The 71,409-nt window shown below is 44.0% G+C and overlaps 3 protein-coding genes across 7 annotated transcripts in view; 1 reads left to right on the forward strand and 2 right to left on the reverse strand.

The window, feature by feature from the left end:
* Positions 1-4,772: 4,772 nt before the first annotated feature.
* On the reverse strand, positions 4,773-50,681 carry LOC112221617 (protein kinase C and casein kinase substrate in neurons protein 1-like). 4 transcript variants are annotated; one of them, XM_042330581.1, is made up of 12 exons: positions 50,560-50,681; positions 47,112-47,199; positions 21,787-21,916; positions 20,330-20,486; positions 18,206-18,441; positions 17,884-18,039; positions 10,547-10,722; positions 10,325-10,445; positions 9,997-10,163; positions 8,722-8,951; positions 8,296-8,355; positions 7,717-7,854 (listed from the first exon to the last, which is right to left on the reverse strand). In XM_042330581.1, exons 3-11 carry the CDS (start codon positions 21,844-21,846, stop codon positions 8,342-8,344), a joined length of 1,317 nt encoding a protein of 438 aa, XP_042186515.1. In that variant the 5' UTR covers positions 21,847-21,916; positions 47,112-47,199; positions 50,560-50,681; the 3' UTR covers positions 7,717-7,854; positions 8,296-8,341. The 4 variants fall into 4 exon arrangements, with proteins under 4 accessions (XP_024239561.2, XP_042186507.1, XP_042186513.1 ...); XM_024383793.2 differs by lacking the exon at positions 8,296-8,355 and having other exon boundaries at positions 4,773-7,854; XM_042330573.1 differs by lacking the exons at positions 8,296-8,355; positions 47,112-47,199; positions 50,560-50,681 and adding an exon at positions 28,814-29,288 and having other exon boundaries at positions 4,773-7,854.
* Positions 50,682-53,555: 2,874 nt separating this feature from the next.
* On the forward strand, positions 53,556-56,787 carry LOC112221608 (40S ribosomal protein S10). Its single transcript, XM_024383784.1, has 6 exons — positions 53,556-53,633; positions 54,354-54,503; positions 54,879-55,053; positions 55,513-55,599; positions 56,168-56,223; positions 56,701-56,787. The coding sequence occupies exons 2-6, from the start codon at positions 54,354-54,356 to the stop codon at positions 56,746-56,748; spliced, it is 516 nt and encodes a 171-aa protein (XP_024239552.1). The 5' UTR covers positions 53,556-53,633; the 3' UTR covers positions 56,749-56,787.
* Positions 56,788-57,028: 241 nt separating this feature from the next.
* Positions 57,029-71,409, reverse strand: part of LOC112221598 (diphosphoinositol polyphosphate phosphohydrolase 1) — a 17,501-nt gene continuing 3,120 nt past the window's right edge. For both annotated transcript variants that reach the window (XM_024383762.2, XM_024383771.2), the window contains exons 3-5: positions 61,543-61,587; positions 61,354-61,438; positions 57,029-61,233 (exon numbers count right to left, since the gene is read on the reverse strand). In XM_024383762.2, the coding sequence (XP_024239530.1) occupies positions 61,037-61,233; positions 61,354-61,438; positions 61,543-61,587 (327 nt within the window). In that variant the 3' untranslated portion in view covers positions 57,029-61,036. The remainder of the gene's footprint in view (positions 61,234-61,353; positions 61,439-61,542; positions 61,588-71,409) is intronic.

The raw sequence follows: 71,409 nt of genomic DNA on the forward strand, positions 1-71,409 counted from the left end.
CTTCATAGATCGATATCTAGGCTATATATGGACCGATTTAATCCAAAAAAAGACCCAGTATTGATTATGGGACATCAAGGAGTGCCAAGAAAGAAGATGGTCAAAGGTAATGAATGTTTTATATTTTATTGTGCGGTTTGTGTAGCGCCGACTACGCTAATTATTTTTGTTTACATCCTCTACGGGTCTTTTGGGGTGTTACATGCTATCAGATAATAGCTTCTCATGCTTTCGCCGAAAAGCATTTTACAAATCTGACTCGGTGGCTAGATTCACAACGAGTGTAGCTTTAATTCACTACCTTGCATGTGTGTTTTAATGAAAGTTTGAATTTTATCGAAAAACGATCAGTGACGCTCTAAAATATCCGCTGATTACCCGCTGATTTGATCCCCCCGAGGGAACATCCTCCCTAAGAAGTTATTAATTAAAAACACCTTGAGGATGGATCCTAAACAACGTTTGCCTTGTTTCTGTCGATATTATGGAGTTAATTTAGAAAACAGTTCGGCATTGTAGTGGTAGCATTTTCCGGTCGATTTCTCAGCCAAGCATGATGAACAAACGGCTACAAAAATAATATTTTTGGAAAAAAGGAACATTTGCTATCGAACTGGGAGTCTCCTGAGTGAAAGCATCCAAAGTTCTTCACAGGTAAATTATTTAATTTGGTTGCTTTTCTTATTTTCGTGAAAATGTTGCCTGCTGCCAGCAGAGCCTAGCTTGGCATTTTGCCATGATAAACTTACACAAATGCTTGTCTAGCGTTGGCTGTAACGCATTTTTTGAAAATCTACGATGACAGTGTTGTTAACAAAAGGCTAAGCTTGTGTTTGAATATATTTATTTCATTTCATTTGCGATTTTCATGAATAGGAAAAGTTTCTAGGGGTATTTATGTCCGCTGCGTTATGCTAATTCGTTTGAGGCTATGATTACGATCCCGGATCCGGGATTGCTCGTTGCAAGTTAAGGAAGTGCACTTCAAAATTTTACATAAGATATATCCATGTAATTCTAGGATTTCCAAATTTGTGGCTATTGATGATATCAGCGTTTTCTGTGAAAAAGGTGAGAATCTGTCTCACTTGTTCTTTGAATGTAAATTTGTGTCAGAATTTTTGGAAAACCTTGCAAAATACTTATTTACCATTATGAACACTCCCTATATTTTTGACATGACATATGTTACTATTGCAATGATAACAAAACCACTGAAATGGTTGTTAATTTTTTATATTCTTGTTGCCAGATACTTTATACACAAACAAAAATTCCAAAATTCTATACTAAAATTACACATTTTTCTGATTGAATTTAATTATCTTATTAAAACATTAACCCTAGTAAATAACTACAAGAATAACATCTTCATGAATCATTATAATAATATATTTTCAGAGTGAATATAATTGCAATTAAATTGTTTACTTTTTTGTATTATTTTATTGATATTTTTTGTATGTTTGAGTATTGTTAAAACCTCTTATGGCTGCATCCCTTATTTTCAATTTCCGCCTGAAGACATACCCTAATCTAACTGCCTGTAGCTCAGCCCCAGAGGCAAGGATATGCATATTCTTGGTATCATTTAAATGGAAACATTCTGAAGTTTGTGGAAATGTTAATTGAATGTAGGAGAATATAACACAGTAGATCTGGTGGAAGAAAAGAGAAAGAAAGAGCATACATTTTCTGTTTTTTATTGTTGTAGCATCATCTTTCACATGTACTAGAATAGCCAAACAGTCAGATAGGATGCTGGAGATCATTTTGATGGATAACACAAGAGGGCAACTGTAGGTGTGCAAAGTTTCAGACTGATAACTTCAGGAATGGGTGAGCGACATGACATTTAGCATGAAGTCACCCAGGTGTCCCACACAAGTTGCCCAAATGTACCCAAGTGGCCGAATTGGTGAAATGACCTATAACTATATAGAACAGTGCAAATAACTATATACAACATATCAAAAAGCAATTCTAACACACAAAAAAATATATAATTTAAAAAATATATATATTAGAATTTTTATTTTATTTTAAAACAGTAGACCCTTTGGAAGTCCTCTACACAATATTTTGCTGCCTGTGCCATGTCCCATAGCAGTCTCTTTCTGATGTAAGGCAGAGGCAAACTGAACAAGTGGTGCAGGTCATGCAACACAGAACACAATGACGCCTCCATGCTGTGCCCTTTTGGCCCTGAGGCACAGTCATGCCTGCAGTAATGAACTGTGGCATATGAACACCACTGGAGGCAGGAGTAGAGGGGGCAGCTTGGCACCGGGGGCTCCCAGTCGGAGTCGCTATCACTGTGAAAGAAAACAACAAAAAAGATTTGTATTGTATGAGCCTTTTATCATTACATAAAATAAACAGATATGAATTGTATAGAGCAGAGGGAACAGTCACTAAGGTGAAGTGCTGTACACATACATACACACACACACACACACATTTCATAAAACGGCATTAGCACTTACCCGTCCAGAAGTACGTCCTGTCCTTGCAGAAACAGCTCCTCAGCTCCTGTTTGAATCATAACACTCAAAGATTCCTCAAACAAAAAATCTGTCTCACTTTCCCGATCAATCTCTTCTATAATCTGGTGCAAATCTGTATACTTAGACTTGGACTTCGCTTTTCCTGATTTATTCGCCATGATGTCTTCAATGAAATTGTTGAAAAAATACTTTCCAAAATACTACTTTCCAAAATACTGCTGTGCGTAACAAGCGTCACTGCAACATCACTGATGGTCAAGGAGAGAATGGAGTTCATTACACGTGCGTTTACAAACAAGGAATGGTGGTCCAACCCATAACCATCACATACTGGCGTATTGGCTATCTACCCAGCTAGATTTCAAGAAGATCAGTGGTCATTGGGCAGAAATACAGTCAATTAACGAAGCTTCGCTAAAATTATTGGTGCGCAATGAAGTCATTGCTCGTTGTCTTCAAATCAGTTCACTTCGGTCAATACTCCCCGCAAAAAAAACAATCAAGTTTGGCTGTGTTGCAAAAATCCAGAGGATTGTACTGTAACCAACTATGACGAGATAAACGATTGTTTACTGTGTGTAATTACGTTGAATGCTCCGTAAAAAGTTGATAGAGATGGAATTCACGGCACAAACGGTTTACAAAATGTTTCGATTTAGGCTAGAAAGATGGATTTTATCAAAGAAAACGGCACTTCATTTGATCACTGGCACCCTCAGAAGATAAATAAGAGCAAGATATCAGAATGTAAGTCATAATTTTACCTTCAGATGTGAATGTGTAAAAACTGTCATGGCGGAAAATGTTTCTTGTTGTTGATCGCTCTTCTCAAACAAAAGCATGGTATTTGTTCTCTGTAATAGCTATTTTAAATTGGTAAACGTAGTTTGATTACCAAGATCCTAATCTTTTGAAGGATGTAAGACACTTGCATTTTCAAGAATGTTTAATGTTACGACGTTGTATTTTTAGTTGTCACTCTGAAATTTCCCCTGATGTTGATACCTGTATAGGGATCGCAGCCATAACAGGTTTTAATTCATTAATACCTGTGTTTGGTTTGTTAGACATGTTTGATGTAGCAATGTAAGTTGATTTTTGTATTATCAATTATTATAAAAAATATATTAAAAAACATAACAGTGGCCGCACTCCCTCTCATGCTCTTCTTGGTCCTCATCTTTGTAAGTCACCTTGATTTGGCACCTGTGCGTTTTATCCGTAAAAACATTTTTTTTTAAAACATTTAGCCAATTCCATGACAGTAGCTCAAGCAAGGGACTATTAGCAGCACACTAGTAGACTACAAATGCATGCTGGAGCGGCATGCCCTGAGCTCGTGGAGTGAGTGATACTGGAGCAAAATTGGAGCTGGCGAGAAGGCCGACGCTCCAGCCTTTGGGAATCTTGCTCCAAGTTCCAATCAAATTGGACAAGCTCCGGTTCCAGGTCCGCACGACTCACATACTCTGGTAGGAGCTGAAGTTTACTGATGACCTCTAGTGGCGAGTTGGGGAACACTTTACTTACAGCCTGCAGGTATAGCAATGATTAGACTTGTCATAAGACATTATAAATGCTCATATATGCTAATGATAAGCTGTAGAGTGCTATATCTCCAGGCTTTATGTAAAGTGATTTAACATCGGTTCCATATTAAATGGGGTCCTCCACATAGTCTAGAGCCCTCAAACTCAACTCTGGACCTTGAAGACAGTTCCATTGCATTTTTTTCATTGCCCCCCTAGGGACTGATTTAGACCTGGGATACCAGGTGTGTGCATTTAATTATCAGGTAGAACAGAAAACCAGCAGGCTCCGGACCTAGTAGGGTAGGCGTTGATTACCCAGGGTCTAGAAAATACATAAATGGACACTACACTCTTAGAAAAAAATTGCTATCTAGAACAAAAAAGGGTTCTTCGACTGTCCCAATAGGACAACCCTTTGAAGAAACTTTTGATTCCAGGTAGAATAATTTGGGTTTCCATGTAGAACCCTTTCCAAAACAGTTCTAACTGGAACCCAAAAGGGTTCTACATGGAAACAAAAAGGGTTCACCTATGGGGACAACCGCATAACCCTTTTTTCTGAGAGTGTACGTTTACATGTCCACAGAGTGCATATTTTTGGAGCATCATACCAGGGTGCAGATTTACTTTTTTGTTTTACGTTATCCTCTTGGATCCAGCACCGGGGAAATGTTTTTTATACCACCCCACTATCCACAGAATGCATGTACCTATCATCATCACAATAGTCATATCAATGTTTTGATGAAGAATTTTATTTTGTTGTATGCAGATGAACAGGCACTACAGTTTGTAGAGTAAATAGCTATTATTCTAAACAGACAGACTTCTAGACCACTAGGGATTTCCCACATGTCCGACCACTGGTTCCCCTACATACAGTACGCAAAACGAGGTAAAATGCAAGGTAAATGCATTGTTAAATATGCATGCTCTCTTTCTCTCCCTGTTAGAGTGTGTGTTGTGAGTAAGAGTGGTGGCTCAGGTAAAGCATTTACGGAGTTAGCTAGGCTTGTGTTTCAGAGCTTGCGCTGCCACAACACTCATTTTGAGAGCTGATGGTTAAAGTGTTTTATCCCACAATCGGATGTGTACAGTCCCAAAATGTCCCCCCACAGCCATATATCCCAGATCTCCAGAATAAACTTCTAGCAGCAGAAAATGCAGTTTCCTCATCAATATTTCAGTGGAGGCTCCGCTTTCTGCCTTTTTCTGCAGTGCACTTTGTACTGTAGCTTTTTGTCCCCATGTCAGTAAGAGTACACACCTCTTGTGTTGAGAGAGCAATCAGGGTATTATAGCCTTCACTACCTCCCAGGGTTGCTAAGGAAACGAACACAACAGCTGTGTCATATAACAGTTACACATATTACATGTATAATCTCTGCTGAAAATTCTGTTGGATTCACTAGCTCAAAATACAAGGATTGAGATTTTACAGGATTTTGTGCTGCATAGATTCAAATTCTCCCAATTATTTGGAGATGCTAAAAAACATTGAATATACTGATTTCTCAAAATTTTGCCAGTTAAGAGACCAAAATCATTGGCATCAGTTTTCATAGGATTATGTTTAGGATTCAAGAGACAGGATAAAAACATAAACAAAGTTGGGTCAATTTGTACAGTAAGCTCACAGTAGAATTCAATGCTTATTTATGGTGATCGAGCATGCAATGACTGTTAGATCAGAGATAGCAAGTTGGAGACTGAGCCGGGACACAGTAAAGGTGACTTATCATTTTCATTCAGAAAAAAGACAGGACATAGAAGTCGTATAATAAACTGAAGCCATGGCAACAAAAACAGTTATGGTTACAGTGTTGAGCCAGAGGAGACAGGATCTAGTATCTCCCATGGGGAAGTGGGGCTCTCGTTGGGTTGTTACTGTAAATGTGATCATCCATACGGCAAATTCCCAGAATTAGCTCATATTCCCACATTTCTTTGGCTCCTTTAATTTGGTCAGGGACAGTCCATTTCTGATGACAAGCCCAGTCCCGTTTCACCATTGATGGAGTAGGGTGGTGTTGGATCAATTTTGTATTTGTGCTGAACCTTTGTGGAGGCCCACGTAGGCGAATTAATGTTTGAACCCTGACCCTTCGAAAAAGCCACTGCTGTAAACATGTAACCAGAAAAAAGGAAGGGGGTGTTGTTCACATGCTCTCACACCTAAACCCAACACATGGTCAGAAGAAGAAGTGATGAGTCCAGAAAGCAGTGGGGTCAAGAAATTACACAGGAAATTACAGGCACATGAGGGACATGGTCAGAGGTACTACAAGTCACTCAATGCTGCCTTAGAAAAGGTATGTATTCTATACCAGTCATTCCCAGGATCCATGGTCCGACGGGAACCGGTCCCTGGGACATTGCTGAGTGGTCCATCAGGTGGTTATCTGACTGACACTGTCACGAGTCCTACCGAAGGTGGCTCCTGTTCCTGTTCGGGTGGCGCTCGGCGGTCGTCGTCACCGGTCTACTAGCTGCCGCCGATCCCTTTTCCCTTTTCTGTTGGTTTTGTCTTATTGGTTTCACCTGTTTCTTGTTTAGGGTTTTAGTTGGGCTATTTAAGGCGGTAAGGCCCGCCTGGTCTTTGTGCGGGCTTGTTTTTCCACTGTGTTTATGTGTGGTAGTGTGTTTCGTTTTTGGGCCAATCGTGGATGTGCGCCCGGTATTTGGCGTGTACGATTTTCACTGTGCCTAAATAAAAGCACTATTCTGTACCTTCTGCCTCCTGCGCCTGACTCCGCACCCACTACGCCTGAGTGCGTCACAGACACTGATTTCATCTGATCTTGAGAGCAGGTTTTCAACATAAACAGGCATCCAAGCTTACCAGTCCCTGGTACAACGGTGTGTAGAGAAACACTGTTGTATACCGTTACACTGAACAGGGCTCAACAGTGTAGTACTGCTCTGCTCCGCTCGACAGTGATTTGTCAAGGATCAGCTAAATGTCATTATTGCGATCCAGTAGGACATGCTGCTGCTGTTGCTCAGGGGGACTTCAGGGGGAAAACACCAAACACAGCATAACACTCAACACAGGAGCAACTCACATAGAAAAGATAGAAAAACAGTGAGAATCTGTTGTACTGTACAGCATATTTAAAACCTTACATGGAATGACAGATGCAAAAAAAAAAAAAAAAAAACAGGACTGTACAGTTTCGCATAGCATTGTTGCAAAAAAAATTGGCTAATATTTACAATGCACAGTGCATAGCTTATTCTGGCTATGCAGGCACCATTGACTTTACCATATCACTAGTGTTACGAGGGAACATACTTCCATACTGCCAGATAAATTTCATCACAACCACAGCACAACATTGGAATAGAACACGGCAGAATGTTTTTCCTGCGCTCCTAGGAGTTGTGGTGTTGTTGGTACACACATACTGCCATGGTTTGACTGTGGTAACAATCCCAGTGTTGTAGCTGATATGTGTTGGTTATGTTGGTGCTGTGTTTCTCTGATGTGGGTCCTAGGGGAGTGTTTAAATAAAGACTGCTCAGTCAGTGTGTTGGTTGGTCAGGCAGAGAGGGGGAAGAGGGAAGTGCTGCATTGAAGTCTCTGGCAATGTGCAGTATGATTGGACGGTTCAGTGACCCAAGCAACTAGATGGGCTCTACGTAATTAGCAGGATATAAGCCCAACAAAATGGGCTCTACGTAATTAGCAGGATATAAACCCAACTAGATGGGCTCTACGTAATTAGCAGGATATAAACCCAACTTGCCACTGTCCAACAGGCCTTTACACCAGCCCTGCTCATCCTCGTCTTCTAGTTTAGTTAGCTCGTCTCCTGTGAGAAAGGACGGAGCGAGAGATGGAGAGGGAGAGATGGAGCAAGAGAGAGAGGGAGAGCAAGATGGAGAGAGGGAGAGCAAGATGGAGAGAGGGAGAGCGAGGTGGAGAGAGAGAGAGAGGGAGAGTTGGAGAGTGAGGGAGAGAGCGAAAGAGCGAGGGAGAGAGAGAGGGAGAGAGAGCGAGAGGGAGAGCGAGAGATGGAGAGAGGGAAAGGGAGAGAGAGTGGGAGATGGAGAGAGAGCGAGCGAGAGGAAGGGAAGGAGAGAGGGAGACATCAGATTGACATACAATTTTGATTGATTTTTGATTATCAACAAACATGAATTCAATTTGAATTCAATTTGAAATCAACCAAACCTTGAAACTCTGTTGTAGATTTTTGGTTGAAATCTGGGTTATATTTGAGGTGTGTGTGTTAACTTTTTGCAAACTGTACCTCAAACTGATGCCAGTTCATATGCATGCCAGGGCCGTGGATGTTGCTATTGTTTGTTTTCTTTTTGGGATGAAAAAGGTAATGAGACAAAAAAACTGATTTTTATGTTTGGAAACCGTTTATCCTACTGCGGGTTAGTTAGATGATTGGTTTTAAATCATATATATCAAAACAAATATAATTGAAAAGTCCAGTGCACAATTTAGTGTCTTTCTTGTGGTACCCAATCAACAGATTTAGTTTCTAAAAGGTTCACAAGTAGTAGTAGTAGTTGTAGTCGTAGTAGTAGCAGCAGTAGTAGCAGCAGTATTAGTAACGTTATTGTCCCAAATGGGAAATAGATTTTTTGACATAACATTTTCAAAAGATACATGACAAACAGAATCACAACCAAATAGAGTTGTTAGTTCTTGTTGGGATGCTCACCTGCTTTAAAGGTGAGTTCATCCTGTTCCTGCCCGTCGTAGTCGTACAGCGCCCTCACCCGTACGCCCTTCGCTGACTCATCCTCAAAGGGGTTGGCTCCACCCCCATTGGTGTCTGAGCCTGAGTTTGGCGCGGCCTGCTCATCGTCTGACCACTCTGCCGACTGGTCCTGGGAGGAGTAGGCCTGGTCCTGGGAGGAGTAGGCCTGGTTCTTATCAGAGCTGCTCACACTGTGGAGGAGGAGAGGTTTCAACATCCTAGACCATCATCATCATTGTTCGTTTGCAGAAAGGTTTCACCACAAGCTTCCTCCAGTAACTAGGATCACTATTCATCAACATGGTCATCATGTGACCAGCACAGAGGAGAAAGGGCTGAGTGAATTGGAGACCCAAACTGGATGTTTCACTTTTATGAGCTGATCTCTTTATTCATGTCAACCCAGCACGAGAAAACATGCCCCGCCCCCACTTCTCTGTTCTGCTATAATCACATAAAAATACTAAAACAACTGGGTGACATCATCTTCTGGCCACTAAACAGCACTTGTGGAGATATTACCAAACACAACTGTGACATTTCACAATAGGTTATTGGAAAGGGAAAGGGGATATCTTTTTAGTTGAACAACTGACTTCACTCAACCAAAATATTCGGCATTTAACCCCATCAGAGAGGTGCGGGGGGCTGCCCTAATCGACATCGTATTGATACTGTAGTTTGCAATAACATCGCATGCTTTGTATTAATGAATGGTTAACTTTATATCAACATTAATCATTGCTGCCACCTCCTGGACATTAGATTAGATACATGTTCTAGCCCCCAATACAAGAGGAAATAGTCTTGAGCAAACAACTGATATCATCTGTATGAAAACAGATATAACATCTCATACACATAATTCATATATTGCCTATTGCACCTATGGGCTGTTCTGGCTCGGACAAGGCATATTTGCAATTTAAAAACCCCTTACACACTACACATTGGACAAGGCTTACTTACTTACTATTGCACAATGCCTATTACACCCCTGACATCGTAAAATTAGATACATTCTGCTGTTAGTATTGATAAAACATGAAAATGGTCTCTGTGATGACACTCACAGTGACTCTACATGTTAGAAAGGCATGTTTGTTCTACTACAGAAGGTAACCGTGGTGGTGGAGAGACCAACCTGCCCCTGTCTGTGAGACCAACCTGCTCCTGTCTGTGAGACCAACCTGCCCCTGTCTGTGAGACCAACCTGCCCCTGTCTGTGAGACCAACCTGCCCCTGTCTCCAGCCGGTGCTGCCACATGGTTCGGTGCTGCCACATGGTTCGGTGCTGCCACATGGTTGGGTGCTGCTGTCACGCTAGTCAGCATTATACCGTCTGTCCCTTTCTTCGACTTCTCTCGTTTGCTGATCATGTGAGTGAGCTCTGGATTGTACTCCTGGAAGGAAGGAAGGTGGGGAGCAAGCCAGTTACAAGTCAATTCCTAGTTTTTCCCCTTCAGTCAATGGAGGAAGTGAATTGAAATTAATTCCATGAGTTGAAAACGATCAATTAAAACACACGCATTGTTAGGCTAACTGGGAAGAAGTGGTTGTGTACCTCAAACTGGGGCCAGTTCATATGCATACCAGGGCCGTGGTTGTTGCTGAACCACTTCAGGTCATCTTGTGCACTGGCAGAGGTGATGGTGTGTTCCAGGTCTCTGTACACTGTGGCGTAACTGAAGACCGATAGAGAGAAGTTATATCTCTATTCTGACACATTCATCTTGACTCAGTGTATCATAATGGTGGTGCCCAGGTGGTGTGAGTATGGACCTACCTTTGGTTCTCGGTGAGGTTGAGGTGTCGTTTGATGTCCAACAGCACCTCCCTGAGGAAGCTCAGTCTCTTCTCCTCAAACTGCTGACATGTATCAAACACTGTCTCCATGTTCTCCATGTACTGGGGCGTACACTTCCTCAGCTCATCCAGAGTCTTCTCATACTTCTCCTTAGCCTGCATGGTGAAGATCAGACAGAGAGTATGTTAATAACATGTTAGGGATAAACAACCACACAGGCTGTACAGTTGAGAGCTGAGGGTCCGAGGAGCCCCGCAAAGCGTGTTATGTGTTTGAATGTTTCAGAGCCCTTTCAGAATGTGTTTTAATGTTTCAGAGCCCTTTCAGAATGTGTTTTGGTGTTTCAGAGCCCTTTCAGAATGTTTTAGTGTTTCAGAGCCTTTTCAAATCAAATCAAATCAAATCAAATCAAATCAAATTTTATTTGTCACATACACATGGTTAGCAGATGTTAATGCGAGTGTAGCGAAATGCTTGTGCTTCTAGTTCCGACAATGCAGTAATAACGAGCAAGTAATCTAACTAACAATTCCAAAAAAAAAAATAATAATTTTTTTTGGAAAAAATTAAAAAAAACTACTGTCATACACAGTGTAAGGGGATAAAGAATATGTACATAAGGATATATGAATGAGTGATGGTACAGAGCAGCATAGGCAAGATACAGTAGATGATATCGAGTACAGTATATACATATGAGATAAGTATGTAAACCAAGTGGCATAGTTAAAGTGGCTAGTGATACATGTATTACATAAGGATGCAGTCGATGATATAGAGTACAGTATCAACGTATGCATATGAGATGAACAATGTAGGGTAAGTAACATTATATAAGGTAGCATTGTTTAAAGTGGCTAGTGATATATTTACATCATTTCCCATCGATTCCCATGATTAAAGTGGCTGGAGTAGAGTCAGTGTCATTGACAGTGTGTTGGCAGTAGCCACTCAATGTTAGTGGTGGCTGTTTAACAGTCTGATGGCCTTGAGATAGAAGCTGTTTTTCAGTCTCTCGGTCCCAGCTTTGATGCACCTGTACTGACCTCGCCTTCTGGATGGCAGCGGGGTGAACAGGCAGTGGCTCGGGTGGTTGATGTCCTTGATGATCTTTATGGCCTTCCTGTAGCATCGGGTGGTGTAGGTGTCCTGGAGGGCAGGTAGTTTGCCCCGGTGATGCGTTGTGCAGACCTCACTACCCTCTGGAGAGCCTTACGGTTGAGGGCGGTGCAGTTGCCATACCAGGCGGTGATACAGCCCGCCAGGATGCTCTCGATTGTGCATCTGTAGAAGTTTGTGAGTGCTTTTGGTGACAAGCCGAATTTCTTCAGCCTCCTGAGGTTGAAGAGGCGCTGCTGCGCCTTCCTCACGATGCTGTCTGTGTGAGTGGACCAATTCAGTTTGTCTGTGATGTGTATGCCGAGGAACTTAAAACTTGCTACCCTCTCCACTACTGTTCCATCGATGTGGATGGGGGGTGTTCCCTCTGCTGTTTCCTGAAGTCCACAATCATCTCCTTAGTTTTGTTGACGTTGAGTGTGAGGTTATTTTCCTGACACCACACTCCGAGGGCCCTCACCTCCTCCCTGTAGGCCGTCTCGTCGTTGTTGGTAATCAAGCCTACCACTGTTGTGTCGTCCGCAAACTTGATGATTGAGTTGGAGGCGTGCATGGCCACCCAGTCGTGGGTGAACAGGGAGTACAGGAGAGGGCTCAGAACGCACCCTTGTGGGGCCCCAGTGTTGAGGATCAGCGGGGAGGAGATGTTGTTGCCTACCCTCACCACCTGGGGGCGGCCCGTCAGGAAGTCCAGTACCCAGTTGCACAGGGCGGGGTCGAGACCCAGGGTCTCGAGCTTGATGACGAGCTTGGAGGGTACTATGGTGTTGAATGCCGAGCTGTAGTCGATGAACAGCATTCTCACATAGGTATTCCTCTTGTCCAGATGGGTTAGGGCAGTGTGCAGTGTGGTTGAGATTGCATCGTCTGTGGACCTATTTGGGCGGTAAGCAAATTGGAGTGGGTCAAGGGTGTCAGGTAGGGTGGAGGTGATATGGTCCTTGACTAGTCTCTCAAAGCACTTCATGATGACGGATGTGAGTGCTACGGGGCGGTAGTCGTTTAGCTCAGTTACCTTAGCTTTCTTGGGAACAGGAACAATGGTGGCCCTCTTGAAGCATGTGGGAACAGCAGACTGGTATAGGGATTGATTGAATATGTCCGTAAACACACCGGCCAGCTGGTCTGCGCATGCTCTGAGGGCGCGGCTGGGGATGCCGTCTGGGCCTGCAGCCTTGCGAGGGTTAACACGTTTAAATGTCTTACTCACTTCGGCTGCAGTGAAGGAGAGACCGCATGTTTCCGTTGCAGGCCGTGTCAGTGGCACTGTATTGTCCTCAAAGCGGGCAAAAAGTTATTTAGTCTGCCTGGGAGCAAGACATCCTGGTCCGTGACTGGGCTGGGTTTCTTCCTGTAGTCCGTGATTGACTGTAGACCCTGCCACATACCTCTTGTGTCTGAGCCGTTGAATTGAGATTCTACTTTGTCTCTGTACTGGCGCTTAGCTTGTTTGATAGCCTTGCGGAGGGAATAGCTGCACTGTTTGTATTCAGCCATGTTACCAGACACCTTGCCCTGATTAAAAGCAGTGGTTCGTGCCTTCAGTTTCACACGAATGCTGCCATCAATCCACGGTTTCTGGTTAGGGAATGTTTTAATCGTTGCTATGGGAACGACATCTTCAACGCACGTTCTAATGAACTCGCACACCGTATCAGCGTATTCGTCAATGTTGTTGTCTGACGCAATACGAAACATCTCCCAGTCCACGTGATGGAAGCAGTCTTGGAGTGTGGAGTCAGCTTGGTCGGACCAGCGTTGGACAGACCTCAGCGTGGGAGCTTCTTGTTTTAGTTTCTGTCTGTAGGCAGGGATCAACAAAATGGAGTCGTGGTCAGCTTTTCCGAAAGGGGGCGGGGCAGGGCCTTATATGCGTCGCGGAAGTTAGAGTAACAATGATCCAGGGTCTTTCCACCCCTGGTTGCGCAATCGATATGCTGATAAAATTTAGGGAGTCTTGTTTTCAGATTAGCCTTGTTAAAATCCCCAGCTACAATGAATGCAGCCTCCGGATAAATCGTTTCCAGTTTGCAGAGAGTTAAATAAAGTTCGTTCAGAGCCATCGATGTGTCTGCTTGGGGGGATATATACGGCTGTGATTATAATCGAAGAGAATTCTCTTGGTAGATAATGCGGTCTACATTTGATTGTGAGGAATTCTAAATCAGGTGAACAGAAGGATTTGAGTTCCTGTATGTTTCTTTCATCACACCATGTCACGTTGGCCATAAGACATACGCCCCCGCCCCTCTTCTTACCAGAAAGATGTTTGTTTCTGTCCGCGCGATGCGTGGAGAAACCCGCTGGCTGCACCGCTTCGGATTGCGTCTCTCCAGTTAGCCATGTTTCCGTGAAGCAGAGAACGTTACAGTCTCTGATGTCCCTCTGGAATGCTACCCTTGCTCGGATTTCATCAACCTTGTTGTCAAGAGACTGGACATTGGCAAGAAGAATGCTAGGGAGTGGTGCACGATGTGCCCGTCTCCGGAGTCTGACCAGAAGACCGCTTCGTTTCCCTCTTTTTCTGAGTCGTTTTTTTTTTGGTCGCTGCATGTAATCCACTCGGTTACACTGGTTGTAAGGCAGAACACAGGATCCGCGTCGCGAAAAACATATTCTTGGTCGTACTGATGGTGAGTTGACGCTGATCTTATATTCAGTAGTTCTTGTCGGCTGTATGTAAAGAAACCTAAGATGACCTGGGGTACTAGTGTAAGAAATAACACGTAAAAAAACAAAAAACTGCATAGTTTCCTAGGAACGCGAAGCGAGGCGGCCATCTCTGTCGGCGCCGGAAGAATGTGTTTCAGAATGTGTTTTAATGTTTCAGAGCCCTTTCAGAATGTTTTTTAATGTTTCAGAGTCATTTCAGAATGTGTTTTAATGTTTCAGAGCCCTTTTAGAATGTGTTTTAATGTTTCAGAGCCCTTTCAGAATGTGTTTTAATGTTTCAGAGCCCTTTCAGAATGTGTTTTAGTGTTTCAGAGCCCTTTCAGAATGTTTTAGTGTTTCAGAGCCTTTTCAGAATGTGTTTTAATGTTTCAGAGCCCTTTCAGAATGTGTTTTAGTGTTTCAGAGCCCTTTCAGAATGTTTTTTAATGTTTCAGAGCCCTTTCAGAATGTGTTTTAATGTTTCAGAGCCCTTTCAGAATGTGTTTTAATGTTTCAGAGCCCTTTCAGAATGTGTTTTAATGTTTCAGAGCCCTTTCAGAATGTGTTTTAGTGTTTCAGAGCCCTTTCAGAATGTTTATTTTAATGTCAACATTTTACACCTTAAAACCTGTTGCGACTCTAGGGGCAGTATTTTCATTTTTGGAAAAAAAACGTTCCCGTTTTAAACGGGATATTTTGTCAGGACAAGATACTAGAGTATGCATATAATTGACAGCTTAGGATAGAAAACACTCTAACGTTTCCAAAACTGTAAAGATATTGTCTGTGAGTATAACAGAACTGATGTTGCAGGCGAAAGCCTGAGAAAGATCCAATCCGGAAGTGCCCCATATTTTGAAAGCGCTGCGTTCCAATGAGTCCCTATTGAGCTGTGAATGTGCTATCAACCAGCTTACACTTTCTACGTATTCCCCAAGGTGTCTACCGCATTGTGACGTAGTTGTACGCATTTATGTTGAAGAATAGCCGTAGGCGGCTACATTGCGTAAGTGGTCACCTGATGGCTCCCAGGGTGACTCTCGCGTAAAATACAGAGGTAGCCATTACTCCAATCGGTCCTACTGAAAAGCGAATTGTCCCAACGGATATATTATCGAATAGATGTTTGAAAAACACCTTGAGGATTGATTATAAACAACGTTTGCCATGTTTCTGTCGATATTATGGAGCTAATTTGGAATATTTTTCTCTTAGTTTTCGTGACTGCAATTTCCGGGCGATTTCTCAGCCAAACATGAAGAACAAACGGAGCTATTTCGACTACAAAAATTATATTTTTGGAAAAAAGGAACATTTGCTATCTAACTGGGAGTCTCATGAGTGAAAACATCCAAAGCTCATCAAAGGTAAATGATTTAATTTGATTGCTTTTCTGATTTCCGTGACCAAGTTACCTGCTGCTAGCTAGACATAATGCTATGCTAGGCTATCGATAAACTTACACAAATGCTTGTCTAGCTTTGGCTGTAAAGCATATTTTGAAAATCTGAGATGACAGGGTGATTAACAAAAGGCTAAGCTGTGTCTCAATATATTTCATTTGTGATTTTAATGAATAAGAATATTTTCTAGGGATATTTATGTCCGTTGCGTTATGCTAATTAGTGTCAGGCGATGATTACGCTCCCGCATGCGGGATGGGGAGTCACTAGAGGTTTTAACAGTGACTTTTATTTTTCTTCCTTCTTACATGTTTTAGCATCTGCATAGCAAGGTCTTTACAAGCTTGAGGTTACTGAGAAGTGGTGATGATTGATGTTGACCAAGGATGAATGATAATTAGTTGTCCTCTCAGTAGTTGTAAGACAGTATTATTGAACTTGTGTAATGGTTTGAATGGGTCAAGGGGAAGCAAGGCTGTGATATCATTCCAGTGGGCTCAGCAGAGTAAAGTCCACTTTACCAGTGGTTCCCAAACTGTGGGGCGTTCCCCCTGCGTCGTTCCCCCTGCATCCACCCCCCCACACACACACACTTATGTCAGTCATCAGTCATTGCATACCTTAGAAAGCTATTTACAACTTGTCAGAAATGTCCAGCTCAATTAGCCCATGTCAGCTAACGTTTTTTAGCTAGGTTTTTTTGCCCATCGATTTTGTTGTAACGTTTGAGTCACTCAAATATCACATGAGACTTGGCCAAATGTTTCGTTTTGCAGTTTGTGCCATGAATAGTGCTTGTGCCCATAGAAATAGGTGTGGCACGCTCGCACAGGTGGCGGAGAGGGATGTTCCCCAATGCTGGAAGGGGGGCCTGAGTGTAAGAGTTTGGGAATCCCTTCACTATACTAGTGAATAGATAATCACTGGGCCAAGATCTTTAACTGGTCAGGACACATGGTCAAGAAAAACTCCTGGAACTAGTAATGGCAATAGGATGAGACATCATGAAGAGACGGAGAAAGAGGAGGGTGAGCAGTGGAGGGTCTGGGCGGTAGGGGTCTGGACAGTAGGGGCCTGGGCGTATGGGCCTGGGGAGTAGGGGCCTGGGGAGTAGGGGCCTGGACAGTAGGGGTCTGGACAGTAGGGGTCTGGACAGTAGGGGTCTGGGCGTATGGGCCTGGGGAGTAGGGGCCTGGGGAGTAGGGGCCTGGACAGTAGGGGCCTGGACAGTAGGGGTCTGGGCAGTAGGGGCCTGGGCATATGGGCCTGGGGAGTAGGGGCCTGGGGAGTAGGGGCCTGGACAGTAGGGGCCTGGGCGTATGGGCCTGGGGAGTAGGGGCCTGGGGAGTAGGGGCCTGGGGAGTAGGGGCCTGGACAGTAGGGGCCTGGGCGTATGGGCCTGGGGAGTAGGGGCCTGGGGAGTAGGGGCCTGGGCAGTAGGGGTCTGGACAGTAGGGGTCTGGGCAGTAGGGGTCAGGGGAGTAGGGGTCTGGGGAGTAGTGGCCTGGGCAGTAGGGGTCTGGGGAGTAGGGGCCTGGGGAGTAGGGGCCTGGGCAGTAGGGGTCTGGACAGTAGGGGTCTGGACAGTAGGGGTCTGGGCAGTAGGGGTCAGGGGAGTAGGGGTCAGGGGAGTAGGGGTCAGGGGAGTAGGGGTCTGGGGAGTAGGGGCCTGGGCAGTAGGGGTCTGGACAGTAGGGGTCTGGACAGTAGGGTCTGGACAGTAGGGGTCTGGACAGTAGGGGTCTGGGGAGTAGGGGCCTGGGGAGTAGGGGCCTGGGCAGTAGGGGTCTGGACAGTAGGGGCCTGGGCGTATGGGCCTGGGGAGTAGGGGCCTGGGCAGTAGGGGTCTGGGCAGTAGGGGCCTGGGCATATGGGCCTGGGGAGTAGGGGCCTGGGGAGTAGGGGTCTGGACAGTAGGGGCCTGGACAGTAGGGGCCTGGGCATATGGGCCTGGGGAGTAGGGGCCTGGGGAGTAGGGGCCTGGGGAGTAGGGGCCTGGGGAGTAGGGGCCTGGACAGTAGGGGCCTGGGCGTATGGGCCTGGGGAGTAGGGGCCTGGGGAGTAGTGGCCTGGGCAGTAGGGGTCTGGACAGTAGGGGTCTGGGCAGTAGGGGTCAGGGGAGTAGGGGTCTGGGGAGCTCACCTTCTGAGAGTCCTGCTTGCACTTGTCCACCTTGTCCAGGAGCTTCTTCTGCTGGTCGGCTGTGACTGAGGTGTCTGCCTTGCTGTTGGCCTCTCTGCTGGACGCCACCTTCTCCTCCTTACACGCCAGGTGGTACGTCTTCTTGGCAGTCTCAAGCTGAGGAGAGAAGATATGGTATATTTTTGAAGGATATTTACACGGTTGGAGGTATCATTTCAATGCAAACTACTTCAAGGTTACAGTAGAGCGTGGTGCATGTTCTGATTTGGTCCAGATCGCGGCAATGCTCAAGTGTACAGTAGTTCAGGTGGTTGCCCCTCACCTCCTTGAGCTTCTTGGCCCATGGTTTCTGGGCTTTCTTGAAGCCCTCCTCTGCCTCTTTGGTTTCCTTGAAGCCTCCCATCATCTGTTTGTGGTAGGAGTCCTTCTGCCAGTTCTTCACCTTCTCAAAGTCATTGTTGAGCAGTCCGTTCTTCACATCCTGGTGCAGCTCACTCACCTTCTCAGCCTCAGTCATCATTGCCACCCAGGCCCTCTCCACACTGCCGTACTGGGGCCCTGAGGGAGAGGGATAAGAGGTAGGGTTAGAGGGAGAAGGAGAAGAGGGCCAGGGTCAGAGGGAGAAGGAGAAGAGGGTCAGAGTTAGAGGGAGAAGGAGAAGAGGGTCAGAGTTAGAGGGAGAAGGAGAAGAGGGTCAGGGTTAGAGGGAGACGGAGAAGAGGGTCAGAGTTAGAGGGAGAAGTAGAAGAGGGTCAGGGTTAGAGGAAGAAGGAGAAGAGGTAGTGTTAGAGGGAGAAGGAAAAGAGGGTCAGGGTTAGAGGAAGAAGGAGAAGAGGTAGTGTTAGAGGGAGAAGGAGAAGAGGGTCAGGGTTAGAGGGAGAAGGAGAAGAGGTAGGGTTAGAGGGAGAAGGAGAAGAGGGCCAGGGTTAGAGGGTAAGGTAGAAGAGGGTCAAGGTTAGAGGGAGAAGGAGAATAGGGCCAGGGTTAGAGGGAGAGGGAGAAGAGGTTGGGTTAGAGGGAGAAGGAGAAGAGGGTCAGGGTTAGAGGGAGAAGAGGTAGGGTTAGATGGAGAAGGAGAAGAGGGTCAGGGTAAGATGGGGAAGAGGGTCAGGGTTAGAGGGAGAAGGAGAAGAGGGTCAGGGTTAGAGGGAGAGGGAGAAGAGGGTCAGGGTTAGAGGGAGAAGAGGTAGGGTTAGAGGGAGAAGGAGAAGAGGGTCAGGTTTAGAGGGAGAAGAGGTAGGGTTAGAGGGAGAGGGAGAAGAGGGTCAGGGTTAGAGGGAGAAGAGGTAGGGTTAGAGGGAGAGGGAGAAGAGGGTCAGGGTTAGAGGGAGAAGAGGTAGGATTAGAGGGAGAAGGAGAAGAGGGTCAGGGTTAGAGGGAGAGGGAGAAGAGGGTCAGGGTTAGAGCAAGAAGAGGTAGGGTTAGAGGGAGAAGGAGAAGAGGGCCAGGGTTAGAGGGAGAGGGAGAAGAGGGTCAGAGTTAGAGGGAGAAGGAGAAGAGGGTCAGGGATAGAGGGAGAAGGAGAAGAGGGTCAGGGATAGAGGGAGAAGGAGAAGAGGGTCAGGGTTAGAGGAAGAAGGAGAAGAGGTAGGGTTAGAGGGAGAAGGAGAAGAGGGTCAGGGTTAGAGGGAGAAGGAGAAGAGGTAGGGTTAGAGGGAGAAGGAGAAGAGGGCCAGGTTTAGAGGGAGAGGGAGAAGAGGTTCAGGGTTAGAGGGAGAAGAGGTTGGGTTAGAGGGAGAAGGAGAAGAGGGTCAGGGTTAGAGGGAGAGGGAGAAGAGGGCCAGGGTTAGAGGGAGAAGGAGAAGAGGGTCAGGGTTAGAGGGAGAAGGAGAAGAGGGTCAGGGTTAGAGGGAGAGGGAGAAGAGGGTCAGGGGTAGAGGGAGAAGTGGTAGGGTTAGAGGGAGAAGGAGAAGAGGGTCAGGGTTAGAGGGAGAGGGAGAAGAGGGTCAGGGATAGAGGGAGAGGGAGAAGAGGGTCAGGGTTAGAGGGAGAGGGAGAAGAGGGTCAGGGTTAGAGGGAGAGGGAGCAGAGGGTCAGGGTTAGAGGGAGTGGGAGAAGAGGGTCAGGGTTAGAGGGAGAGGGAGAAGAGGGTCAGGGTTAGAGGGAGAAGGAGAAGAGGGTCAGGGTTAGAGGGAGAAGGAGAAGAGGGTCAGGGTTAGAGGGAGAGGGAGAAGAGGGTCAGGGGTAGAGGGAGAAGTGGTAGGGTTAGAGGGAGAAGGAGAAGAGGGTCAGGGTTAGAGGGAGAGGGAGAACAGGGAGGTCCATTAGTATTTTGAGAAACAGATGGTATTACTCTGACTCAATGAATATCCTGCACATTGCATTCACTGTACTCCCATGACAAAACTAGAAGGAGTTTATTATTTTTTTAAAGCATGCTCCTACAGATGACAATATAACTCTTCACTGTGGGCTGCTGGGTGTGTCTCCCCTTCTCCCCTTGTACCTTTATCCACCAGCTGTCTCCATCTCTTAGACCAGTCGGTCAGCTGCTGGCTGTAGGCCTTCTCGATTTTGGCACGCTCTTGTATACAGTTCATCAGGTCATTGCAGAGCCGGTGGCCATCATCAATCCGCTTCACAGCACGCTTATAGTTTCCCACCTTTCATAGGTACCAGAATGAGAGGCATTTCAATTACATTCAAAACATTCCACCTTAAGAATGTGGCGTTCCACGAACAGTGGTGTCAGTGTCTCCCTACTGAGTGATCATTGTCATGCCACCTTAAGAACGCTATTGTCAGTGCCTCCCTACTGAGTGATCATTGTCGTGCCACCTTAAGAACGCTATTGTCAGTGCCTCCCTACTGAGTGATCATTGTCATGCCACCTTAAGAACGCTATTGTCAGTGCCTCCCTACTGAGTGATCATTGTCGTGCCACCTTAAGAACGCTATTGTCAGTGCCTCCCTACTGAGTGATCATTGTCATGCCACCTTAAGAACGCTATTGTCAGTGCCTCCCTACTGAGTGATCATTGTCGTGCCACCTTAAGAACGCTATTGTCAGTGTCTCCCTACTGAGTGATCATTGTCATGCCACCTTAAGAACGCTATTGTCAGTGTCTCCCTACTGAGTGATCATTGTCGTGCCACCTTAAGAACGCTATTGTCAGTGTCTCCCTACTGAGTGATCATTGTCGTGCCACCTTAAGAACGCTATTGTCAGTGTCTCCCTACTGAGTGATCATTGTCGTGCCACCTTAAGAACGCTATTGTCAGTGTCTCCCTACTGAGTGATCATTGTCGTGCCACCTTAAGAACGCTATTGTCAGTGTCTCCCTACTGAGTGATCATTGTCGTGCCACCTTAAGAACGCTATTGTCAGTGTCTCCCTACTGAGTGATCATTGTATTGCCACCTAAAGAACGCTATTGTCAGTGTCTCCCTACTGAGTGATCATTGTCGTGCCACCTTAAGAACGCTATTGTCAGTGTCTCCCTGAGTGATCATTGTCGTGCCACCTTAAGAACGCTATTGTCAGTGTCTCCCTACTGAGTGATCATTGTCGTGCCACCTTAAGAACGCTATTGTCAGTGTCTCCCTGAGTGATACAGTGAGGAGCAATAAAATAAATGAAAACAAGAGACATAGACAGAAAAGGACACAGCTAGACAAGGGGAAAGGACAGCGAGGAACACAGCTACTCTATATCTAAAAGAAAGCCTTCCTAAATGGTTTAGGCCATTTTTAAAGGAGCCCAGAGTCTGAGGTTCCTTCATCAGTAGCCCTAGTCAGCGGCCTGTCACGCTGCCAGCTCTGCTGCAAAGCCAAAAGAGGGTGACGCAGTGCCAGCAAAGTGTGGACACCTGGAGTTGCTGGTTCAAATCCCAGTTCCACTGAAAGGGATGCATGTTTGACTACATATTAATATATCTCCAAACAGGAGTGGTCTGTTCTCACCTCCCAGAAGCTGTCTGTGCCATCCTCCTGGCTGGCCGACTCGTCATAGGCGCCCGACATGATCCTAGATTTGGCAGAGAGGACGTGAGGAGGTTTTGGGAGTCTGCAGCAGAGTCTTGGTCTTCAGGCACTGAGGGAAGGAGAAAGAGGATAATTAATAATAGCAATACAATGTGATCAGCTGCATTCATCCAAACTACAAAAAATACAGCGAAAGGCCATTTCAGAGATTTGCTGTGGGAATTGAAAACAAACTATTAAAGTTCTCCTTCTTTATACGTGTAAACATTAGATCCCTTTAATTCATAATGCCATCAAATAACATTCAGCCCAAACAGATGTGAGACTACTGATGATTGAAGAGCAACAGAAGCTACAGCCCTCCCTCTGTTCTGTTCCTGGTACAACAGTCCTCCCTCTGTTCTGTTCCTGGTACAACAGTCCTCCCTCCATTCTGTTCCTGGTACAACAGCCCTCCCTCTGTTCTGTTCCTGGTACAACAGTCCTCCCTCTGTTCTGTTCCTGGTACAACAGTCCTCCCTCCGTTCTGTTCCTGGTACAACAGCCCTCCCTCTGTTCTGGTACAACAGCCCTCCCTCTGTTCTGGTACAACAGCCCTCCCTCTGTTCTGGTACAACAGCCCTCCCTCTGTTCTGGTACAACAGCCCTCCCTCTGTTCTGGTACAACAGCCCTCCCTCTGTTCTGGTACAGCAACCCTCCCTCTGTTCTGGTACTGGTACCCCTTTTCTTGTTTTATTATCTTTCTATATTTGTTCAGTTTTTCTCTCTGTATGTCATTAAAAAACACCTCAGACTCCACGAGGAATGATTTGTCTCAGAACAAAATAACAGTCTATCCATGCTCAAACGTTAGTGTTTCTAATATTAACCCAGCGCTGAGTAGAAAGGGTAACATGCTAGTATGGAGAATGGTTTCCACTAACGGTGTTGTGGCTAGAGAGACCACCGGCTTGTTGGTTGAGTCCTTAATCAAGGCAAATATCATATTCTGTAATGCCTATGGCAGTAGAGCCTACAACTTCCAGATTGTACTCCAAGAGAGCGACCGGATGTCTCTTTCACATCCGATACAGCAACCCCTCATCAGCCTTGCAATCACCTTGATGGCAGTCTGCTACCAACAATAACAATGTATTTTAATTTGTTAAAATGTAACCTTTTATTTAACTAGGCAAGTCAGTTAAGAACAAATACTTATTTACAATGACGGCCTACCCCGGCCATATCTGAACGATGCTGGGCCAATTGTGCTCTGCCCTATGGGACTCCCAATCACAGCCGGATGTGATACAGCCTGGATTTGAACCGGGGACTGTAGTGACACCTCTTGCACTGAGATGCAGTGCCTTAGACCGCTGCGCCCCTTGCGAGCACAATAACAATAGCACATCTTCACCAAACCAAGACCTGTATGTCGCATTTACAGCAACAACCTGTAACTATTCCCCAGGTCGTTGCTGTAAATGAGAACGTGTTCTCAGTCAACTTACATGGTAAAATAAGGGCAAAATTAAAATCCAAATATTTTAAGCCACTCCCGAGGACGAAGGCCCAGTGACGCTGCCGCGGAGAGACAATAGAGGGCTCTGCTTTAGAGTGGGGTTGGGGGGTGGGGGCACTGCATGGGTATTTGGGTCACCTCAGCCGTCATAACCTAATGGCTGGGAAAATACTTTTGACAATTGGGAGGGAGAAGGAGAGAGGGAAAACGAGAGAGAGAAAGAGAGCGATACAGACTTCAAAATGCAGTTTCTCCCCAGACAAAACGTGAGCAGAACGGCTTTGGTTGAAACACAAAAAAGGCTTCGGCTGCATGGCGAATGTGTGAGAGCTGGGTGTGCACCACAGTTGGTTAATCCATCAAGAGGAGGCTTTTGTTCTAGTGTAGGACAGTCCTGTCTGGGAACAAGGCTAGATGGTAGTGTATACACACAAACACCACCTCACGCCTCCTTACCCGTTACTATCTTTCTGGCAGACAGCATATTTCTACATTCTTCCTGTCCTAAACCATTGTAATATGTACAGAAATCAATACTTGAAATTGATCACAATTCTAATGTATTAAGGCCTACTAGTCTTTTACACAAAAGAACACATCGAGTCAGTCCAGTTAAACTCTAACACACCTAAGGTGACGAAAGCAGTAACAAACCATTCTTGCTGTCTCATCAAAATCACCATGGAAAGGAACATGAAGTACCTTTTTCTCTTCTACATACCCCAGCAACACTATGAAGAAGATCACAACACACATATTTCATTAGGGCTCTCCATCTCCACACACATAACCAAATATACACACACACACACACACGCACTTCAACCTCAAACACACCAGCACATCAACCAACTGCAATAACCAGGCAGTGATAAACCACTCTAGGCTATAGCCAAGACAAAGGACCGCAAATGAATGCACCCAAAAAGAGGAGGGACGCAGGCAGACTACCTCCGTCCGTTCCGTCCTAACAACAAAAGCCTTACCCCCAGTCCTCCATTAGCAGAGTGAGACACGACGGCGAGCTACAGATACAGCTAGAGCTCTGAGGCACGTGGGCTCCACTCCTCTCTCTCCTCCCGCCCCTTTGTTTTTGTTCAGCTCAGAGCCCCGTTTTCTCAGACAGCTGAGCTCTCGCATCATCACATCATACACCGTCAACAAACATAGACACTGTCTTATCCAAGAGCACAGACACTTCTGGCCAGGCAACGTGTTGAGTGAAAGCGCGCGTGTGTGTGTGTGTGTGTGTTTCTCAATGGCTGAGTGATAATCCTCTAGTGTTTTGCTTGAATGGTTCAGTCAAGGAGGAAGAGAAAAGAGACTCTCAGAGGGAGACGAGGGAGGAGGAACGAGGGATGAGGAGAAGGGTGGGGGGAGGAGGAACGAGGGATGAGGAGAAGGGTGGGGGGGGAGGAGGAACGAGGGATGAGGAGAAGGGTGGGGGAGGAGAAACGAGGGATGAGTGGAAGGGTGGGGGGGACGAGGGATGAGGAGAAGGGTGTGGGGGTGATGATGGGGTGTACTAACCATGGCATCATGAGGGCACAGGATTGCATTGATTGATAGGACTAGAGACGGTGAGGGTTAAAGGAGAGACAGGGAACATGGAGGTGGGGAAATATAGTGTGAAGAGCCTCTGATGTGTAGCTAGGGAAGAGAGTGAGACACAGTGAGGAGGAAACAGAGAAGCAGACAGAAATGGAGAATACAGGAGTAGAAGGTAGAGGTGATTGAAGATGGAGGGAGAGAGTAAATTGTACAGGTGTGACCTTTACGACAGATGCCTGCCTAAATTGAGACTCAGTCACTGGCCACTTTAATAAATGGATCACTAGTCACTTTAAACAATGCCTCTTATTACATATCTTACATTACTCACATCATATGTATATACTGCATTTTATACCATCTGTTGCACCTTGCCTATGCCGCTCGGCCATCCCTCATCCATATACTTATATGTACATATTCTCATTCACCCTTTTAGATTTGTGTGTATTAGGTAGTTGTTGGGGAATTGTTAAATTACTTGTTAAACATTACTGCACTGTCGGAACTAGAAGCACAAGCATTTAGCTACACTCACATTAACATCTGCTAACTATGTGTATGTGACTAATAACATTTATTTGATTTGAGGTAATAGAGGGAAATGGCATGTATTATTATAATAATTATTATTATTATTACACAAGAGGTTGACTCCACTTCAAGAGAAAAATAGAGTGTATTATCAATCTCATCTAATATTCAAAGGTGGATTTGCGAGTTGCCATGCAGACAGAAAGCCAATAATAAAACCCTGATTTGAATATTCATGAAGCCAAGAGAGCAACTCGGTGTTATGATGAGACAGTCATACGTGAGGGTGATCAGCAGCCAGGAAAATCTGGCAGCACATTCCAGAACAAAGGGTAACATGACGATGCTTTTACAACAGCTGATAGACCTGTGTAATATCATGCCATTCCTGTGAATGTAACCAGTAGTGCTTTCCTGTGTAGACCGAGTTGCTAGAGAGGAGGGGATGAGATGAGAGGTGATTAAACGTCACTGGGTAGGGCGCTAGACAGAGTGATGCTGAGCAGGGCAGGACAGGAGAGGGATTGGGGGGGGCAGTGGTAAAATAAGGGGGCCACAGCTACAGCTCCCAGCTAGCCACAGTAAAATTCCACTGCAGTAAAGGACAGGTCCTCTATATCTCAGAACCCATGGCAGCACCACAGCTATTCATCATAAACACTCAATGTGCTGCCTACACATCTCTCTGACTGCAGGCACTCGAGTACAGGTCGAGGTAATATTCAGGAAACAACCGAACTGCAAACTAATAACTTTATCTTAGGGCTTTTAAAGTCCAAATGTAGTCCTATTCTCTTAAAAAAAGCTATTTTCAAAACAACTGAATGCTGTTATGTCCAGTTCAAAGGAGTATTTCACTGTACTGCTGACATTTACATAAAACACTCCCTCAATCTATGTGCTTTGGTAATTTCCCTTGAAGGTAACTGTGTAAGTCCCAATTCCACTGGGCCATACCAACTAAGTCCTAATACCACTGGGCCATACCAACTATGTCCTAATTCCACTGGGCCATACCAACTAAGTCCCAATTCCACTGGGCCATACCAACTAAGTCCCAATTCCACTGGGCCATACCAACTAAGTCCCAATTCCACTGGGCCATACCAACTAAGTCCCAATTCCACTGGGCCATACCACCTAAGTCCCAATTCCACTGGGCCATACCAACTAAGTCCCAATTCCACTGGGCCATACCAACTAAGTCCCAATTCCACTGGGCCATACCAACTAAGTCCCAATTTTACTGGGCCATACCACCTAAGTCCCAATTCCACTGGGCCATACCAACTAAGTCCCAATTCCACTGGGCCATACCAACTAAGTCCCAATTCCACTGGGCCATACCAACTAAGTCCCAATTCCACTGGGCCATACCAACTACACAGCATTTATTGGAAATGGAAACCTACGAAAATATAGTACTATTTGAAAAATGAAATCCTCCAGGTAACTTAAGCCAACTGTTAACCTACAGAGTACGAAACATGAATGCAAACATGCTTTCTGCGGTCAGGCTACTAAGGTACCTTGACAAATGATGACATGATGTCTGTGGTTGTACAGTAAATCTAACATGTCCTGGTTTGATTAGATATGAATCATTTGTCATTGTTACCCTGAGACTGCCTTGTGTCTGAATGGTGGCGTAAGCTACAAGAGTATGTCAGAGCAGGCAGGCTCAACACTGATTCATATTCATTAGGCCAGTGGTTTGTGCATTGTATTCCACTTTAAAACAGGTGTAGACTGACCAACCGTCCTTCTGAAGCACTACTGTGAATGGCCGTAAGATGTCATCTGTTGAAATGGCTGTCGTCCATTCTTGACAGATTGGACTAGTTCATATACTGTAGCTTTATAACAACGTATAACGTAACATTAATAGTGATACACTCCAAGGTCATGAAGAAACGGAAAGGCATCATACTATCGAATGTTTCTACCCTGGCTAAGAAATGAGAGAGAGAAGTACCCTCATTCATTCACTTATTCATTCATGTCACTCTGTAAACCAAACAGAAAGACAACAGACAGAAAACACCACTGTGCTAGCTGTGTCAATACCTGATGGCTTCATCTACATCCGGAGCAGTATACAGTACTCCAATAACAAAGCATCTGTGTGAAAGGCTTCTAAAACAGTGTTCAGCGAAGCGGCACTGCCAGGGAAGTCTGACACATATAATATCGTTACACCGACAGCAACAAGAGGTTTTCAGTCTGACAGAGGAGGTAAGGAAGCTATTTCGAATAGGCCTACCTATAACGCACCCAATGGGAGTGGAGACCTAGTAGATCTCTGAAAATGCCCTCACCCAAAGATAACAGACACACACATACACGCATGAACACGCACGCACACACACTTTCCTCACTGTCTCTGTGTTCCTCCAGTACCCAACTGTTGCTGCCCCTGATACGCCAAAAATCCCACTACACTAGGATCTAGGATCTAGGATCTGACGTTGGTCATATGCAGCACTCGTTTTATTCAGGAGAGACGCTGCATCCTGATGATCTCATCATATTCCTGCTCTACATACAGAGACAGTAGACATCATCAATTATTCAGTCGTACTGTGTAAACAGATAGGAGCAATGACCAACTCTACACACCTAGAGGCCTCCGCCAGGGTCCCACAGCTCCAACTCATCCCATATCATTTACCATACAGTACAGACACACTGCCAGTCTCAATCAGGAGTGCTGTCATCTTATCAACTATCTCTACCTTAGCATTGTATGCAAATCTAATTTATAAAACTTAAGATACACAATGAATTGCAGTATTTGGTTTGATGAGAATAGATTTTACAGGCCTTTTCAAATAATTTCTGGGGTTCTGATATTCTAAGCCAGCAAATATGCTCGCAGATCGCCTGATACATGATAATAGGTTAAACGCACAGACCAATAGAATGGTATAGTCCGTCACTGTGAGTCAACCAATAGAATGGTATAGTCTGTCACTGTGAGTCAACCAATAGAATGGTATAGTCTGTCACTGTGAGTCAACCAATAGAATGGTATAGTCTGTCACTGTGAGTCAACCAATAGAATGGTATAGTCTGTCACTGTGAGTCAACCAATAGAATGGTATAGTCTGTCACTGTGAGTCAACCAATAGAATGGTATAGTCTGTCACTGTGAGTCAACCAATAGAATGGCATAGTCTGTCACTGTGAGTCAACCAATAGAATGGTATAGTCTGTCACTGTGAGTCAACCAATAGAATGGTATAGTCTGTCACTGTGAGCCAGCTGAGTACATGAGTTAGTCAAAAAACATGTAAAAGGATTCCAAAACACTTTTTGGTTTCAATCCAGGTATAACCTTTCACACAAATAACCCTTTTAGGTTCTAGATACCAAGTTGTTTTTCTGAGTGTAGTCTTTAGTTCCATTGTTCCACTCACCTTTCTATGCAACGTCTTCCAGTCAGAAGGCTGTAGAGACAGTAGGGACTGTAGAGACATCCAAGAAGACAACAACTCCTGTTGCATTTTCCACCCACTCTATAAACCCTGATCAATGTCCAACCACTACATCTATAGCCTCATCTTACATCGGACTCCTCCTTGTGACACACACAGCCTCTCCCTCTCTCTGTACTTTAATACCAAGCCCAGGCAGAAACAGATCAGACACTAACTAACCAGACAACACCTTCCTACAACAAAACACAGCCATTAAAATGCCCTGGCTCACTCGGGTCTCTCCCAACAATGACAGGATACCCTAACCCGTCCCTCCCTGGGAAACTCCCTGGGAAACTATGCTGATGCTCTGCCCAGCCCACTTCACTCCCCAGCTGAACACAGCTGAAGGGAGCTGCAGTGGCCTCACCAGCAATGTCCAATTGATAAAAAAAGTTAAATTGATAAGAGCAAAGCATGAGTCACTCAAAAGGTGACCTCACAGTTGACTAACAGCGAAGGAGACAGCAAACAGATCTGTTCCCTACAGATTCCTCCTTGGGACGGGAGTGCTTGGCCAACTCCCCAAAACAAAAGATTGGCACTGGAAGCAACACAGGGAAAAAATTATAATGAGACAGAGAGAGGGGGAGATAGACAGAGAGTGAGAGAGAGTGAGTGAGAAAGAAGGAGAGGGAGACAGAGACAGACAGACAGAGCGAGAGAGAGTGAGAGTGAGAGTGAGAGAGAGAGTGAGAAAGAGGGAGAGGGGGGAGAGAGAGTGACAGAGTGAGAGAGAGTGAGAGAGAGAGAGAGAGAGAGAGAGAGACAGAGACAGGCAGACAGACAGAGACAGAGAGAGAGAGAGAAAGAGAGAGAGACAGGCAGACAGACAGAGACAGAGAGGGAGAGAGAGAGAGAGAGAGAGAGAGAGAGAGAGAGAGAGAGACCAGCCCCCGGTGTCATGAAAGATCAGAGGGGCTCAATGAGACAATAATAATATGAGAGAAAAGCCTAGAGCATAACAAAGTGCAGTAAACCCAAACACACTTCCCTATTGTGGTGACATCATATTTACATAAATTATGACATCTATTTGCTTACCAAAACGTGTGTATCCAGGGTATCTGAGAACAACACCCTGTACCACCCACACATTCAGGAGGTTTTGTACTGCTGAAGTTAAATTTAACAGCTGAAGTTAAATAAATGTAACCTTTTCTGGTGAAAAAAAACAATATTTTTAGTCAGGTGGATTGGTCACTCAACTTGTTATCCAAGGGCCTTAATGACCTGTTTGCAATGATCTTGTTTTAACCTTTTATTTAACTAGGCAGCTCAGTTAAGAACAAATTATTTTTTACAATGATGGCCTAGGAACAGCAAGTTAACTGCCTTGTTCAGGGGCAGATCGACATATTTTTACCTCGTCAGCTCAGGGATTCGATCTAGAAATCTTTTGGTTACTGGCCCAATGCTCTTTTTTTATTACATTTTTTATTTCATCTTTATTTAACCAGGTCGGCTTGTTGAGAACAAGTTCTCATTTACAACTGCGACCTGGCCAAGATAAAGCAAAGCAGTATCACACAGACAACAACAGAGAGGTACACATGTGGTAAACAATAAACAAGCCAATAACACAATAAACAAGTCAATGACACAGTAGAAAAAATAAAGTCTATATACAGTGTGTGCAAAAGGTATGAGGAGGTAGGCAATAAATAGGCCATAGGAGCGAATAATTACAATTTAGCAGATTAACACTGGAGTGATAAATGAGCAGATGATGATGTGCAAGTAGAGATACTGGTGTGCAAAAGAGCAGAAAAGTAAATAAAATAAAAACAGTATGGGGATGAGATAGATAGATTGGGTGGGCTATTTACAGATGGACAGCTGCTGCGATCGGTTAGTTGCTCAGAAAGCTGATGTTTAAAGTTGGTTAGGGAAATAAAAGTCTCCAACTTCAGCGATATTTGCAATTCGTTCCAGTCACTTGCAGCAGAGAACTGGAAGGAAAGGCGGCCAAATGAGGTGTTGGCTTTGGGGATGATCAGTGAGATATACGTGCTGGAACGTGTGCTACGGGTGGGTGTTGTTATCGTGACCAGTGAACTGAGATAAGGCGGAGCTTTACTTAGCATAGACTTATAGATGTTCTGGAGCCAGTGGGTCTGGCGACGAATGTGTAGCCAGGGCCAGCCGTCTAGAGCATACAGGTCGCAGTGGTGGGTGGTATAAGGTGATTTGGTAACAAAACGGATGGCAATGTGATAGACTGAATTCAGTTTGCTGAGTAGAGTATTGGAAGCTATTTTGTAGATGACATCGCCAAAGTCGAGGATCGGTAGGATAGTCAGTGTTACTAGGGTAAGTTTGGCGGCGTGAGTGAAGGAGGCTTTGTTGCGAAATAGAAAGCCGATTCTAGATTTCATTTTGGATTAGAGATGTTTAATATGAGTCTGGAAGGAGAGTTTGCAGTCTACCCAGACACCTAGCTATTTATAGTTGTCCACATATTCTAGGTCTGAACCGTCCAAGGTGGTGATGCTAGTCGGGCGGGCGGGTGCGGGCAGCGAACGGTTGAAAAGCATGCATTGGGTTTTTACTAGCGTTTAAGAGCAGTTGGAGGCCACGGAAGGAGTGTTGTATGGCATTGAAGCTTGTTTGGAGGTTAGTTAGCACATTGTCCAAGAAAGGGCCAGAAGTATACAGAATGGTGTCATCTGCGTAGAGGTGGATCGGGGAATCGCCCGCAGCAAGAGCAACATTATTGATATATACAGAGAAAAGAGTCGGCTCGAGAATTGAACCCTGTGCTAAATCAAATCAAATCAAATTTATTTATATAGCCCTTCGTACATCAGCTGATATCTCAAAGTGCTGTACAGATGCTGTGCTACCCCCATAGAGACTGCCAGAGGTCCGGACAACATACCCTCCGATTTGACACGCTGAACTATGTCTGCAAAGTAGTTGGTGAACCAGGCAAGGCAGTCATTAGAAAAACCAAGGCTATTGAGTCTGCCGATAAGAATATGGTCAGTGACAGAGTCGAAAGCCTTGGCTAGGTCAATGAAGACGGATGCACAGTACTATCTTGTATCGATGGCGGATATGATATCGTTTAGTACCTTGAGCGTGGCTGAGGTGCACCCGTAACCGGCTCGGAAACCAGATTGCACAGAGGAGAAGGTACAGTGAGATTCAAAATGGTCAGTGATCTGTTTATTAACTTGGCTTTCGAAGACTCTAGATAGGCAGGGCAGGATGTATATATAGGTCTGTAACAGTTTGGGTCCAGGGTGTCTCCCCCTTTGAAGAGGGGGATGACCGCGGCAGCTTTCCAATCTTTAGGGATCTTGGACGGTACGAAAGAGAGGTTGAACACGATGGTAATATGGGTTGCAACTATCGCAGCGGATAGTTTTAGAAAGAGAGGTTCCAGATTGCCTAGCCCAGCTGATTTGTACGGGTCCAGGTTTTGCAGCTCTTTCAGAACATCTGCTATCTGGATTTGGGTAAAGGAGAAGCTGGGGAGGCTTGGGCGAGTAGCTGTGGGGGGGAGGGTGTAGCTGTTGGCCCGGGGTTGGAGTAGCCAGGAGGAAGGATTGGCCAGCCGTTGAGAAATGCTTATTGAAATTTTTGATTATCATGGATTTATCAGTGGTGCCTGTTTTACCTAGCCTCAGTGCAGTGGGCAGCTGGGAGGAGGTGCTCTTGTCCTCCATGGAATTTACAGTGTCCCAAAACCTTTTGGAGTTAGAGCTACAGGATGCAAATTTCTGCTTGAAAAAGCTAGCCTTTGCTTTCCTGACTGACTGCGTGTATTGGTTCCTGACTTCCCTGAACGGTTGCATATCGCGGGGACTGTTTGATGCTATTGCAGTCCACCACATTATGTTTTTGTGCTGGTCAGGGGCAGTCAGGTCTGGAGTGAACCAAGGGCTATATCTGTTCTTAATTCTGCATTTTTTTGAACGGGGCATGCTTATCAAAGATGGTGAGGAAATTACTTTTAAAGAATGACCAGTCATCCTCGACTGACGGGATGAGGTCAATATCCTTCCAGGATACTGTTAAAAGATTTTATAAAGGTTTAAGATATATGATTAAATAATTCTACCCAAGAATTTTAACCATTAGGGATTAGAGGTTATGTAGCATGGACAAGGAGTAATTAAAAATAATAAACACAGGTCCAACTAGGTTGGACCTGGGAAGAGAGGAATGTATGTGTGTCGAAAGAAAACAAAGAGGAGCCTTAACCTATGTTTGAACCGACCCGGCTATAACTCTGGGGAGATAAGATAGGACAGGGAGAGCCCCTCCAGGTTTCCCTTATCTGGGGGGGACTGGAACTGTCAGCTGGGTAGTGATCATCTGTGGTGAGAATTGTAGAGAAGTAGATAGCTCTCCTAATGTTAGTGTGTATGTATGTGTGTATGTTAAGAGAATGTTATAAAAGGAACGTCTTTGTATATGCACAGGAAAGCTCTCGCAAATAAACTTGGATTTGACCAATTGTGAGCTGGGAACTCTGTCTGTTTCATTTAAAACCAGAACATTACAAACTCTGGTTTGCAGACCTATAAGGATAAGTGAAATTTATGAACATTGATTACAAAATTCTACATCAGATACCAGGGCCAGGGCGATTAGAAAGGCCTGCTCGCAGAAGTGTTTTAGGGAGCGTTTCACAGTGATGAGGGGTGGTCGTTTGATCGCGGACCCATAGCGGATACAGGCAATGAGGCAGTGATCGTTGAGATCCTGATTGAAAACAGCGGAGGTGTATTTGGAAGGCAAATTGGTCAGGATAATGTCTATGAGGGTGCCCATGTTTACGGATTTAGGGTTTGGTGGGTTCCTTGATGATTTGTGTAAGATTGTGGGCATCTAGCTTAGATTGTAGGACTGCCGGGGTGTTAAGCAAATCCCAGTTTAGGTCACCTAACAGAATGAACTCTGATGCTAGATGGGGGGCGATCAATTCACAAATGGTGTCCAGGACACAGCTTTGAGCGGAGGGGGGTCGATAGCAGGCGGCAACAGTGAGAGACTTATTTCTGGAGAGATTAATTTTTTGTTTGGGTATACAGAACTTTGCAGGCTATCTTTGCAGTAGATTGCAACTACCCCTTTGGCAGTTCTATCTTGACGGAAAATGTTGTAGTTGGGTATGGAAATCTCAGAATTTTTGGTGGCCTTCCTAATCCAGGATTTAGACACAGGAAGGTCATCAGGGTTGGCGGAGTGAGTGAGTAAAACAATCTTAGGGAGGAGGCTTCTGATGTTGACATGCATGAAACCAGGGCTTTTTTGATCACAGAAGTCAACAAATGAGGGTGCCTGGGGACATGCAGGGCCTGGGTTTACCTCCACATCACCCGAGGAACAGAGGAGGAGTAGGATGAGGGTACGACTAAAGGCTATCAAAACTGGTCGCCTAGAGTGTTGGGGACAAAAAATAAAAGGAGAAGATTTCTGGGCATGGTAGAATAGATTCAGGGTATAATGTGCAGACAGGGGTATGGTGGGGTGCGGGTACAGCGGGGGTAAGCCCAGGCACTGAGTGATGATAAGAGAGGTTGTATCTCTGGACATGCTGGTTATAATGGGTGAGGTCACCGCATGTGTGGGAGGTGGGACAAAGGAGGTATAAGAGGAATGATGAGTGGAACTAGAGGCTCCATTGTAAACTAAAACAATGATAACTAACCTAAACAGCAGTATACAAGGCATATTGGCATTTGAGAAAGACATACAGCGAGGCATAAAGTAATCACAGGTGTTGAGAAGACTATAGAGTTCAGGTGCATCCTTGTCATTTCCGGTCACAACTTGCAGACTTGTTCACGTGCTGCTGTGCATTTTGTTGCCAACCTTACTTTGCTACCTGACAACTTTACTGTTTTTACTTTTGAATTACGTTTATATTGTTAGTTTTTCCCTCACTCAACTTTTTCACTCCGGACGTTTTATTTACATGGTTCGCCAGGACTTCCAACAGCCGAAGCGAAGTAGTAACATTAACGTGATGCCTTCTAATTGCAGTCGCTGTAGTCATAATATACAGGAGAACGTTTGCCTTTTGGCGAGGATAGCTGTGCTGCAAGCCCAGCTTCAGACGCAATCGTTAGGCAAGGGTAATTTCAGTGTAGGAAAGGATGAAACAGCGTCTGTGCCACCAGTAAGTACTGATAGTAACGTTAGTATGAATCCCCTCGACACGGTCCCAGCAGCCGGACAACTTTCTCATGGCTTCTGGAGGGAAATGTTGTAGGAATGCTCAACCGGTGACGCTCATTCAGCTGACAGAAACTTTCAACCGGTTCTCCCCATTAAGCAGCGAGTTGGAGTCAGAGGCCGAGCCTTCTCTGGTCTCTACTCCTCCCGTTACGGGGTCTGAGACGCCGAAGGCTCCCACCATTAGCTCTGACAAATTGAAAACCCTAGTCATTGGCGACTCCATTACTCGCAGTATTGGACTTAAAACAAATCATCCAGCGATCATACACTGTTTACCAGAGGGCAGGGCTACCGACGTTAAGGCTAATCTGAAGATGGTGCTGGCTAAAGCAAAAACTGGCGAGTGTAGAGAGTATAGAGATATTGTTATCCACGTCGGCACCAACGATGTTAGGATGAAACAGTCAGAGGTCACCAAGCGCAACATAGCTTCAGGGTGTAAATCAGCTAGAAAGATGTGTCGGCATCGAGTAATTGACTCTGGCTTCTGGGACTCACCCACAAACAGGACCAAGCCTGGCCTGTTGAGGAGTGATGGACTCCATCCTAGCTGGAGGGGTGCTCTCATCTTATCTATGAACATAGACAGGGCTCTATCACCCCTAGCTCCACAATGAAATAGGGTGCAGGCCAGGCAGAAGGCTGTTAGCCAGCCTGCCAGCTTAGTGGAGTCTGCCACTAACATAGTCAGTGTAGTCAGCTCAGCTATCACCATTGAGACCGTGTCTGTGCCTCGACCTAGGTTGGGCAAAACTAAACATGGCGGTGTTCACCTTAGCAATCTCACTGGAATAAAGACCTCCTCCATTCCTGCCATTATTGAAAGAGATTGTGATACCTCACATCTCAAACTAGGGCTACTTAATGTTAGATCCCTCACTTCAGAGGCAGTTATAGTCAATGAACTAATCACTGATCATAATCTTGATGTGATTGGCCTGACTGAAACATGGCTTAAGCCTGATGAATTTACTGTGTTAAATGAGGCCTCACCTCCTGGTTATACTAGTGACCATATCCCCTGTGCATCCCGCAAAGGCGGAAGTGTTGCTAACATTTACGATAGCAAATGTCAATTTACAACTAACAAAAAACGACGTTGTCGTCTTTTGAGCTTCTAGTCATGATATCTATGCAGCCTACCCAATCACTTTTTATAGCTACTGTTTACAGGCCTCCTGGGCCATATACAGCGTTCCTCACGGAGTTCCCTGAATTCTTATCGGACCTTGTAGTCATAGCAGATAATATTCAAATTTTTGGTGACTTTAATATTCACATGGAAAAGTCCACAGACCCACTCCAAAAGGCTTTCGGAGCCATCATCGACTCAGTGGGTTTTGTCCAACATGTCTCTGGACTTACTCACTGCCACAGTCATACTCTGGATCTAGTTTTGACCTGTGGAATAAATGTTGTGGATATTAATGTTTTTCCTAACCCTGGACTTTCGGACCACCATTTTATTACGTTTGCAAACGCAACAAATAATCTGCTCAGACCCCAACCAAGGAGCATCAAAAGCCGTGCTATAAATTCTCAGACAACCCAAAGATTCCTTGATGCCCTTCCAGACTCCCTCTGCCTACCCAAGGACATCAGAGGACAAAAATCAGTTAACCACCTAACTGAGGAACTCAATTTCACCTTGCGCAATACCCTAGATGCAGTTGCACCCCTAAAAACTAAAAACATTTGTCATAAGAAACTAGCTCCCTGGTATACAGAAAATACCCGACCTCTGAAGCAAGTTTCCAGAAAATTGGAACGGAAATGGCGCCACACCAAACTGGAAGTCTTCCGACTTGCTTGGAAAGGCAGTACCGTGCAGTATCGAAGAGCCCTCACTGCTGCTCGATCATCCAATTTTTCAAACTTAATTGAGGAAAAAAAGAACAATCCGAAATGTATTTTTGATAATGTCGCAAAGCTAACTAAAAAGCAGCATTCCCCAAAAGAGCTTTCACTTCAGCAGTAATAAATTAATGAACGTCTTTGAAAGATCATGATCATTAGAAAGCAAATTACGGACTCCTCTTTAAATCTGCGTATTCCTCCAAAGCTCAGTTGTCCTGAGTCTGCACAACTCTGCCAGGACCTAGGATCAAGGGAGACACTCAAGTGTTTTAGTACTATATCTCTTGACACAATGATGAAAATAATCATGGCCTCTAAAACTTCAAGCTGCATACTGGACCCTATTCCAACTAAACTACTGAAAGAGCTGCTTCCTGTGCTTGGCCCTCCTATGTTGAACATATTAAACGGCTCTCTATCCACCGGATGTGTACCAAACTCATTAAAAGTGGCAGTAATAAAGCCTTTATTGAAAAAGCCAAACCTTGACCCAGAAAATATAAAAAACTATCGGCCTATATCGAATCTTCCATTCCTCTCAAAAATGTTTAGAAAAAGCTGTTGCTCAGCAACTCACTGCCTTTCTGAAGACAAACACTGTATACGAAATGCATCAGTCTGGTTTTAGACCCCATCATAGCAGTGAGACTGCACTTGTGAAGGTGGTAAATGACCTTTTAATGGCGTCAGACCGAGGCTCTGCATCTGTCCTCGTGCTCCTAGACTTAGTGCTGCTTAGTGCTGCATTTGATACCATCGATCACCACATTCTTTTGGAGAGATTGTAATCTCAAATTGGTCTACACGGACAAGTTCTGGCCTGGTTTAGATCTTATCTGCAGGAAAGATATCCGTTTGTCTCTGTGAATGGTTTGTCCTCCAAAATTGCCCCCGCTAGAAGCCTGTGTTTCAGACACAAGGAAGTGGATGGCTACAGGGTAGCCTAGTGGTTAGAGCGTTGGACTAGTAGCTGGAAGGTTGCAAGTTCAAACCCCCGAGCTGACAAGGTACAAATCTGTCGTTCTGCTCCTGAACAGGCAGTTGGTTCACGCACTGTTCCTAGGCTGTCATTGAAAATAAGAATGTGTTTTTAACTGACTTGCCTGGTTAAATAAAGGTTAAAAAAAACGTTCTCCTTTTAAACTCGGACAAAACAGAGATGCTTGTTCTAGGTCCCAAGAAACAAAGAGATCTTCTGTTAAATCTGACAATTAATCTTGATGGTTGTACAGTCGTCTCAAATAAAACTGTGAAGAACCTCGGCGTTACTCTGGACCCTGATCTCTCTTTTGACAAACTTATCAAGACTGTTTCAAGGACAGCTTTTCTCCATCTACGTAACATTAAAAAAATCAAAACGTCCTGTCCAAAACTGATACAATTTTTAAAAATCCATGCTTTTGTTACTTCTAGGTTAGACTACTGCAATGCTCTACTTTCCGGCTACCCGGATAAAGCACTAAATAAACTTCCGTTTGTGCTATATACGGCTGCTAGAACCCCAAAATTTGATCATATTACTCCAGTGCTAGCCTCCCTACACTGGCTTTCTGTTAAGGCAAGGGCTGATTTCAAGGTTTTACTGCTAACCTACAAAGCATTACATGGGGTTGCTCCTACCTATGGTCACAAGAAGCAGGCCTCCTAATTGTCCCTACAATTTCTAAGCAAACAGCTGGAGGCAGGGCTTTCTCCTATAGAGCTCCATTTTTATGGAATGGTCTGCCTACCCACGCAGAATCGGTCACAACATTTAAGTCTTTACTGAAGACTCATGTCTTGAAGACTCATGTCTTCAGTGGGTCATATGATTGAGTGTAGTCTGGCCCAGGAGTGTGAAGGTGAACGGAAAGGCTCTGGAGCAACGAACCACCCTTGCTGTCTCTGCCTGGCCGGTTCCCCTCTCTCCACTGGGATTCTCTGCCTCTAACCCTACTACAGGGGCTGAGTCACTGGCTTACTGGTGTTCTTCCATGCTGTCGCTAAGGGCGTCACTTGAGTGGGTTGAGTCACTGACGTGGGCCACAGTGTCTCCTGACCCCTCCTGTCTCAGCCTCCAGTATTTATGCTGCAGTAGTTTATGTGTCGGGGGCTAGGGTCAGTCTGTTATATCTGGAGTATTTCTCCTGTCTTATCCCGTGTCCTGTGTGAATTTAAGTATGCTCTCTCTAATTCTCCCTTTCTCTCTTTTTTTCTTTGTTTCTCTCTCTCGGAGGACCTGACCCTAGGACCATGCCTCAGCACTACCTGGCATGATGACTCCTTGCTGTCCCCAGTCCACCTGGCCGTGCAGCTGCTCCAGTTTCAACTGTTCTGCCTGCGGCTATGGAACCCTGTCCTGTTCACCGGATGTGCTACCTGTCCCAGACCTGCTGTTTTCAACTCTCTAGAGACAGCAGGAGCAGTAGAGATACTCTCCGTGATCGGCTATGAAAAGCCAACTGACATTTATTCCTGAGGTGCTGACTTGTTGCACCCTCAACAACCACTGTGATTATTATTATTTGACCCTGCTGGTCATTTATGAACATTTGAACATCTTGGCCATATTCTGTTATAATCCCCACCCGGCACAGCCAGAAGAGGACTGGACACCCCTCATAGCCTGGTTCCTCTCTAGGTTTCTTCCTAGGTTTTGGCCTTTCTAGGGAGTTTTTCCTAGCCTGCTTCTACACCTGCATTGCTTGCTGTTTGGGGTTTTAGGCTGGGTTTCTGTACAGCACTTTGATATATCAGCTGATGTAAGAAGGGCTATATAAATGAATTTGATTTTGATTTTGATTTGATTGGGAGAGCTAGCTAAGACAACAACGGGTGAGACAACAACAGCTAATCAGCTAAAACAACAACAACCTTTTAAAATGGCTATGACTGGGCAGAGAGCGTTGGTTAAATACACACAGAGCCTGAGTTCACGGCTGGGCCGACAGATAGGCAAAAAATAAACAGAAAGGAGTACAGTGATTAATGGACAGTCCAGCAGGCATCAGCTATGTAGCCAAGTGATCATAGAGTCCAGGGGGCAGCAATCGGTGGAACAGGGAAGCCGCGGAGTAGTCGCTACTACGCTACTACGACACAGCGTTTAAAGTTAGTAGCCCAGGGCTAGTAGAAGCGTCTGCTCCGACGTCAGACGGCACAGCAGATGGACTATTCGTCGGCAGACCAGTCATGACCAATGACCAGTGCGGCGGGGCGCCATGTTGACAAAGGACCCAAGCCAGATGGCGAAAGAGGTATTGTAGTTGTAGTAATTTAGTTTGCTAGCCGAGAGATGCGCCTGGCTCACAGCTAACTGGTGCTAGCTTCGGGGCAGCCACTATAGCCACTCGGTAGCAGCGGCGATCCGGTGCCAAGGTCCAGAGCTTACGGCAAGGATCTGGTGGAGTAGTGGGTTCTAGCCGTGTCTGGGTGGAGTCCGGGTGAACAACTGAGTAGGCCGGGAGGTGGGCCTCAGGGATAGCTTCGGTACTGGGTGCTAGCTAGCTGTGAAAATCAAGAGTAATGGTCCAGGGATTATGGCAGGAATCCGGCGTTGTAGTGGAGAGACAGTCCGATACTGGTAGGCTGGAGAGTATTATCCAGGCTAAAAAAAGGGCTGGTATCTGTGCAGAAGGTAAAGGCTGCTAGCAGTGGCTAACAATGACTAAATAGCTTTAGCTTTTTAATTAGCTGGTTCGCTTCTGATGGCTAGGTGGTTCTTGCTATAAGGTCTAAAATTTTTAAATAATAGCAGTTCCGTATCACATTGGTTATGGCAGGTTACCGGAAGATATAATTGAATTAAAATGGAAAAGAGATTGAAAATAAAATTGATATATATATATATATATATATATATATATATATATATATATATATATATATATATATATATATATATATAAAAAAAAAACGAAAAAATACAAAAGTACACGAGAGGACGAACAAAACACGTCTGCACTGCATCTTGGATGGCGTAGCACTAGGCTACCTGCCGCTCCACTGCAGTGGAGGAACAGCTAGCGAATCAGGTTAGAGAAAAACTAAACAACATTGTTCACATTATCAGCAAATCATAAAGTGGGTGGTTCCATCCCAAAATGCTGATTGGCTGACAGCCGTGGTATATCAGCCCATATACCATGGGTATGACAAAACATGTATTTTTACTGCTGTAATTACGTTGGTAACCAGTTTATAATAGCAATAAGCACCTTGGGGGTTTGCTGCATATGGCCAATATACCACGGTTAAGAACTGTATCCTAAGGGCTTTGCGTCGTGCCTAAGTACAGCCCTTAGCCATGGTATATTGGCCATTTACCACACCCCCTCTGGCCTTATTGCTTAAGTATAGAAGTCCTCTAAAGAACCTTGATTTTGCTAACAGTCTAAATGGTGTCATTTCGCCTATGTTGTACAAGTCTGTGAATATTTCTGACAGTATGTATTGATCTCTATTGTTAATTTTAGAATAACATAACAACAGTAATGCGCCTGGTCACTCGGAGCAATCTGTGTCCACCCTTGAGACAGACTCGAGACGGACAGTGCTCGAGGCTACAGGCAACTAGAATAGCTATGCACCTGAAGGAGATAGCACACCCTGTTTACTAACCACCACCACCACCACCGCCACACACACACACACACACACACACACACACACACAGACACACACACACACACGCAGACTGAACTTTGCCACATCCTCCTAAAGACAGGTAAGGCCATCAATAATTAGCCAGCTGCCTGTGAGGGCACTCCCTTCCTGTCCGGCTGACACATTTGTAGGAAGTCTCAAGGAGAACAGTTGTCATGGAGAGGAAAAGGACAGGAGAGAAAATGGTTAGGAGAAAAAGACAGAGGCAAGAGGGAGAGAGGGGAAGGAGAGAAAGAGTGAGGCAGGAAAGTAAGGAAGGTCAGAGAGAGAGGAGGGAAGGAGATATGGGGCCACGAGATAAAAAGAGGTAGGGCAGAGGGAGGCAAGAGAGAAGGGGCCAGAGGAGAGAGGGAGGCAGGGGAGAGGGGGGCCAGGAGAGAAAGGGGGCCAGGAGAGAGATGAAGACAAGAGAGAGGGAGCCAGGAGAGAGAGGGAGACAGGGGAGAGAGGGGGCCAGGAGAGAGAGGGGGCCAGGACAGAGAGGGAGGCAGGGGAGAGAGGGGGCCAGGAGAGAGAGGGGGGGCAGGAAAGAAAGGGGGCCAGGAAGGAGATGAAGACAAGAGAGAGGGGGCCAGGAGAGAAAGGGAGGCAGGGGAGAGAGGGGGCCAGGAGAGAGAGGGAGACAGGGGAGAGAGGGGGCCAGGAGAGAAAGGGGGCCAGGACAGAGAGGGAGGCAGGGGAGAGAGGGGGCCAGGTGAGAGAGGGGGCCAGGAAAGAAAGGGGGCCAGGAGAGAGATGAAGACAAGACAGAGGGGGCCAGGAGGGAGAGGGAGGCAGGGGAGAGAGGGAGCCAGGAGAGAGAGGGAGGCAGGGGAGAGAGGGGGCCAGGAGAGAGGGGGCAGGAGAGAGAGGGAGGCATGGGAGAGAGGGGGCCAGGAGAGAGGGGGGCTAAGAGAGAGAGGGAGACAGGGGAGAGAGGGGCCAGGAGAGACAGGGTGGTGGGGGAGTGGGAGGCAAGAGAGAGATAAAGACAAGAGATAGGGGGCCAGGAGAGAGAGGGAGGCAGGGGAGAGAGGGGGCAGGGGAGAGAGGGGGCCAGTAGAGAGAGGGGGCCAGTAGAGAGAGGGGGCCAGGGGAGAGGGGGACAGGGGAGAGAGGAGGCCAGGAGAGAGAGGGAGGCAGGGGAGAGAGGGGGCCAGGAGAGAGAGGGAGGCAGGGGAGAGAGGGGGCAGGGGAGAGATGGGGCCAGTAGAGAGAGAGGGGGCCAGTAGAGAGAGGGGGCCAGGGGAGAGGGTGGGACAGGGGAGAGAGGGGAGAGAGGGGGCCAGGAGAGAGAGGGAGGCAGGGGAGAGAGGGGGCCAGGAGAGACAGGGAGGCAGGAGAGAGAGGGGGCCAGGAGAGAGAGGTGGCCAGGAGATAGAGGGGGCAGGAGAGAGGGGGCCAGGAGAGAGAGGGGGCAGGAGAGAGAGGGGAGGGAGATAAGGGGCAGGAAGGAAGGAAATAGGTAAAAAACATTATTTAGGTCAGAATCCTGGTGTGTGTGTGTAGAGACTGAGGAGCCTGAGGCTTTTAGTGTCTTTCTTTTGTCTTTATTCTCTATACATGCCTCCCCATCAGCTCACATGTATCCGTGGCCAAATTCCTGACCATGGTGAGGTGCCTGGAGTAAAATATTTCTCTGTTTATGGCTTCTGTTTGACCCCCTGTTGACCCCCTGCAGGAACTGTACCCATAGTGGATATAATAACGCCATGGTGGACATAATAACGCCTTGGTGGACATAATAACGCCATGGTGGACATAATAATGCCATGGTAGATATAATAACGCCATAGTGGATATAATAATGCCATGGTGGACATAATAATGCCATGGTGGATATAATAATGCCATGGTGGACATAATAATGCCTTGGTGGATATAATAACGCCATGGTAAATATAATAACGCCATAGTGGATATAATAACACCATGGTGGATATAATAATGCCACAATGGATATTTTTTGTTCTAAACAGTCCTAACAGTTGTAATTGACTACAAGAACACTTAATTTATTGATATAAAATGAAGCATAGGCTACTGACAACATTTGACTGCACTAATAACATTGTTCTCCAAAATAGCTAACATCTAAATGCCAAGCGTTTAGCTATATACACCTTGGTGAAACCAATTATACAGCCTCTGCAAGGTTAGGCTACACATCCAATCAATAGCCTAGAGCGACCACAGAGGATTCCCGTCCTCCTAAAAGTCTTCATTCCAGTTAGCTTTTGATCAATAATGCTTCCCTGGCCCAGTAGTTTATAACCGGGGCAGGACATTCACTCAAGCCCAGGTGCTCAGCCAACGGAGAGCCACAATAACACTCAGGAACGCTAAAGAGAGCACTGCAGAGAGGCACCAATCATTTCTGAACATACAATGCCAAGTAGGTGAAATGAGACACTCAAATACACACTGCAGCTGCTCACTGCTGTGATTAGCTACACAACAGAGAGGTTCTCTGATGGTGTTTTCATGAATGAGCTCTCGTGTCCTCGTAGTGAGAGGAAAAACTATTCAAGGATGCAGGTAAGCAAAGACCATCTACAATATCCGAGATGCTAGAGTCAAAGCATAATTAAGACACAGATTAGAATACATTAACACTGAGAATGGACCTTGTGAAATTGTCAAACCCTCACAGTGAAACTAGAGCAGGATCATCAACTAGATTCAGTCACGGCTGATTTTTGTCTGAGCGGATGATCGGCAGCCGAAACATATTAATAATAATTTGTACATTACAAATTGACCACAACTGAGCCGAAAAAGCATAAAAAATTGTGTCATACCTTGATTACATTGAGACGATTACACATGTCCGTGTTTGTATTCGTGGGAATAATTGAGAACAGATTTCATAAATTAAACTCATTTTTAGCTGATTTCCTGGTGATTTTAGTTTTTTTTATTTATAAAAAATAATAAAAATGTTATACTAAAAACTTTGGGGGCCAAAACATATCACTGGTGGGCCAGGTTTTGGACCGCGGACCACCTGTTGCCAACCCCTGGACTATAGGGTATGTCTGCCAGCTAGACGTGCTAACATGGGGTCAGAGGATTAAATGGTGCCTTGGAACAATCAAACAAATTCTGCACCCAACGCTTTGACAACATAAAGCCATTTCCTCCCTCCACCGGCCCTTGCTGCCCTCTCCCATAGCTCTACAGCTCTCCATTGAGTGGACACTGTAAATCTGGACTATAGATGAACAGTTAAAACCTGCAGTCAACACCCACATGGGTTTCCATTACGTCTGAATCCCAAAAGGCACCCTATATCCATAGGGCTCATGTCAAAAGTAGTGCACTATATAGGGAATAGCATTCCATTTGGGACACATCCTAGGTCACAGACAGTACTGGTGGATGGATAGACAGAGCCAAGTCCTTCTCCTAACAAGCTATTCTGTATGGGAGCAGTGGTTACATGTATGAGATGCATGTGTGTTCACTGTCGGAAAGGTGATGACTCATGACTGAGACTCATAATGGAAGAATTGATTGCCTTAATCCATCAAGCAAAATTAAGAACAAAACAGAGGATTTCCAAATTTGTTTCCAACCAACCAAGCCATTTAAAGCTGAAGTTGGGACACATACAGTATCCATTTCTGCCAAGTCATACGCTGTAGAGGAATTCACCATCTGCTCGTCTCTCATAGGCTCTCCAGGCAAACTGCTCAATTACCGCCCAGCATGGTGGTTGGGCTGGGTGCCTGGGCCTGCCTGGTCTGGGCCTCTGGAGAGCCCCTTCCCTGCCACCCTCGCCACCTCTCAACCAGATACTAATGATATGATACGCTCCTCCCCTTCCTCTGCCCCTATCCAATTGTGTTAGATCAGTGAATGATATTTTAAAGGTACAAAGTCTGCATCTACAGTGGGGCAAAAAAGTATTTAGTCAGCCACCAATTGTGTAAGTTCTCCCACTTAAAAAGATGAGAGAGGCCTGTAATTTTCATCATAGGTACACTTCAACTATGACAGACAAAATGAGAAAAAAAATCAAGAAAATCACATTGTAGGATTTTTAATTAATATATTTGCAAATTATGGTGGAAAATAAGTATTTGGTCACCTACAAACAAGCAAGATTTCTGGCTCTCACAGACCTGTAACTTCTTCTTTAAGAAGCTCCTCTGTCCTCCACTCGTTACCTGTATTAATGGCACCTGTTTGAACTTGTTATCAGTATAAAACTTCAACTTTCAACTTCCACCTGACTGTGCTGCTGCTCCAGTTTCAACTGTTCTGCCTTATTATTATTCGACCATGCTGGTCATTTATGAACATTTGAACATCTTGGCCATGTTCTGTTATAATCTCCACCCGGCACAGCCAGAAGAGGACTGGCCACCCCACATAGCCTGGTTCCTGTCTAGGTTTCTTCCTAGGTTTTGGCCTTTCTAGGGAGTTTTTCCTAGCCACCGTGCTTCTACACCTGCATTGCTTGCTGTTTGGGGTTTTAGGCTGGGTTCTGTACAGCACTTTGAGATATCAGCTGATGTACGAAGGGCTATATAAATAAATTTGATTTGATTTGATTTGATAAAAGACACCTGTCCACAACCTCAAACAGTCACACTCCAAACTCCACTATGGACAAGACCAAAGAGCTGTCAAAGGACACCAGAAACAAAATTGTAGACCTGCACCAGGCTGGGAAGACTGAATCTGCAATAAGTAAGCATCTTGGTTTAAAGAAATCAACTATGGGAGCAATTATTAGGAAATGTAAGACATACAAGACCACTGATAATCTCCCTCGATCTGGGGCTCCACGCAAGATCTCACCCCGTGGGGTCAAAATTATCACAAGAACAGTGAGCAAAAATCCCAGAACCACACGGGGGGACCTAGTGAATGACCTGCAGAGACCAAAGTAACAAAGCCTACCATCAGCAAGGGCATTGAAGATGAAACGTGGCTGGGTCTTTCAGCATGACAATGATCCCAAACACACCGCCCGGGCAACGAAGGAGTGGCTTTGTAAGAAGCATTTCAAGGTCCTGGAGTGGCCTAACCAGTCTCCAGATCTCAACCCCATAGAAAATATTTGGAGGGAGTTGAAAGTCCGTGTTGCCCAGCAACAGCCCCAAAACATCACTGCTCTAGAGGAGATCTGCATGGAGGAATGGGCCAAAATACCAGCAACAGTGTGTGAAAACCTTGTGAAGACTTACAGAAAACGTTTGACCTCTGTCATTGCCAACAAAGGGTAAATAACAAAGTAATGAGATAAACTTTTGTTATTGACCAAATACTTATTTTCCACCATAATTTGCAAATAAATTCATTAAAAATCCTACAATGTGATTTTCTGGATTTTTTTTCTCATTTTGTCTGTCATAGTTGAAGTGTACCTATGATGAAAATTACAGGCCTCTCTCATCTTTTTAAGTGGGAGAACTTGCACAATTGGTGGCTGACTAAATACTTTTTTTGCCCGACTGTATATATAGGGAGCACACTCAACCAGTAGAAAACAGGGACTTTCTGCTTGTATGTTGAAATGTGAGCCTAATCAGAAATCAGTGAAAACCCTTACCTTCTCAACTGGGCCAATCAGGTTTCCATATATCCCCATGCAGGTTTGGATTGTGTTCCTTAAAATCCCCACCCCTAAAGAAGCACACCTAAGGAGACAAGAGAGAGACAGTTATTACATCAGGAGTAGGATTATGGATTTCATAATAAAACAAAATGACAGACTGCTACTACTATTACCTTACTATTCCAAATAACACATCTTCAGGCCACACAAGCTGGGAATGGGTAAAACCAGTGATTTGGCAAAATGAAATGCAGTGTCATTTAGTGTAGGATTAAGATTGTGGAGAGCAGATGTGACAAGGAGGCTTGTATGTACAAATGACTGAGGCAAACAGTGAATGGATGTATCCATGGGGAATAGCCTACAGTCCTACAGTGGCAGATTCACATTCATTTGCAGAAGAAAAACAACTTATGATCTGGGCTAGTTAATTACATTAGAAATGGTGCCACATCTGTCATTCCTCCTTCAGCGGAGTCAGCTGAATTGGGGTGTATAAATCAGACGTGTGTCCTGGGCCCCATTCATATTCATCACATTAATTAATCCAATTACACACTAACACAGACAGGGGCACACACACACACGCACAGACGCACAGACACATGCGTGACGCGAACACATAGACGCATGCACACGCACAGACACACCTGCAAACACACTGAAGCATGCATGCATGTAGGCAAATACACACACACATACACACAGTACTCTGTATGACGCTCTGCTCTTCTAGTTTCATCGTGCCCTTCACTTCAGAGTAAAAGCCTTATGTGGACCCATTGCGGCAGGCATCATAACAGACTTTGATAAAAACATAGATAAATGTGTTGGTTTATTCATCTCAAACAGCAGATGGCTTTCATGCAGCTCATTTATGCTCAGAACACAAACACAGAGCATGGGGAGAGAATGAGGGGTGGCAGGGTAGCCTAGTGGTTAGAGCGTTCGACTAGTAACCAGAAGGTTGAAAGTTTGAATCCCTGAGCTGACAAGGTACAAATCTGTCGTTCTGCCACTGAACAGGCAGTTAACCCACTGTTCCTAGGCCGTCATTGAAAATAAGAATTTGTTCTTAACTGACTTACCTAGTTAAATAAAGGTTAAAATAAAAATTAGAATGAGTTTTCTGCTGGCCAAACAACTACTCTCAGTGCTGAAGACACATTTCCTGATCTGGAGGTAAATGTTGGCATGGAGTATCGCCAAGGCCAACCTATGTGGAGATCCAAATAAATGTTCCAGGTGTGGGTTCGGCTGAAACAAAATGGACCTGCACATTGCTAGGCCTATACTCCCTAGTGCTTTTCTTTAATGAACGATTTCGGCTTGAAGTGGGGCTTCGCCAGGACAGCCAACATGCTCTGAGGTTCAGTTAGGCCAGTGTCATTCAGCATGGTGGTAGTGTTGGTGAGCTGAGAGTTCAGGACCCTGGACAGTGCCCTGTTGAACAGCTCTCTCTCTCTCTCTCTCTCTCTCTCTCTCTCTCTCTCTCTCTCTCTCTCTCTCTCTCTCTCTCTCTCTCTCTCTCTCTCTCTCTCTCTCTCTCTCTCTCTCTCTCTCTCTCTGCAGATGGAGGTCAGACAACTTCACTGAGAAACTCCACAGAATTGTTTATTTGGGGCAAGTCCCCCAAATTAAATGTGTCCATGACCACAAACACTCAGCTGTCTGAGAGGCTGCATCAGACATATACAATATATTTAATGTTATTATGCGGTAGTAGCTACCCTTTAGCTTTTGTAACCAGATACCATGTCTCACTGTACTGGTTACAGCATCCTCTCAGCTGACCCTCCGTCACAGAACCTGAGCAGACCTGACTCACATTAGGACATTCTGCGTTCACACATGCAGCCCAATTCTGATATTTTGCACAATTATTGGTAAAATAGCTGATCTGATTGGTCAAAAGACCATTTGGTGGAAAAAGATCAGAACTGGGCTGCCTGTGTAAATACAGTCTAGAACCATCAGGAGTCAGGACCTGAAGAGAGGTCTATATCTGAACCACTGCTAGGGCCCACTAGCTTAGTTGGTTCAACCAATTCTGCTCCTATTGGTGATTATCCCATATCTCTCAAGCTTACTCAAGGAAATACATGCTCCTCTAATAGATTATGTTTAAAAGTCTGGATGGTGGATGGCATTGATATGAATATTGTACTAGATGTATAGATCATTTATCTGAGAGGTTGTTTAGGGTATGTTGGGGGAAAATGCCCGCTTAAGGAACATTTCTATTTTCTGAGAACAAAAAAGTTTGGCAAAAATATTAAATATCTGCATACTGGCTATCCTTAGGCAAACACATTTTGAAGAGAAATAAGTGGGCAGAATTAATAGTTTTTTTGTTATTTAATAAAAATCGAAAATTTAGAAAGGGGGTGTTTTGCCCCACCATCGGGACAGAATTATCCCTGAAGTTTAGTGTGTTAAAATCTATATATGTTTCATTTTTTCCCTTTTTTTTTTGTAATTGACTCTTAAAAGCTCAAGTCTAGGTATCTTTCTGTAATTAAATAAATCAAATATCAAAGCCCAATGATGTAAGGTCCCTATTAATTTTCACGCTTCCTATCGAAATCATCCTAAAGTATCTCAAAATTGATTTCAATGAAGTTCAATGAAGTTTACTTATAGATGATTTGTTCACTGAAGTTAGTTATAGATACTGTAGATGATTTGGACATGATTTGAAAATGCTAATATGGGTACTATTGACTTGTATTGGATTGTCCTGGGGGCATTTTGCCCCAAAAATACTAACTTTAAATATTATTATTTTATAAAAACTGATGGCAATCACTCTAGCCAAATGGATTATTTTTCTTTAGGCTCCCTTACTGGTATATATATATAAACAAGTTATAGATCTAACTATATTTGATTAAATATAAGCTTAAATATTTTTCTAAATGACAAAATATTCGAGCAATGTACCTGAACATTGTTTTGTTGGAGTGACTTAAACAGTTGAGATGAGACTGCTTACATTTTTAGTTGCGCAAGAGAAGTGGTAGCCAGGGAAAGTGTCGATTGTTTTTGTTGTTGCGCGAAATAAAGTGGTTTCTGTGAGAATTACAGGCAGGGGATGTTCAACCCCAAACCATCCTATTATCCTCATTCAAAATGAATGAAAACAAATTAATCATATACATAGTTATTATGCGAAGCATGCTATAGGTGCGGTATAATGGCGTTATTTGACAGTCAAAAGGCTATAACAGCTATATGTTGTACAATTTTGGTTCCGAAAGAATAAAACAACAAAAAAACTGCAGGTTGGAAAAGTATCGCTGCCGCGGGTAGCAGCAGTATGAAATGGGTTGCGTAGCCTACCAGTCAAACGATACTGTTCTTAGCCTATTCTTCTTGCTCTTTCTAGTTTCTACTCAACCAAACTACAAATTGCGAATGCGCATATAAATGCATGACATACCAGAGAACGTAATGCGATGTGTCCGACTCCCCTGTTGGCCTAAATATACAAATGTTTCCGTTATAATAGCTAGAATGGTCGATAGACCCTGCTCAGTCAACTGACAGCAAAGGCTTGCCTTGTGTGTTGCACTTAAAGTGCGGGGGGCAAAGAGGCGACAGATGGGGGATGGTCCCAGGACCGGCTCTAGCCTTTTGGGGCCCTAAGCAAGATTTAGTTTGCGCCCCCCCTCCGCTGAATTCTACATATTTTTCCATGACTTATGCCATGTTAATTATATCTGAGTGAGAGTGACTAACAAAATCAATGGGGGCCAGGGTTGGTTTTCGGACATGATTACTACAAGTTTAGAAAGCTGGCTAGCCTAATATACCAATCTGAAAAATTGTTAGCTGACATGGCTACTTGAGTGACCGTCATTGACTGACATAACAGAAAAATACAGTGCCTTGCGAAAGTATTCAGCCCCCTTGAACTTTGCGACCTTTTGCCACATTTCAGGCTTCAAACATAAAGATATAAAACTGTATTTTTTTGTGAAGAATCAACAACAAGTGGGACACAATCATGAAGTGGAACGACATTTCTTGGATATTTCAAACTTTTTTAACAAATCAAAGACTGAAAAATTGGGCGTGCAAAATTATTCAGCCCCCTTAGGTTAATACTTTGTAGTGCCACCTTTTGCTGCGATTACAGCTGTAAGTCGCTTGGGGTATGTCTCTATCAGTTTTGCACATCGAGAGACTGAAATTTTTTCCCATTCCTCCTTGCAAAACAGCTCGAGCTCAGTGAGGTTGGATGGAGAGCATTTGTGAACAGCAGTTTTCAGTTCTTTCCACAGATTCTCGATTGGATTCAGGTCTGGACTTTGACTTGGCCATTCTAACACCTGGATATGTTTATTTTTGAACCATTCCATTGTAGATTTTGCTTTATGTTTTGGATCATTGTCTTGTTGGAAGACAAATCTCCGTCCCAGTCTCAGGTCTTTTGCAGACTCCATCAGGTTTTCTTCCAGAATGGTCCTGTATTTGGCTCCATCCATCTTCCCATCAATTTTAACCATCTTCCCTGTCCCAGCTGAAGAAAAGCAGGCCCAAACCATGATGCTGCCACCACCATGTTTGACAGTGGGGGATGGTGTGTTCAGGGTGATGAGCTGTGTTGCTTTTACGCCAAACATAACGTTTTGCATTGTTGCCAAAAAGTTCAATTTTGGTTTCATCTGACCAGAGCATCTTCTTCCACATGTTTGGTGTGCCTCCCAGGTGGCTTGTGGCAAACTTTAAACAACACTTTTTATGGATATCTTTATGAAATGGCTTTCTTCTTGCCACTCTTCCATAAAGGCCAGATTTGTGCAATATACGACTGATTGTTGTCCTATGGACAGAGTCTCCCACCTCAGCTGTAGATCTCTGCAGTTCATCCAGAGTGATCATGGGCCTCTTGGCTGCATCTCTGATCAGTCTTCTCCTTGTATGAGCTGAAAGTTGAGGGACGGCCAGGCCTTGGTAGATTTGCAGTGGTCTGATACTCCTTCCATTTCAATATTATCGCTTGCACAGTGCTCCTTGGGATGTTTAAAGCTTGGGAAATATTTTTGTATCCAAATCCGGCTTTAAACTTCTTCACAACAGTATCTCGGACCTGCCTGGTGTGTTCCTTGTTCTTCATGATGCTCTCTGCGCTTTTAACGGACCTCTGAGACTATCACAGTGCAGGTGCATTTATACGGAGACTTGATTACACACAGGTGGATTGTATTTATCATCATTAGTCATTTAGGTCAACATTGGATCATTCAGAGATCCTCACTGAACTTCTGGAGAGAGTTTGCTGCACTGAAAGTAAAGGGGCTGAATAATTTTGCACGCCCAATTTTTCAGTTTTTGATTTGTTAAAAATGTTTGAAATATCCAATAAATGTCGTTCCACTTTATGATTGTGTCCCACTTGTTGTTGATTCTTCACAAAAAAATACAGTTTTATATCTTTATGTTTGAAGCCTGAAATGTGGCAAAAGGTCGCACAGTTCAAGGGGGCCGAATACTTTCGCAAGGCACTGTAGCTGATAGACAATGAAGTTTCGAACGTATACCTTCTTGACACCCCAACTTTTTTATAAATACCCTAGCGGACTGGGGCCCTAAGCGACTGCTTATGCCTGGAGCCGGCTCTGGATGTTCTCCCCCCTATCTGAGATATCTACTGCAGCCCTCATCCTCCACTACAACACCCATTCTGCCAGTCACATTCTGTTAAAGGTCCCCAAAGTACACACATCCCTTGGTCTCTCCTCTTTTCAGTTCGCTGCAGCTAGCAACTGGAACGAGCTGCAACAACAAACACTCAAACTGGACAGTTTTATCTCAATCTCTTCATTCAAAGACTCAACTATGGACACTCTTACTGACAGTTGTGTCTGCTTTGCGTGATGTATTGTTGTCTCTACCTTCATGCCCTTTGTGCTGTTGTCTGTGCCCAATAATGTTTTTACTCTGTTTTGTGCTGCTACCATGTTGAACTGCTGCCATGTTGTGTTGCTACCATGCTGTGTTGTCATGTGTTGCTGCCTTGCTATGTTGTTGTCTTATGTCTTTCTTTATGTAGTGTTGTGGTGTCTTTTGCCTTTGTGAGGCCCTTTGCCTTTGTGAGGCCCTTTGCCTTTGGGTAGGCCGTCATTGTAAATAAGAATTTGTTCTTAACTTGCCAGGTTAAATAAAGGTTAAATGAAGAAAAAAAATGAAAAAACCTTGTGAGGATGATTGGAACAGGTTCAGATTGAAGTGGTGTAAACTCAGACAGTGTGCTGCAGAGATGTGTTCATTAATTAGACTATGTTATTAACAAAGGTGCATGGCTATTTTACCCATATGGTAATAATAGTAAATAGCAAAAATTAGAATGATAATAATTTAACCATACTGGTAATTCAATTTATTTTACTACAGTTTTCCCGCCAGCTCAGTAGATGGCGATAAAGCTGCTTAGGTCCAACGCCTGCGCATAAACGCTCTTGAACAAGTTCTGTCTTTCTTTCCGGCTCCGGTCCCCTAGCAAGTTGTAAGGTAAGTAAATTCCGGAAAAAAATATCGTAATAAATCTCCAACATCTTACATTGTAGGAAGCTGTTACGCTCAGTTTACATAGATGTGTATCTCGTTGTTATAAACATCCACACATTTCCCCAAAAATAATTGTATTACTCGAGAGGTAGGCTGATAAACACAAGCTAGTCGAGGTAACTACCCGGGCATGACTGCATTTTGGTCAACGCTAGATAGCTTCTTTTTTTTTTAACTAGGCAAGTCAGTTAAGAACAAATCCTTATCTACAATGACTGCTTATCGGGTTAACTGCCTCGTTCAGGACGACAGATGTTTACATTTTCGGCTCGGAGATTCGATCCACCAACCTTTCGGTTACTCGCCCATTAGGCTAACTTTTCTGACGCCCCCAAGCTAGCTACCACTTTGCCGGATCCAACAGATACACGTTTAAGTGTGGCGTTATCATTAGACTCTGTATAAGCCTTGTTTAAAAATATCTATATATATTAATTAAAGGTCTCTGTTACCCACCGCATCTGGGAAATGAGCCCATACCATAGTTGCCCGACGAAGCTGGTTAGCTACCGACTGGGGGAGATGACATAGGGCTCCCAATCTTGGTCAAACCGTGACCACCTTGTAGGCGACTGTAAGCCAGCCAGTAATTGTGGGTCGATGGACATCCCTGTTATATTGCTTGCACGCGAACGCTTGTCTCATTGTCGTTTGTGTGAACAGATGCTGATGCCCAAGAAGAATCGTATTGCGATCTATGAGCTCCTCTTCAAAGAGGGCGTCATGGTGGCAAAGAAAGATGTGCATCTGCCTAAGCACCCCGAGCTTGCTGACAAGAACGTGCCCAATCTTCATGTGATGAAAGCAATGCTGGTGAGAGAAACTATTGCTTCTACTTTGAGTTATCATTGTTTTATCCCTTTGAGACTGGGGTGCAGTTCTTGTGTCAAGTAGCATGATGTCCACAGGTATGAACTGTGTCTGGTTGCACTATTAACATTCCAAGTGTGTTTGGTAACCAGTTAAGGACTGCGTTATATCTGAAGTCAGATTTGTTGATGTGAAGACCTGAAGGTGCATTTTGTGAGTGGGCTACAAGTGTGACAGTGAAGAGATGATGCATATCTGATGTGGATTTGCAGACTTGTACTCAGTTGGTCTACATAAAGATGTTTCCTAGCATGCCTTGTCTGAGATTTTTGTGACTTTATTGTATCTCTGGCTAGAAAATGCATGTTTGTCTTTCAGTCCTTGAAGTCACTTGGGTATGTTAAGGAGCAATTTGCCTGGCGCCATTTTTACTGGTACCTCACCAATGAAGGTATCCAGTACCTGAGAGACTTCCTGCACCTTCCACCTGAGATTGTTCCTGCCACTCTGCGCCGCCAGATGCGTCCTGAGACCGCAAGGCCCAGGCCCAAGGGTATGTCCACTTGTATGCCTACCATTTTCACACTGCTGAGCTGTGTACTACACATCCATTGTAGTTGCTGGAACTGTGCTGAAAAGAGAGTTTCCAGGCCAGCACAGTAATGCGAATCTGGTGTTACTGTTCCTAGTAAGGCCCCTACTTCAATAACCTGGGCTGGAGCGTTCCAATCCTGGGGTTTGCAGTGTGCTGGCTTTAGTACCAGCTCAGTACTAACAACTGATTCAACTAATCGTGGTATTTAATTTGGGCCGATTTAGTTAAATCATGTGGGTTAGAGCTGGGCTTGAACAGGTCTACATACACTGGTCCTCAAGGACCGGACAGTGAGGACTATTGAATTTAGTGCTTTAAAGCCCTAGGTGCTGATTGGACCTCGGTGTGATGATCCTTCCTGTGTTTTTGGGCGTCTTTAACCTTCCACTCAGCTGAGCGTTGTCGTTTCTTTTCCAGGTATGGAGGGAGAGCGGGGAGAGAGGCCCGCCCGCTTCAACCGTGATGGGGGTGACCGAGACAATTACAGGAGATCTGCTGCACCACGTATGTATAGTGTTACAGGATCCTGCTCATCCAAAAGTTAGCTTTCAGCCAACTGGTCATCTCATCTGCTGACTAGTGTGCTTTGTAGCTTAAAATATACTGATGGTAACCCTGCCTTGGTTTCCAGTAGTTGATCACATTTGTGATCAGTAATGACTTGTCTCAGCCTTTGCGTAACTAGTGTGAAGGTTGATGTTGAATGGGTGAAAATGTTTGGCTTACAACCGATCAGAAATTACATGGTCATTCACATTTACTGATCATGAAAAGCATGCATTTACTTGCTGTGTAACTCTGATGATAGAGCTAACTGCACAATTGTTTTGCATGGAATAATCAGACATTTTTAGTCCTGACTATCTTCAATAGGTGATATTCAAATCAAAACGTTAACATTTAACAATCCCTTAAACTGCATGTAGTTGTCAATAGTTTTAGTGGATATGAGGTCTCCTTGGCCCCCAGCAGCCAAATCGAACTTGTGACGTTTTTATTGAAAATGACCCATAACTTAAAACATTATTGGAGAAAGAATGTTTGGCCTACAAGCTGTTTTTTTTCTTTACAGCTGGTGGAGACAAGAAAGCAGAGGCAGGTGCTGGTTCAGCTACAGAGTTCCAATTCGTAAGTACTGTATTGCCTTATGGTAATTGTAGTCCAAAGCAAGGGCGTATTCATTACGCCGATTCTGTTCCAAAACGTTTCCTAAATGGAAGCAAACAAAATGGGACCTACCTGATTTCGTCGAATAGAAACTCTGACAAGTCTATATATCAAATGATCAAATAACGATTTTAAGTTTATTGGATAGCCGACCGTTGTAAGGTTTTATACATCTGTTACTAGAATAGGAATGTTCTTATTTTGTTGGCATTTATATTGAGACTCAACTATGACATTACCATGAGCAATTGTAATTGATCAGCTGGTTTGAAAAACTGCATACCTTGTGTAGCCAGAAGAAATGGTCTAACACTTATGAGTAAAGTTATTCGGGTAGACAAATTCGGGACATTAATTGGAAACATAACATTATGCTTTGTTTTCCTTACCAACTGTTGTCCTGTGATGTGGAAGCTTACCCTTCTCTCTTGCTTTCAGAGGGGTGGATTTGGACGTGGCAGAGGACAGCAGCCTCCTCAGGAGTAAATTTCTATCCATTTCTTTACAATAAACACACAAAACGCAGCTCTGTCCTTTTTCTCTGTCTGTGCTTTAGATACTGGCATTCTGGATTCATGTATTTTCCCACAATATACATTTCATTTAATTTGTGTGGAATGAGGACCCTCAATTCACACACTACAGTAATTATACTAGCTACGGTTATTCAAGGTGCAGTCTTTCAGTCAGGTGTTAATCAACAAGTATTAAAAGCAGAATAAGCAGCTAGACATGAAGGTTCATGAAGGCAAATTGAATCCAGATCTGAAATACTGGTGTTTTTATTTGTTGGCACATTTTTATTACAATCTTCAGCCCACTGAATTATTCCACAGTCCCAAATGATGAAAAATCAAATTCCAGAGAAGTACACCTTTACTACATATGTAGGGAAACTAAAAGGCTGAGGTCATGTTGAGGGAAATGGAAAGATATTAGGCAGTCCAAATAGCTTTTTACACTGAATCACATCGGATTACAATTTTTGCCTAATCAATTTGTACATAGCGGGATTATCACCCGAATTGCTGGACGGTCCAATTGAAAAAGGATCAAGCTGTTAACCACTATCCCAATGAAATGCTATGTCATGAAGTTATCATTGTAACACTGCAGAATTCTCAACTGAACATTGAGGCATAACATTTTCACGTGGGTTGTTGCAGAATACTGCCTGGCCACTAGCTGGTGTTAATCGTTTCCCAGTGGTCATGTGATTTCCAATATGTCATTTGTTGAAGGACCATGGCCTATTGGGGCAGAGGTTGCTTTTGAGCCTTTTAGAAATGCATCCTTCCTACTTTAATTCATCCTCCAGGCTTTCACTTTTCATGCTTTGACAGCAGTGCCGTGTAAAGTCATCCCTTAGGAAGATAAATGCTTGTATAAATCCCTGTCTACTTCAACTTTCATTGCCCATTGCATTAAAATAAGTTAATTGTGATATGGAAAGGGGAAACTATACACTTGACTAAAGCCTGAAGTGTGTCGGAGAGCCTCTAGCTATAAGACGTCCTGCTTTAGCTAGTATGCATGTACAACACATCTTGTCAGGAACACATTAAAATTGACAACGGTTAAAGAACAAGTAGTCATTCATTGGCTGTTACACGAATATCTTTTTTTTTTTACAGCGCTTGCCTGCCCTCGTACCGATTTTTAGTAGAACCCCTTTGTCACAGATTTTACAGCTCTAAGCTAATTGTTCGATTATTGAAAGAAAATGGTGGAATTTGAGGGAGGCTGACCACAGAATTGAAATACAGGCCTAAATGTATTCTGCTCTGTGGGTTCGACCGGTGATATTGGAAAGGATCCGGTCTTCACTAGACAGTTCCAAGACTTTGCCCCCCCACACATTTCGATGCAGCTCATTTAAAAAGCAATAAATCTGGGTTCAAAGTCCCAGGCCTTTGTGAGAGGGATTCCTGTAGCATTCCTATTGATATGTCATCCACTCAATTTAGTTACACCCTTAAAGATATTTCACATCCATTGCCAATTCGAGAATAGGCCTACATCATTCAGTCTGGGATTGGGGAGAACATAGATAACGCTCCGTTTGGAGAGCGAATAATAAACTACTGAAACAATTATGGGGAAAAAAGAGATGACGGGGGAGATGTAGTGGCATGTAAGTATAAGCGTTGGTTGTCAGAGACTAGGATAATGTCGTAACGACGCAGTGCTGTATGGTAGACTAGTGGTTTGGAACAGTGCTCAGCGGAAAATTTACATTTCGGCCTAAATTAGATTAAGAGTTACCCGGCAATAGCCGACACCTGCATAGGTGCAACTGCGTTGGAGCCGTCAAATCAGTGTGCAGCTGCTCTTTATCAGTCACAATGCCACACCCGTCCAACTTGCGTTAGAAGCTTAGAACAAGAGCCTACACTATTTAGAAATAATGCTCAAATTGAAAATCAGAAAACAAAATAAGGATTTCTATCAGCCTAATCGAGGCGTAAATTATCTCTCACATTCCAGTGTTCCAACTTGTAAACAAGGCTACATGGGGTTTCTCTTAATGTGACTGTGCAGCCAATGGCAGTGTCCGCTTTAGGTAAAATGCCAGGAGCTGCCAGTGGATTTGACAGCTCTAATGCAGTTCCACACCACCAAAAGAACCGCTATGAAGATGTCGGCTAAAGCCGATGGGATTGAGTCCTTTGTATGTTAACCGTTCAACTGTGATTAACTTCACTTCATTACCTCGGCCTCAGTTGCACATGGTCTTCATAGAACATTGAGGCGGCATCTCAGCTGCTTATATCATTTGAGTTATTTTCAACCCCAGCCCTTGTGTATCAAAGCAACTCGTCAACAAAACCTCCAAAACCAACATCAACGCCTGTTTGGGGATCGAGTCAACTCTACAGCCATGTTTTGAGCAACATATAGCACTCACAAATGCGTCAGAGAAACTGTTTTTGTCATTTGTACACTCACCTTTGTTCTATACAGAAATAAACTATTTACAATACAACAGCTTTACATGCCATCTACAGCGCCTCCAGTTTCACAGTATTAAGCCAGCTGCTCCATGCCCCACATCCAAGGCAAGTATCGCAGGTTGGCTAGAGAGACTTTTGCCAGACGTTTAAGAGAGAGCAAAAAACTATCCAAAAGCATTTTTACATGTTAAAAACAAGGTATCCAACTGTACAAGGCTTGTTTGTTCTGGATCTTGCCAAGACAGCATTTTAGATTCCATGACTTTGAATGTCAAGCAGGTAGGTATCATGTGTTTGTTCAGGGATGCAGATTCTATACTAAAAAATACCTTACTGAAAAGTCATCTAAAATACCCATCTAGCTGTCTGGTGTGATAAATAAATGCTATGAACAATGTAAACATCTGCTATAAACTGAGGTGAGTCGGGAGAATCTGAAAATGTGATTAAGAGTTATGTGAAGGTAAGTCAGTCCATGGATGGCACTGCAGTCAGTAGTCCTTTCACCCTCTGGAAAATACATGGAGGAAGACTGCAGTTGTTCACATCATGCAATTCCAAATGATAAAAACGGATACATTTCGGTCGGTAGGGGATCTGCCAACTGTTTCAGTGTCTAGTGAACCACTATCAACAGACTAGGGGAACATTAAAATAGATATAGACACTGGAGAAATACATTCTCTATAGGAGACTTTGTTCTACATCTTTAGTTGAGTAGACCTTTCTATAGTATATATTTCTTGCCCAAAATGTAATATTGAAATGACTGGCTAGCTTCCAGACTAAGGGAAAATGTACACTTGACAATCGGGTCATAAATCCATGTGGAAAAGGGCCTAGTCTTTCTGATGAAACCTGCAAAATATTAACACCAATAACCACAATCGAGCTAAATGAAAATAATTCAAAGACCTCGGTTACCACAGAAGACTACCCTGCTGCACAATCAGTGTCAGGTCACCCCAATGTGTAAGACAAAACATACCAGTGCTCATGCAAAACAAGTAACGTCCCACAATCTGTCCATTCAGATTTTCTATTGAGCCCGACCGATATATCGGTTCACCGATATTATCGGCAGATATTGGCCTTTTACCACTATCGGAAGAAAGTTCCACCGATATTCAATAAATAAGATGAAAAATGGGAATCTCATGCTGATCTGAACACTTGCCGCCATTCTCATGATGGGTCATTATCACAATGTATGAAAACATTTGAAGCATAGTTATCGGACAACTGCTCTCTTGGGATGGTAATTTATGAGAATTCAGTGTGGTGAAAAAACGAGACTCACATCCCGGCTGTAAAAAAACTGTATATCGGCACATTTTACCCCCCCCCCCAAAAGAAATCTGAATCGGACCCAAAAAAAACAACGGTCGGCTGGAATTTCCTATACTTAAGAGGGAAAACACTATTCGCCACATTCATTCACAGAAAATAACCAAAAGACATAAAATACCATTGAAAGCCTTGAGCTTAAGCACTAAGTATACACTTTTACATCACAACAGTAAAAAGTAGTTCTTGCATTCAATAAACACCACGCTAAGGGCGCGTTAAGGTAGTAGAATGTGGGAGTGAGGGATGCTTCATGCAATTTTCAATACAATAATAACAAAAAAGGGTCAAAAATTACATTTACAAAGTGTTTCAGAATCTTCAGCCAACACCTGTCAAGTCTGCGCCACAACTCTGGCACAAAAGAGTTGGCAAGGCAACCCATGTTGGTATTTGAGATAAAAAATAATAGAAGTAAGAGAGAGAGAGTGGTGGCGAGAGCTCCTGGGGATTGTGTCAGCGTTGTGTTTTAGTTATCTGATACCCGACACAGAGCTCTGGTTGATGTTGTAGGTGGGCGAGAGTTCTCCGCCTATCGTGGCCACCAGGGGCGTCCCGTTGCTGGTCAGGCAACCTTCCTTGAGAGGCTCGAAGTAGGTGGCCTGCACAGGCTTGTGACACTGCAACACTTGTATGGCATCGTCTATTTTAAACCAATCCCTTTTTCTCCCTGTTAAAGGAACATGAACAGACACCATTTAAGTTAAGCACAAGGTAAGACAAACATGAGACAACTATAACCAGAATTCAAACAATCTAGTATAATCCGATTTAAATGAAAGCCACTCACCAATGTTGACAGAGTCCTCCCAATCTTGCAAGACCTCCGTTACGATAAGAATGTAGACGTAGGTTCTGTGCTTCCTCTCTCGGTTCTGTAAGATATACATTAACTATCTTTTAAAAATTCAGAACAAAGTCAATATTTCTCTCCACTCCCAAATCACCTTAAGCATGCCTAGGAAGGTCATAAACTCACCTCAAAAATTCCAACTAGGCGACCTAAAGTCCCCTTCACACCTGCCTGTTGAACAAAACAAAAAAAACAAACAAGGAAGCGAATCAACACACATCTAAGGAACTAATACATCATTATTTCAATCGTAAGGGCCTGTGTCACTGCAGTAATGAGCGATTAATTAGTTGTGTGAAAGATGATTTTTGAAAGGCATCTTCAGGACATATTGTAGCACAGGCTACACACAATTATCCTAATACATACATCAAAAACAGCACACACCAGTACCTCAATGCACCAAGGTTCCCACCTTTACATTTTGTTTTAACCAGGTAGGCCAGTTGAGAACAAATTCTAATTTACAACTGTGACCTGGCCAAGATAAAGCAAAGCAGTGCAACACAAAGAACACATGGAATAAACAAACGTACAGTCAATAACAATAGAAAAGCGTATACACAATGTGTGCAAATGAAGTAAGATTAGGAAGGTAAGGCAATAAATAGGCCATAGTGGCAAAATAATTACAATTCAGCAATTAAACACTGGAGTGATAGATGAGCAGAAAATGAACGTGCAAGTAGAGATACTGGGGTGCAAAGGAGCAAAATAAATAAACAACAATATGGGGATGAGGTAGTTGGGTGGGCTATGTACAGGTGCAAGCTGCTCTGACGGCTGATGCTTAAAGTTAGTGAGGGAGATATGACAGTGTTTTGAAGGAGTTTTGTACACGACTCCCGGAGACTGAGGGGTACTGGGCCAGGTTTATATACTACTAGAGGATGCCAGCAGTATGCATCTTCTTCGGGTTCCAGTTTCAGCCTATTAATAAAATCCTGGACCCCATAGGCAGTATAGCCCAGTATTAATCCCACACTCTTCTTGCCTTCAACCAGATAAAATGGGGAAGAACACCACTGGGCTGACTGGAAAATAGGCAGGGTTTGGATAGCCTAGGCCTAATTATTAAGATTTAGACTTCAGTTCCTCTCAACCACCTCCTCTAATCAAAAATGGCCACCCTCCGCATCATAATGAGAACGTGAGTGAAGAACATGAGCATTAGAGCTGCATTCCAGTCTATTTGGACTCTGCTGGGTCAGGTCAGTTGAGGACGAGTGGATGTGGACACTGTAGTTTGACTATCTAGGGCTGGGAATTGCCAGGGACCTCCCTACACGATATTATTACGATACTTTGGTGATCATACAGAGAGACAAGAGAGCCATGAGAAAACAGTTTTGATCAGTCATGGAAATAAGTGCGGGAAAAAAAATGGGACTATTTAAAAAAAATAAATGTAACCTTTATTTAACTAGTCAGTTAAGAACAAATTCTTATTTACACCAGCCAAACCCGGGCAACACTGGGCCAATTGTGCGTCACCCAATCACGGCCAATTGTGATACAGCCTGGATTCGAACCAGGGTGTCTGTAGTGACACCTCTAGCACTGAGATGCAGTGCCTTAGACTGCTGCGCCAATATTGTTTTTCCATCTTAAAGAAAGAAAGAAAAGGGAGTCAATTTGTTTGACATTATCGTCAAATTATATCCGATATGTAACTGCATCGACCCTCCCCCCCCAAAATCACTACTACGATCCATAACCCTTGACCTGTTCTTATGTCTTTCAGTCCTGGCCAGAATCCACACCAACCAGCATAAGAAGCTGGGTGGTTTGTCAAATAGCCATCAGAATTAGAGTGAGGGTTATGACCTATTACAACGGAGTGCACTAAGAGGTTTAAACCAGCAGCAGCACTGGCGATGGGTTGACTCAGTTTGATCATACAAACGGAGTACTTTTGGGAAGGCACTTGCCTATAGATTGGGAGGTATAACGTATACAGGGGGTATTTGTAAAAAGCCACGGGATGTTTTTATCAATACCGTTAACTCTTTCTTTTAAATGTTTAATACATTTCAATGTTCATAGCTACTTTAAGTAAATACCCGCAGTCAACTTGCTCAATACGTTAGGGAATGAAGAACATTGAGTTCTTAATTTCAGCGGTCACATTATCATGAAGCTTTTAATAGTCACGTGTCACATGGTGTTTGTTTACAGGCACACTATGACGAGAGACCGGAGCCTTGAGTCACTCACTGTTGGGCAGCATGCACCAGGCAATCTAATTATAGTATGGAATTCACAACTAAATGTTTGCCAGCTAGATATCTTATAACTATTAAATGAACTGTCTAAATGTGCTAAATGCTCTGCAGTTGTGCCTTTGGTTTGCCAATTTAGTAGCTAACGTTAGTTCGCTATCTAGCTTCTTTCAAAAATCAAGCATTCGTTTGGTAACAGAGAATCCCCTCCTGGATCAAGAGCCTTGCTGGCTAATATATTTGTACGTGCAGGAAACTGTGAATAGCATTTTTTTAGTTACTTGTTTAGGTCAGAATCTCTAGAAAAAATATTTATAATATAATTGTTCGCATTTTACATGTACTTGTTAGCATTGATAACCTTCGGATTACAGAGCATCAGTGGGGTTTGAAAACAGCACCCCTTTATCTTCAGTGTCGGTATTACGGAATATCCCGGTATGGCATAAAGTCGGTATGAAGGTATGACAAAACATATTGCTCACCATATGTCTGCTGCAGAGGGACAAGAGAGAGCCATGAGAAAATGAGTTTTGATCAGCCATGGGAATAAAAGTTCGGGAAAACAAATTGGCTCCGTTTTTAAAAAGAAGATCGAGAACAAGCTATGACATATACTGGAGTTCTGGTGCAGGCACAGCAAATTAGCACAAAAACAATATCTTGATATGGAAATCTGTATTTTTTTTATTCACTAGTGTTTACGGGCAGTGGTTGCTATGACTGTGGGATTGACTGAGCAAGGTGCTGTTGACGACAGTAGGGCTGTGGATTTGATTCTAGCATGGTCCCCACATGCTATGATACCTATAAAAGCGTAGCCTATTTGACTTGAGCCCGTTTTAATCTGTTTTTAATTGTATAATTAGCCTAGCCATAGTAATTATTGTGTTACCAAATTTTATTAGGTCACGTGCGCCGAATACAACAGTGAAATGCTTACTTACACGAGCCCCTAACCAACAATGCAGTTGAACATAAATATGGATTGATCTACAGCAGTGGTTCACAAACATTTTATAGTCCCGTACCCCTTCAAACACCAGCTGCGTACCCCCTCTAGCACCATGGTCAGCGCACGCTCAAATGTTGTTTTTTGCAATCATTGTAAGCCTGCCACACACACTATACATTTAAACATAAGAATGAGTGCGAGCTTGTCACAACCTGGCTCTTGGGAAGTGACACAGAGCTCTTATAGGAAAAGGGCACAAATAATAATATTATCAATCATTTTGCTCTTTACCTATCCATCTTACATATAAAACCTTATTTGTTCATCAAAAATTGTGAATAACTCACCACAGATTAATGAGAAGTGTGCTTGAAAGGATACACATAACTGTATTGGAGAGAGTCTCAGTCTTTAATCCCTTTCCACATAGTCTGTATTTAGTTTTCATGCTAGTGAGGACCGAGAATCCACTCTCACATAGGTAAGTGGTAGGGCTGGGCGATATGGCCACAATCTCATATCCCGATATAGGTCATTTCATATCCCAATAACGATACAGATCGATATAGCGCATTCTGTAAATTCAATGAATAAATAGTTTATATAAAATGACCACATGTAAAGGCCTATTTTTTGCATTACATTTTGAATTATACTCAAATAGAAGGTACTTACTCATATTTGATTATTTCCCCCTTTTTTCTCCACAATTTCGTGGTATCCAATTGCTAGTAGTTACAGTCTTGTCTCATCGCTGCAACTCCCGTACAGACCAGGGAGAGGCGAAGGTCGAGAGCCATGCGTCCTCCGAAACACAAGCCGCACTGCTTCTTGACACAATGCACATCTAACCCGGAAGCCAGCCGCACCAATGTGTCGGAGAAATCACTGCACACCTGGTCAGCGTGCACTGCGCCTGGCCCGCCACAGGAGTCGCTAGTGCGCGATGAGACAAGGATATCCCTGCCGGCCAAACCCTTCCTAAACCAAACAACCCGGGGCCAATTGTGCGCCGCCCCATGGGCCTCCCGGTCGCGGCCGGCTGCGACAGAGCCTGGGCTCGAACCCAGAATCTCTGGTGGCACAGCTAGCACTGCGATGCAGTGCCTTAGACCACTATTATTTCCCCTTTTATTTAGAACCTTTGTGCAAATGTTCAATTAAGCATGTAACAAAATATTAAATATTAATGTATAAAATCTAAAGGGGTAAATAGAAAACACTTCAACTATAGATGCAAACAAAATAAATATAGGCCTAAAAATAAATATGTATATTTTTGGGGGCTTGCCAGTTTTGCATGTTATTTTGGCATTAATACATGTCACATATCAATTTGCATTTGGTACCTTGGGTTGAGTGTTAAGCACCAACTCACGAAACCCCCATTTCTCGACCGTGTAAAACGGGGCCATTTCTTTGCAGATGTAATTCGAAACGGCAGCGGTTATCTCCTTCCATCTTCACGATTCTTTGCCATATGGGGTGCCGCATGGCAAAAGCCTCTTGCAACGTCTGAGTCGGGGGTTTGTTTTGAGCACTCAAGTGTACTTTTTGGGTCTCATCCGTAGACTCTCTCCGTACTCTTTCGCATGATTCTTGCATAGGTGGTAAAGAAGGTTAGTGGTGTTTGAGCCTGTTGTCGGGACCAGCCTGCGGCAATATTGTGCAGAAGACGGTTTTCTGGTCCGTGTCAGACTTCTCATACCCAAACCACATCCATGCGACCGAAGTAGCCCCTTTTAGGTACGAGCTCCGTGTCTCCCTGCCACATTCACTCTCCTCCATGTTTGTGTTGAAAATTTCCTTCCACATGGCACCTGTGGAAGAAGGCAAAGCGTCGTCCAAATGACAAAAAATATCTCCGTAAAGAGTGATTTGCAAAACGAAATAAACAATAGCGCATAATATGAAACGATAGAAAAACGTCTATCGTCACACGATACATATCGTCATATCGCCCGGCCCTAGTACGTGGTTGCAAAGGGCATCAGTGTCTTAACAGCGGGATTTGCCAAGGCGGGATACTCTGAGCACAGCCCAATCCAGAAATATGTCAGGGGCTTCTGATTAAATAAAATGTTCACAGAACCACTTGTTGCAATTTCAATGAGGCTCTCTTGTTCAGATATAGGTAAGTGGACTGGAGGCAGGGCATGACAGGGATAACGAATCCAGTTGTGTCATCAGTTTCGGGAAAGTACCTGCGTAATTGCGCACCCAACTCACTCAGGTGCTATATCACATTTGACATTGTCCATAAGCTGGAGTCCTTGTTAATGAAGACAGAGAAGAGCTCCAAATTCTTAAATCATATCCTTAATTTTGTCCCACACATTGAATATAGTTGAGAAGAGAGTCCCTGTAATCCTAAATTCAGATCATTCAGGTGAGAAAAGACATCACCCAGATAGGCCAGTCGTGTGAGAAACTCCTCATCATGCAAGTGAATGAAGCAGTGAGACAAGTGAAAATTATGGGCAGTAAAGAAAACTTTAAGCTCATCTCTCAATTTAAAAAATAACGTGTCAATACTTTGCCCCTTGATAACCAGCACCCTTCTGTATGTTGTAAAAGCGTTGCATGGTCCCTGCCCATATCATTGAATAGTGCAGAAAATACATGTGAGTTCAGGGGCCTTGCTTTAACAAAGTTAACCATTTTCACTGTAGTGTCCAAAACGTCTTTCAAGCTGTCAGGCGTTCCCTTGGCAGCAAGAGCCTCTCGGTGGATGCTACAGTGTACCCAAGTGGCGTCGGGAGCAACTGCTTGCACATGCATTACCACTCCACTAGGTCTCCCTGTCATGGCTTTTGCGCCATCAGTACAGATACCAACACATCTTGACCACCAAAGTCCATTTGATGTCACAAAGCTGTCCAGTACTTTATAAATATCATCTCCCGTTGTCCTGGTTTCCAGTGGTTTGCAGGAGAGGATGTCTTTCTTAATTGAACCTCCCCCAAAATGTAACAGACATATACCAGGAGCTGTGCCAGGCCCGCCTCGCCTGTTGACTCATCCAGCTGTAACGCATAGAATTCACTAGCTTGTATGCGAAGCAGTAATTGTTTCAAAACATCTCCTGCCATGTCACTGATGCGTCGTGAAACAGTGCTGTTTGATGATGGCATTGTCTATTGTTCTTTTGGCCATTTCCCCCAGCCATATCCGTGGCAGCAGGAAGAATTACTCGGTAGCTCGCCATATAAGACGCTTCTAGCCCATTCTTATTAATGGCACCTATTGCTTTTATACATGTTTTACTACTCTAAAATAGTCTTAATACTCGCTCAAAAAAACCCTGTGGCTTATTTTTCAAATTGGCATATTTTGTTTCTAAATGTCTGCGCAAGAGTCAAGGTTTCATCAAGTTGTGAGACAGTACTTTTGCACATATGACACACTGTGGCTGAGGAAAGGCACTACTCCCAATACAAGTGAACCCCAAATCAATGTAGTTCTCATAATATTTGCGCCTCTTCGATGGTCCAACGTTCCCGTCTGTTGTTCATTCGGTGCTTTCCCGGGTAAGGGGGCAGTAGCTCTTCGGCTGCATCAAAATTCACAACTGTCAGTGTCCATGCTAGCTGGGCTAACAACAAATGTAGAATTACTGATGCTAGCATTGGATGTGCTCGTGGAAGCAGAACAACTTGTGTCATCGACAGGTGCAGTACTGCTGGTAGTAGCAGTACTACCAGTAGAGCTGGTATGTGTCTATGGACGTGGGCCTTTTTTTTTTAACCATTTATCAATTTTCGAGCAAATGGAATGAGCAGCAGCTACATACGGACCGTTAGTGGAATTCCTGCGAGAGAGTAACGGTTAATGTGATTGGATGTTAATTATTTGACAAGGCTACTTGTATTTGACATTGTGTTGTTATTTCACTGAACACTAGATGGTTTAATTGTATTATTGGGAATGGAAACGAGGCTACTCAGGTGAGAAAAAAACCTTGCCCAAATGTATAGCTCCGTTGGAAAATATAAACGGACTGTTTGAATTTTTAAACTTTATTTAATTTTTTATTTCACAGTTGGGCTAGTTGAGAACAAGTTCTCATTTACAACTGCAACCTGGCCAAGATAAAGCAAAGCAGTGCGACAACAACAGAGTTACACATTGAATAAACATAGTCAATAATACAATAGAAAAAGTATATATACAGTGTGTGCAAATGAGGTAGGATAAGGGAGGTAAGGCCATAAATAGGCAATAGTGGCAAAATAATTCCAATATAGCAATTAAACACTGGAGTGAAAGATTTGCAGAAGATGAGTGTACAAGTAGAGATACTGGGGTGCAAAGGAGCAAAATAAATGAAATGAATACCAGTATGGGGATGAGGTAGTTGGATGGGCTATGCACAGGTGCAGTGATCTGTGAGCTGCTCTGACAGCTGGTGCTTAAAGCTAGTGAGGGAGATATGAGTCTCCAGCTTCAGTGATTTTTGCAGTTCGTTCCAGTCATTGGCAGCAGAGAACTGGAAGGAATGGCGGCCGAAGGAGAAATTGGCTTTGGGGGTGACCAGGAAAATATACCTGCTGGAGCGCGTGCTACAGGTGGGGTGGGTGCTGCTACGGTGACCAGTGAGCTGAGATAAGGCAGGGCTTTACCTAGCAAAGACTTATCAATGACCTGGAGCCAGTGGATTTGGCTCCATTCTACTATTGGTTAGAGCCTGAAAGTAAGAATTTCACTGTTGTACGTGGCGGCGCACGTGACAAATAAAATTTGATTTGAATATGAAACGAGGGCCAGCCAACGAGAACATACAGGTCGCAGTGGTGGGTAGTATATGGGGCTTTGGTGACAAAACAGATGGCACTATGATAGCATCCAACACTCTGCTCAGCAAATTGGATGCAGGCTATTTTGTAAATGACATCGCCGAATCAAGGACCGGTAGGATAGTCAGTTTTATGAGGGTATGTTTGGCAGCATGAGTGAAGGATGCTTTGTTGCGAAATAGGAAGCCAATGCTAGAATTAATTTTGGATTAGAGATGCTTAATATGAGTCTGGAAGGATATTTAATTTTTTACGTACCCCAGTTTGGGAATACCTGCTCTACGGCAACTGAATTAGAAAGGACGGCTGCATCTTTGTAGTGACTGGGTGTATTGATACACCATCCAAAGTGTAATTAATTAATTAATTAATAACTTCATCATACTCAGAGATATTCCATGTCTGCTTTTGTTTTAACCCATCTACCAATAGGTGCCTTTCTTAGCGAGGCATTGGAAAACCTCCCCAGTCTTTGTGGTTGAATCTGTGTTTAAAATTCACTGCTTGGCTGAGGGTCCTTACAGATAATTGTATTTGTTGGGTACAGAGATGAGGTAGTCGTTTAAAAAAACACATTAAACACTATTATCGCACACAGAGGGCAAGTATGTGATTTATTAAGCACATTTATATTCCTTAACTTATTTAGGCTTGCCATAACAAAGGGTTTGAAGACATTTCAGCTTTTCATTTAATTAAATCAGTCAAAAAAATGTTTTTAAATACATTATTCCACTTTGACATTATAGGGTATTATGTGTAAGCAATTTAATCCATTCAGGGGTAACAACAACATTTGGAAAAAGTCAAGGTGTGTGAATACTTGCTGAAGGCACTGCAGGTATTGTGATATTGTATTTTGAGGTCCCTGGCAAATCTCAGCCCTAGTCAACACCTTAAGAGACTGTGCTACTGATGTGATGTCTACACACTCAAAACACTGTGCCCGACGGAAAATCAATGGGCAAGCCAAGCCAGAGATGTCAGCTCAGCTGCTAGACTTATGTCTAACTTACTGAGCAGTGAGCAGCCAGGGTAGGAGAAGATATCAGCATCCTGCGAGGGATGACTGCTGTGAACCATAAAACTGTTAATCAAATGGCCACCCGGACTATATACATTGCCCCCCCACCTCCCGGTTTTTACACTGCTGATACTCGCTATTTATTATCTATGTATAGTCACTTTATTCCTACTAACCAGTACCACCTCACATTGACTTGGTACCGGTACCCCCTGTATATAGCCTCGTTATTTTATTGTGTTACTTTAAAAAAAAAAAAAAAACTTTAATTAGTAAATATTTTATTAACTCCATTTCTTGAACTGCATTGTTGGTTGAGGTCTTGTAAGTAAGCATTTCACTGCATTTCAAGGTCTACACCCGTTGTAAAATTAGATTGGAGTACAGCGCTCAGTCTGCTCTTTATTCTCTATCTAATGAACCACTAAAGACTGTCTATCAGGTGGTGAAATCAAACACCCTGTCCCAGTCTGGCTGTTGGACAACTTTCTGAGATGCTACATCAAGTATCCTAGGCCTAGCGCTGGAAAGTTTTTGCAGCACATTAGCCTACATTTACTGATAGATTAATTAATTAACCTACATGGCTATAGAACAACAAATTCATATTTTTCCCACTTCATCAGGTGGTGAATAATATGGTCAGCCTGCACAAATATGTCGGAAAATTATTTGAAGAGTCAAAAATAAAATGAAAATAACAATAATGCATTCCCTGTATATTTTAGATGAAATAGCTTACTTTTTTAAATCATAGGCTACCATCTCAGTAATCTTACTTGGCACTGGTATTTTTGTCTAGAGCCCTGCTGCTAATGTAAAGTAAATGTAAATGAAAATGTTTTATTTATTTAATGTTATTGAGCAAAATAGTTACATTTATAGCAATATGACTTTGTCCATATTGCCCAGCTCTAGCACCTCCCCAAAAATAATTTTGCATAATTTCTCGCTTATTTATCGTTAACTAAAAATGTTTTATCGCAATATGGATTT

The sequence above is a fragment of the Oncorhynchus tshawytscha genome, linkage group LG02 (genome assembly GCF_018296145.1).
Source record: "Oncorhynchus tshawytscha isolate Ot180627B linkage group LG02, Otsh_v2.0, whole genome shotgun sequence".
NCBI classification, from domain to species: Eukaryota; Metazoa; Chordata; class Actinopteri; order Salmoniformes; family Salmonidae; genus Oncorhynchus; species Oncorhynchus tshawytscha.

Excerpts from the sequence above, each read along its gene's own strand:
- LOC112221617 (XM_024383793.2), bottom strand. The coding sequence starts at position 21,846 with ATGTCGGGCGCCTATGACGAGTCGGCCAGCCAGGAGGATGGCACAGAC. Across the intron at positions 10,446-10,546 it reads AACCTCACCGAGAACCAAAG|TTACGCCACAGTGTACAGAG; the intron begins GTAGGTCCATAC and ends ATCGGTCTTCAG. Across the intron at positions 10,164-10,324 it reads TGAACTGGCCCCAGTTTGAG|GAGTACAATCCAGAGCTCAC; the intron begins GTACACAACCAC and ends CCTTCCTTCCAG.
- LOC112221608 (XM_024383784.1), top strand. The coding sequence starts at position 54,354 with ATGCTGATGCCCAAGAAGAATCGTATTGCGATCTATGAGCTCCTCTTC. Across the intron at positions 55,054-55,512 it reads CGCAAGGCCCAGGCCCAAGG|GTATGGAGGGAGAGCGGGGA; the intron begins GTATGTCCACTT and ends TTTCTTTTCCAG. Across the intron at positions 56,224-56,700 it reads CAGCTACAGAGTTCCAATTC|AGGGGTGGATTTGGACGTGG; the intron begins GTAAGTACTGTA and ends TCTTGCTTTCAG.